This window comes from Homarus americanus, unplaced genomic scaffold (genome assembly GCF_018991925.1).
Source record: "Homarus americanus isolate GMGI-L3 unplaced genomic scaffold, GMGI_Hamer_2.0 scaffold55, whole genome shotgun sequence".
NCBI classification, from domain to species: Eukaryota; Metazoa; Arthropoda; class Malacostraca; order Decapoda; family Nephropidae; genus Homarus; species Homarus americanus.
The window spans coordinates 1-72,089 of record NW_024713894.1 but is presented as its reverse complement, the minus strand read 5'-3'; the positions used below and the strand labels follow the sequence as shown (position 1 = coordinate 72,089).

Sequence of the window (72,089 nt, the reverse complement as noted above, 5' to 3'; positions counted from 1 at the left end):
CTCTCTCTCTCTCTCTCTCTCTCTCTCTCTCTCTCTGTCTAAATACTAACAATTCGTCTTTATTTTGTGTCCAAATGTTACATCGTCATTATTAAAAACATGAATTTATTCTTTTCATAATTTTTCTATTGTCTATTTTCTGGTCAGTTTGTTATTGTAGTGTTATTTTAAAGTGAAAGTGTCAGGTCTTACTGTATACAATATATATAGATATTTTTAGTTAGCCAGAATAGATGATCTATTATTATTATTATTATTATTATTATTATTATTAAATGTTCATTAGGTCTTAGTGTTTACGCCAGATAACTTAAAATAATATAAAATTCGGTCTATTTCCCATTATTATCATAACTTGCAGACCTAATATATATTTTATTTGTTTATTTTTGTTTATGTCTTTGTAAATAATTTCTTTAAAACAAAAACAAAATCACAAATCTATTTTGAAATCAGGTTCAACTTTTTTGGTTCAATATTCTTGTTAACGTGATTGGTTTTTTTTTTAAGTGATTTCCTAAATACTAAAAAACTGCATCTTTTCCGGTCAACTTTTTTGGCCTGAGTCTTTTAAATGCTGACGTAACAGTGTGATGGTCACCTGGTTGGTAAGACACTAATGCTTGTACCCTAAAAAAGATCGCCAGTGCTGGAGAAAGTCCGTTCGTCTGGCGTAGGTACTTTCTATCAGCATATCATTGATATTTAATAAAACAACGCCAGGCACTATTGATTGCTTCTACTGGCGATGTTTTTTTTATGGTACAGGCATATCCCTTATACGTGGTAACTGTCACTCCCCCCTCCCCCCCCCCACTTTCGCCCAGCATACAGAGGCACATACCCACCACACACCCTGGGTATGCCCCCAGCACTGTTATAAATCACAGTTGGTATAGCACTGTTTTATATCATACGCACAAATTCTATGGCACTGTGCGTGTTTATCCCCGCCCCGCCCCGCCCCCCCCCGCCCCCGCCCCCTTTTTTCTAATCTGCATTGTCCATGTATACAGCCTCAGTTATGTCCCCCGGTTGTGTATACCCGTAGAGGCTCTTGTGGTAGGAACCTCTTGTGCTTCACCTGACGACAAGGAAGGATCCGCTCGTCTTAGATACTCACGGAGACGTTGTGGGGGGAGCGAGGGTGAAGGGGGAGAGGGTGGCAGGGGGGGAGGATAAGGTGAGAGAGATTGAGGGGCGGGAAGAAATGAAGGGATTGAGGGGGCGGGAAGAAATGAAGGGGATTGAGGGGGGCGGAAGAAATGAGGGGATTGAGGGGCTGGAAGAAATGAAGGGGATTGAGGGGGGGGAAGAAATGAGGGGGATTGAGGGGGGACGGGAAGAAATGAGGGGCACTTAGGGAAGAAGGAAAGGGATGAGGGAGGATGTAGAAAAGAAGTAAGAGAAAGCAGGGGGATTAAAGAAAGAAGGAGAGAGGGAAGATAACTAAGGAAAAGAAGAAAGGAAGGAAGGAAGGAAGGAAGGACGAAGAGAGAAAGATAACTAAGGAAAAGAAGAAAGGAAGGAAGGAAGGAAGGAAGAGGGAAAGAGATCCATTGTCTTCTTAATAACCTTTGACAAAATAATTACCATAAGATATAAGAAGCAATAAGAAGGGCCATTTATACAGCCATTTAAGTAGAGCATGGAAGACTATAGGGACATTTATGGGTCAATTGGATCATTACCTATTACTGGGTGTTCGTGCCTTTTAGGGTAAGGTATTTTGAGATACATTTATACAAGCCATTTAAAGTAGGAGTATTACAAAGGGCTTTTAGTTGAAGGGGGGGGGGGATATTTTTCGATCATGCCTTTTTAGACTAGAGTTGAAGGCAAGTATTCCTGGGGTAAGCCATTTTACAGGTGTCATTCTAAAGGGTTAATACAGGTGGGTTTGTATTGTCTCCTGTCAAAAGTCATGTGTGTGTGTGTCTGTCTGTGTGTGTATATACTTCTTCACACATTTTGATATATGTATGTACTGTATATGTAGCCATGTGTTTGGGTGTGTTATATGTGTGTGCGTATGTGAAAATTTGTTTGTACTGGGTGATGGCTAGGTGATGCCAAAGGGAAGTCAGGGTGGTAATGGCTGAATGACCTTGAGATGATGATGTTAGTGTCAGGGTGATGACAGATGATGTTGACAGAGTTATATCAGGGTGACTCAAGGTTGATGTCACGGTAAAGGCAGATGTGAGGATGTCAGTATGAGTGACTGATGGCAGGGTGATGTCATGGGTGAAATCAGGGTGATACCAGGGGTGATGACAAGGGTGATATCAGGGGTTATGTCAGGGATGAAATCAAGATGATGTAAGGCGTGAAATCAGAGGTGATATCAGGAATGTCAAAGGGTGACGTCGGGGGTGAAATCAGGATAAGGTCAAGGGTGATATCAGTGGTGATATCAGGTATGATGTCAACGGGTGATGTCAGGGGTGAAATCAGGATAAGGTCAGGGATGAAAATAGGGGTAAAATCATGGTAATGTCAGGGGTGAAATCAGTAGTGATGTCAGGGGTAGTGATGTCAGGGGTAGTGATGTCAGGGGTAGTGATGTCAGTGGTAGTGATGGCGAGAGTGGTGGCAGGCCCGAGGAGTACACATGGCTATAGAGTCTCTCACACTTCTGGTTGTCTCTTGTTCTTTACAGAGGAAGGCTAGACAAGCAAGCGAGAGGGAATTAAGATATCAGGTATGTTTATTTCCCTCCCAAAGCTCAGTCTTATTTTTTATTCTCTCTCTCTCTCTCTCTCTCTCTCTCTCTCTCTCTTCTTTTCTCTCTCTCTCTCTCTTGCATTTGTTATGGAGAAAAGCTTCATCATCGTCTGCTGTGTTGATTATCATCTCCTCACGTCCTCTCCTTCCTTCCTTCCTTCCTTCCTTCCTTCCTTCCTTCCTTCCTTCCTTCCTTCCTTCCTTCCTTCCTTCCTTCCTTCCTTCCTTCCTTCCCTCCTTCCTTCCTCTTCCTCCACATTCTCTCTCTCTCTCTCTCTCTCTCTCTCTCTCTTGTTCATTCAAGGTCCTCCTCCTTCCTCTTCCTCTTCCTCTTCCTCCCCTCTTCCTTTTCCTCTTCCTCCTCCTCTTCCTCTTCCTCCACCTCCTCCTCTGCCTTCTCCCTTCCCTTTCCTCCTCCACTCCCATAGTCTGAGTTCCTCCTCCTCCTCCACTCCCATAGTCCGAGTTCCTCCTCCTCCCTCCACTCCCATAGTCCGAGTTCCTCCTCCTCCTCCACTCCCATAGTCTGAGTTCCTCCTCCTCCTCCACTCCCATAGTCCGAGTTCCTCCTCCTCCTCCACTCCCATAGTCCGAGTTCCTCCTCCTCCTCCACTCCCATAGTCCGAGTTCCTCCTCTTCCTCCACTCCCATAGTCCGAGTTCCTCCTCCTCCTCCACTCCCATAGTCCGAGTTCCTCCTCCTCCTCCTCCACTCCCATAGTCCGAGGTCTTCCTCCTTCACCAGCCCTGAGGTTCGAGGTAGTAGAGGACTTAAGAGCCACCCAGCAGTCTGCTTGTTCCCCCACCTGGCTTTACCTGTCATTAGCTACTGCATTACTGTTACTCCTCCTGTCTGGGGTCACACTCAGTCGCACGAATCACATGTCTCTCTGTTATTCTTCACAGCTTCTATTTTATATATAAATATTTATATATTTTTGTTGTCCTTTGCTTTTGACTGTGCCTCTCGCTTTCTTTGTTCTGACGCCTCTGCCTGTCGATTCAGGCACCTCGATTGCCCAAATATTAAAACAAAATGAATTTGTCGTCCACTGGTGACCAATAGTTATCCCACCTTGGCCCAGGTCTGGCAAACAGATCAAGTAGGACGGTAATGACTGATCGAGGCAAGTAATCAACGTTTGTAAACTGCCCGTAGCTCACCTGTGACAGTACACGGCCCCTCCACAAGTCCTACAGGCTGTTCACCTCAAGCTTATTTTCAGTTTATACACACACATAAGTTAGTACAGAGAAATATTCTCTTCATTGTGTGAATTCCTCGTGGAAGTTTTTCATCACAAGAATCCCTCCTTCAGATGTTTACAGTCAGACCCACAGTGACGCTCCCTACACCCCTCAAAGAGACCTGGACAACAGGTCATGCCCCGACCCAGCACCTCCCTCATACCCTCCTCTGATACCAAGTTACAATCAGGTGGTATAAAGACACTCCTTACTCTGGCTGCGGCTGAGGTAGTTAAGTGCTTGGAAGGAATTATGGTAAATACCAATTCAATATCTCGTTCACTTCTTTTATTGTACTGAGACACAACTATGGTCATCACGCGTACAGTGTTGTGTGTGTGTGTGTGTGTGTGTGTGTGTGTGTGTGTGTGTGTGTGTGTGTGTGTGTAAAGAAGATATACACACTGAGAGGTAAGACAGGTGTGCACTCATAATTGAAATAGATATACACTCAAATTAATATCCAGCTCAGGTGTAGGACAGGTGTAAATGATGATAACTTAATGAGGTGTTTGAGAGGTCGTTCAGTCGTAAGTGTTAATGAGCTTCGGTGTACCTGGTAGGGAAGATCAGTTCACAGGTAAATTGACACACCATTCCAACATCTTTGAGTTGAAGGTTTTAGTTAACTGTCCCTGATAGACCTGAGTGAAGGCTTGACTGTCACGGGAACTACATTCACTTATACCCTTATGGTGCAACAGTCATGAACAGTCTTTTTTCACAATACAGTCAGTCATTCCAAGATGTCCTTACCTGGTTTGTACTCAAGTGACCTGGCCCAAGTGAGTCCCTCCGCTTCATATTACTGACTGGTTAAGGTGTCTTGTACCAGTCGCCTCACATCCAGTCTACGTTTGGACTTTAATTAACTTAACTCCATCATGAAAAACACACAATAGCACCATGAAGTATTGATGATAAAAAAAAAATAAAAAAATATATAAAAAATAAACAAAATATATCCCTACATTTGTTTTCTCCTAATAAAAGTGAAAATTTCGATTATATAACATTTGGATTTTTTTAATATTTCTCTTCTTTACGCGCTCAATATTTTCCCGCCTCTCTCTTCTCGGTGTTGTGTGGTGTGGTGTGGTGTGGTGTGGTGTGGTGTGGTGTGGTAGTGGAGAAGTAGTGGGCGCCCTTTATATCAGCTAGCCATCATCCCTTCGTGTTTATCCTGTGACGTCACTTCACCCCCTCCCTCCCTCCCTCCCTTCCTATCAACCTCGTGACAGTATTTTGATCCATTCACTGATGCTATATAGTTTGCCTTAGTATAATAGTTATTAATATTACCACGTCTATTAATATTGCTTTACAGGTGCAGCAATATCCTCCCCCCCCCCCAGGATATTTTACCTCTGGCAGTCTTTTCCTCTCCTCAGCCATATGTCTCATTACTCTGCTTCTCTAACACAATCATCTCGTCGTAGCGCCCTTGTCTTAAAACTTCCTCCTCCGCTCGACAGTATGGTAGTGGATGATGTGTAGTTTATGCTGAGATCTTTAAAAGCCTCTTCTTGTTTGGGCTAATTAGTTACCATACATTTGTAATTCATCTTTCCTCCTCCTCCTCCCCACCAACCCTAAGCTCCTCCATCACACACACACACACACAGGGCTATAGACATGACAACCAACCCAAACAAAACTATTGAGTGTGTTTTATCGCTTTTTATATATTTATCGGTATTCACACTGAGCCCTGGAGGTGTGTGTGTGTGTGTGTGTGTGTAAATATGACCTAATAGTATTCATAGTCATATTGAATTTAATCATTAAAATGGCTTCACACTCGAATACAAATCATAGTTTTTTTTTTTTTGGCTAGAGACCCTGATTTACCAGAGCCTGTGTGTTAAATTATAAGTGTCCTGTCCAACACGCGACTTAGGAATGCAAACCTAACCTAACCAAACGTAGACTAAATTCGTAAGTCTAAGCCAAGTTAGGTGTAGGTTTTTTATGTTCGCTATACCAAAAGGCTACATTATACATAGGCTCTGTGTACACCTGGTTCACTATAGAAAGATTATATTAAAAGCTGTATCACCACCTTTAGTAAACGCCTTCCCTTATTATGTAGAGTCTCCTTCACTTCCCTCTGCTTTTGTAGCTTGATAGACTCAGGCTTTTAAAAGTATCATCTGCCAAGTAGAGCTGAGCATCAAGCTTTGGTGATCTAAGGTCTTCTCTTTATTTTAATACAGCATCTTGTTTTTCTCGTAAATATAAATAACTTTCTGGCAGGTGAGGTGTGTACGACTCTCCTTTACCTACAAAACTAGTTACGGTATTTTTTTACTAGGAGACAAACACTCATAAGACAGATCAATCTTGTAGAGCCATAGTGAACAAGTCTAGTGTACAAATAAAATTCCCTACATATGATTTTTTTTTTACATGACGGAGATAAGTTGGATTGGCTACAGATTCAGTACACAGATGAGGGTAGCCTTTACTCGTGTTCCTACAGACTCGCCCAGAGGTAAGAGGTTGTTCCCCACGGAGCCTACTGATAGTATGATTCTCTCTCACAGAGCATTATGAGGAACCTGGTGCGTCGTTATGTCACGGTGGAGCAGCGGAAGGCCGAAAACCAGGGCGTGACTGAAGATGACGTCAACGAGATCAAGCAAGACATCTCGGCCTTCCGCTGCGAACTGGTGGAGATCCTCAAGATCTCAGGAATGAACACTTCCACGGCGACCACCTCAGGTCAAGGTATTCACCCCCGCGGCAGTAAGTTATCAACGTCCCTTCGTCCACGTCCAAGCCTGCCTCTCCCCCTGTCCAGTGATCACCCCACCAGGAGAGTGGTTGTGCTATGGACACCCTCACAGGAAGTCCTCATGGCAGGGCCTTACGGGGGGAGGGGAGTGAGTAAACTAAGAACTTTACCATTGACTGACTAACACAGTCGTATCTTACAGAAAAGTTTTTAACCGTCTCGAGACAGTGTTAAAGGGACGCTGGTGGTTTCAGCTGCTTGGAGGAAGATTATTGCTTGCGGTTGCTTGGTGCATGATGGATGAGGGCACCCCCAAGGTAGTGTCTAACATAGGCCCTAGAACAACCTGTTGTTTTTATTTAAATTTTGTTGTTGTGATCATAAACAGATTTTATTAAGAACTAAATTTTCAGGCACTGCTAAAGTAACAAAGGCAGATTTCTGAAGGAGGATTTCTTCTCCTATTTCTTCACAGATTTTAATCATTCACTTTACTGATGCGTGATAATAGGATGGCCACACCCTCCTTAAATAAAGGTTTCAGAAACGTTAACTAAAAACAATAGTGCAGAAGGATAAATAAGTTTGTTTTTACATAAGCAAAGGTTGAGGTATTGATGTGGTGTGATGAACCAGTACCGTAATGTTTGGTTAATTGCAACAATATTCTGCCATGAAGAATACAGAAGAAGAAATAAACTTCCCTTTAATAGTAATAACTTACAAGACGAACATAACAATGTCTCAGGAAAAATCGTCCCTCCCATAGCGTAGAATACTGTACGTTAAAGAGAGGAGACTAAACACATCGCTATGTACTGTATATATCCACTAGTGAGCATCATCCCGGGAATATTAGTCCGAGAATAAGATTATGGACCAAGGTAACAACACACATCTGTCTGATACATATTTACTGACCTAATAGTCATATTTATTTATCTTAATGATGGAAAATGTTGTCTGTAGCTACACTTAAGAATGTTTTTAGTGGTTCTACCGCGTTGTGCCTTGGTTCTTTTTCTGTTCTTCATATATATATAGGCAGCGCAACACGCACGTAAGAGTGTTGTGTGCAGTAGAAGGCACCTACCATGCACGGCCACACAGCCACCCTCCTGGCCAAGCCGCTACACCCTCCAGCAGCGGTGTGTGGGTGTGTAGTTCTCCTGGTACACAGCCACACACCGCTGGGTGGAGGGTGTGCAGGCTGGGTGAGACACTTCTTCAAGAGTATGTAAGTTTCCGCCCTTCCTTCCCCTGTCAGCTGTCACTAGATCTTAGGGTGTTGTTTGATGAACATTGGTAACCAATTAAAGGACCTCTACAGGAAACTCAGAGTCACAGGTTCTTGCACCATCCCAGTAAAGGTCCCAGAACGTCATCGTGGGGAACTGCTTGCCTCCTCTGCATGCACGGTATAGCGGTCTTGCTCTGCATCTTTTGCACCATTTTGCTTGGCTAGACACCTTTTTCTGTAACACTGGTCTGTATATCTCAGTTAATTCATCAACTACTTTTCCCAGTGCAGTAAGAGAGTGTCCCCAGCTGCATCTTAGCCTGTTATATATTGTTATATATGATCACCAGAAACGTGTTATGCACTCAAGTCCTTTAAACAGTTGTCAGTTTTGAATTTTTTTTTAAATTCCCGAATTTGTTTTCAGCTGAAGAGTAAAAAACAATTTTGGCTCTTCGGGTCCATCGGTGGATTTTTTCCCTCCCAGCCTCGAGCATCACACCACCACTTGCCTCAGCGATCACTGTATCGTTGCTAACCTTCCGCCTCTCATGACCAAGACAAGAGTTGACCAGAAAGCCAGACTCTCTTGGAGCACCAGGCATGCTTCCTCCTCCTCCTCCTCTCTTCCATCCCACAACCCTTCAAGAATCTTGCAAAAACTCACAAGTGCACATACATACATACATACATACATACATACATACATACATACATACATACATATATACATTACATACATACATACATACATACATACATACATACATACATACATATATATATATATATATATATATATATATATATATATATATATATATATATATATATATATATATATACATACATACATACGTAAGCACGCACGCACGCACGCACGCACGCATGCACGCACACACACGGGCGTACGTATTCACCTAGAAAGCACATATATCTCACACAAGCACAAGTATAATCTTGCAAACGGGTGCTGACAGTCAGTGCTTGTGGGTGTGACAGTGGTGGACTCGGTTGTTAAGAGAATCAATACACAACCAGGCTGTTTAAGGGCTTCAGAATGACTCTTTGGGACATAATACATTAAGTGTACACACTATACATAGAGCGTACACAACACACACACACACACACACACACACACACACACACACACACACGCACACACACACACACACACTAACTGAGCATACACATCACATAGGGTGTACACCATATGTCATCCACTGTTGATCATCAAGTACTGGCTGCAGTGCACCTACAGTAGATACTGCCAGGGCATCAACAAAGCAGTTCTGTACACTCGCTCTAGTACCTACTGAAGATGACACAAAATTGTTAATTAAGGGATAACTGATGATGACAACAAAATTACAAACTGTATTTAACCTGTACAGTATTTATAAGATTAAGGTGACCATTGGTCTTTATAAGTCTGGCTACTGTAGTGTTAGGCCTCACACTGGTGCCTCCTCTTTCTTGTGAGATGCAGTGCTGTAACTATTGGTCTTATGAATACACAAATAATAAAAAGATTCTCTGAAGTGACGTTAGTTGACGCATTTGGTCATAGTACTTTTTACCCCATGAGACTGTTAATGTAACACGTTCAGAATGAATTGTTTTCTTGCATGTGACATGTTTGTACAAGTCTTGAATGAATTCATTTAATATATTCTTATTTTAATCAGCACCATTCTCATGTCTTTCTTCCTATTATTTTTAACATTAATCTTTGACTACCAAATGAGTGATGTAATCCCTCAAGATCATTAAAACTCCTCCCCAAAAACTATCACGAAAAACTGTATTGTGTTTATTTTTGTTTGGGTAAATGGTTTTCTCTAATAATCTTGTGGACTACTACTCTAGGTTCTGGAGGAAAGAAGAATCGTCAAAAGGAGAGAAGACTCATGAAGGGGTTCAACCTGGGAGTGAACACTCTCAGTACCACCCAGAGTTTAGGGGCGACCACTGTTCTCCCGGCCACGGCGGAGGTAAGAGCTGGCAGCCAGAAGAAGGTTTGTGGCACATAATTGCGACGCAAGTGGTATAAAACGCATGCTAACATCTCAGGTGTCACTTGAATCACTATATGGCTAAATATCGATATATGATAGATCCCCCATTAACACTTACTAAATGATTCCAAACATAATTTTCTTTCAGAATAACCACCTCACATATTAAGATTGTAAGTAAAGCTATGATTCCCCATTCGATAACAACAAATTCTGGAATCCCTGAATCGTGTTTATTTGTCTCTACCTCTCACACCATCACCGTCAAGCTTCCCACCAATGTTTACTGTTGGTCCCCCCTAATGACAGTCAAGGTACTGGACCTGTTAGTGTGCCAATGTCTCCAGGCAGACAGGTGGGCCACGAGAGCACAAACTACTATTCTTATCCTCAACCAAATCGAGTAGGGTCGAGATCTACTGCCTGGCCACAACTTTCTACCCCTCCCTCAGTTCCCTCCCCTCAGCAGACACCTTCCCTCTCAGTGTATTGCTATTTTTATTATTATTATTATTTTAGTATTCTTATGTCGCAAGATACATACTGTATATCATTGTGTGCTCAACACATGTACAGTGTGTGTGTGTGTGTGTGTGTATGTGTGAAATATGCTCATTGGATTTGAAGAATATATTCATAGTGGATCTCTTTCACAGAAGAGTATAAAGAAATCATGAAAAAGCTTATTGAGTCATGAGGTGGGAGAGTCCGCCGTTTCCTTTGTCCCATACAGTCGGGCCCCTGTGACCCTAGATGACCCATGTGCCCTGGTCTCTGCAGGTGGTGGAGGTGGCGGTGAAGCGGTCGCCTCAAAACAAACTGGCGCGGCTGGCCAGGCTGGCGGAGGCGAGACTGGGCCGCCCGACCAACAAGAAGCGTTGGGGGACGCTCGTCGAGGCTGCTAAGAATGCCAAAGTAAAAAAGTTATTATCCAGGTCCCGCTCCGACGAGTCGCTCTCCTCCGAACCTGGCAACGAGATCACCGGGAACTCAGAGGACGCTCTTGGCGGGGGGGGCGAGACCCCGACCCCCCTCCAGAACCTGCCACCCGGGATATTGAGGGGCCCCGACGGTTCCTCGGAGGCCACACGACAGGAGCGGACGGGGTCAGGAGTCAGCGGGACGATGCATCTGGACGCAGCAGCGCTGGTGAGTCAACACGAGCCGGTCAAGAGGCCGCCCAAGAGCTCTGTGAGCTTTGATCAGTCGGCGTTAGCGGGCGCCAGCAGCAGCAGCCCTTCCCACTCCTCGACTGAAACAGAGCCTCCCCCGCCCTACCCACAGTGGCCTCGCCCAGTGTCCACTTCCTCCAATGTCACCGAACCCACGGTCACTGCCGCGTCACCTTCGTCAGGCAGTGGGTCTTTGCCGCCCTTGGCAGTGAGCGAGTCGTCGGAACCCCTGGTGGGCGCCGGACCCCCAGCCAATGGGTCGGTACAGCCACCACGACTGCCCGGCATCCAGCCAGTCAACAGACACATGGCTGCTGGCTGGCTCTGATCCTCGCCCCACCCGCGCATCCACCACTTATTTATTATGGTGAGTTAACAACACAAACATCCTCGCACTACGACACCACACACAGAACCCCAACAGTAACACCTCACACAAACGGCACAGATACAAAATACTGAATACTCGTATACGTAAGTTACCCCATAATAACACTACTCACATAATAACACTACTAAAATATCCCCATAATGGGCCTCGATTCAAAATAACGTGAATATCAAGTTTCGTGTGTAAAAAATATTGATAATTATGACTCATTAACCACCGTAATCTAATCTAACTTAAGCTAACCTAACGTAACCTAACCTAGCACCGGGATTATAGATAAGGTTAGGGTATCTAATTATCAGGTGAAATATACTAAATTCCTTAATCTTCGTCTTCCTTCCTCCAGGTAAAAGCGTGTCTGAACCAGCACCTCTACCCCCACACTCTCCCTCATCAACACCCATTTGTAAATAGGTCGAGTTTCACCTATACACCCACACTGGCGACCTGACACGCGACCCTGGCCACCAAATACCCCGTCACTGAGGTTCACTTTCCCCTGACGCTGTTCAACTGGGGGGGAGAGGCAGTTAGCCTCAACCCCTTGGTATCAAAGGTCACTGTTGTTTATCGGATCCCATTCGTAATGTCACCCGCACTGTATATACCAGGATAACTATATATATATATATATATATATATATATATATATATATATATATATATATATATATATATATATATATATATATATATATATATATATATATATATATATATATATATATAAGGGGATATAAAACCTCCTCTTTGTTTAAATATGACATTTGAGATTTATAAATTGATATTGTAATCATTTAGTTCAAGGTGTTTGTTTATATGGCATTGTAAAGAAGACAATGTGGTAGAGTCATTGGAACATTTATCCCTCCTTAACTGTATTGATAACTCCTATAGTATTTAAACTTTTAAAATCGTAAAAAAATAGTGAAGTTGTATATAAGGAAGTTGTTGTTGACATTCAAGATTTTAATATGAATTTTATTGACTCGAAAAAAAGTTTAATCTCAAGAACACTTTAACGGGGTTTGTGTCTTGAGCACCGAGTGAATTAAATGTAGGAAAATGGTGCAGTGCAATATAAACAGTACGTGGTGATAGAAAACGGTGCACAGTTCTAGAAATTTATATGTTATCATAGAAATGAATAGTTAGTGTTAAATATGGTGCACCGTAATAGAAAACGGTGTATTGTAAAAGAAAATGGTGTTGATAGCGAGCACTGTGACCCGTAACTTGCTCAAGAACAAAAATTAGTGAAAACCTTTTTTTTATATCAAGTGACTCAAGACACTATACCGCCAGACACTTGGAAAATAAGAAATAGTAAGTCTATATATTAATTACTAAGTGTAACACGGGTTGAGATGTATATACAAAGTACACTTGTAATGGTTTTTATATAGACAATGTTCTTCGTTTTATATATACTGTACCGACTTGATGGCAACAGTGCACAAGGATGTTCAACGTTAGTGTTTGTAGCTTCTGCTTGTAATATTGATATGATTATTAACTTTTTCAGTACAGCTGGTGCTAAATATTCTTGTTCTTGGTTTGTCTAGTTCGTCGCAAAGAGAAGTTGTGTAAAAAAAAATGCAAAAATATATATTAATTCCATCTTAACAAACTTTATGACACAAATTGCATTGTTTGGGTGTGTTAAGGTAGCTGAAGTATCTGCGTATCAGTATTGGATCCCGGTGGTAATTGGGCATCTTGCTAGTCCCCGGGTTTGAACTCAGTAGTATTTTCACCTGCTAATCCCGGTTTCGAGTCCTGACTTACGGGGATATTTACGCTGCAAAGCTCAATGATGGCTCTTTTTCAGTCAAACGCCTCTGAAATATCGTACAAGACTATTTTTTACATTGCTAAAGAGAAATTATGGGATTTTAAATATACATTAACAGTAAGGTAGGTGAGGGTAACGGTAGCGTCGTACTTCACTTGTTTTAATAAGAGCGCTTTCCAGACGTCATTGTTTACTGACCCTGGTGAGCTAGATGTTGTGATCAAACCAAAAATCTAATTCATATTGGATTCTATAAATGTCATTGCTCATCTTTGACTTCATCAACACTAATAGCTGTAATATTTCCTTCTCTCTCTTTCTCTTCTCACTCTCTCTCTCATAACGAAGAGAGTCTAGGATGGCTCTTAAGGGGAGACAGGGCTCACTCCTCACTCTCTTCCACGTCCCCTCACTCCATTATTGAATGGTCTGAGGTGATTCTCTTTCCTTCATCCTCCGCCTACTCTTCTTCCTCTTCCTATCCCTCATTGTTCCCTCCTATCGAGATGATGTTTGAAAGCCTGCGTGATGACTACCTGTCCCAGATGAACGGTTGTTGGGAGGTGTTCAACTACCAATGTGATACAAGCACAAAATACCCTCATGAACCAATTCTTCACTGGTTGTTTAGGTTTGCTGAGTCGAGCTGTGGGCGAAGATTGAAAATTTTACCCTTGTTACGGAAATCTGAAAAAGATATGATAATAATTTTATACAAGCCTTATGGAAGGGTGATGATAATGCTAATTTTCCTCAGGATAGTTAAGGGGAAGTGAGCCTTATTGTTGTGGTAAATGAGGTTGATCTTATACCTTGCTCCTGCTCTCGTCTACTAGTTTGTAAATATTAATAATGCATGGAAAAAAATATCTGTACATACGAGTATATTTAATTTCTGGATCTCTTTTTGCAACGAACACTTTTATGTAAACGTGTGTCTGTGTGCGTGTCTGCGGTGTGTCTGTGTGTGGTCGAGGAATTTGTTGTCAAACGTTGTGGAATTATTATTTTGAAAATTTGATTTCGTTTTGTAGTTTGTATCTATATATTGTGCATATATACATATATATATATAAATATATATCATAAAATATTTGCCTTTTTATGCGATAGAAAAAAGTATATTTGGTCTGACACAAACTGAAGTTGAGGCAATTATGTACATTTGTTTGTTTGTTCTTTTTTGGCTATGAAATATTTGCCTGGATTTTTGGGAAAAGTTGTATTGGTGTTGTCAGGAGCTGAACCCTTTGAGGACAATGGCTTAACCCCCTTGAGGATTATAGCTGAGATTATACATTCTGAGGAAGAGTTATAACTTAAACCATCGTCCTCAGAGGGTTAAACCATTATCCTCAAAGGGTTAAAACCATAAAAAAAACATCTAGTTAAAATTTCTCAAGTGACATGAGGGAGGTTTCTAAGTACGTACGCCTTCCCGCCTCACCATATTTTTATATACATAACACAACATTTGATACGACGCTCTGATGGTGATGGTAATGATGAGAATGATTGTGATGATAATGATGGTGATTGTAGTAATGATGATGATGTTGATGATGATAGTGATTGTAGTAATGAAGGTGCTGTTGGTGATAATGATGATGATAATCCCTACACCTTCTTCATCTGGCGTCCGCTGGGTCCAAAAAAAATTAATCGTGAAGTTAAAACAGTTAACTATATTGTCTTTAACTGCTTCAATCTTCTCTGTTCCTTGGATTACAATTAATATTATTAACCCTGATTCTTTTACAAGGCTTATGAATTATTTATTTACATTCTCGACATAGGTTTATTATTGATACTCTAATATGTGTATAGTAATGAGACCTTGTGTACAGTTTTTATTGTAATTATTTCTAAGTCTTATGAGTTTGATGTAACATTCGGTAAAATCTGTAATTGTTTGTTATGTACAGTAGTGTGAAAACCAGCTCAACGCGGCTGTATAATTTGCTTAAGGTATGAAGTAAAAATAATTAAAATATGTGTAAGGGCGATTAAATCATTATAACAGTGATTAAAAAAATGTGAAGGTGGTTAAAACATATGTAAAGGTAATTAATATACGTGCAAAGGTAATTAAAATAGGAAACTGAAAGATCCCGTAGGTATGAACTGCACATACTGTATACCTTAGTAGCCAAATTATTAAGGAGAGAATTTGTGTTTACATCATGGAGGAAAGTTGTTGGGGGTGAAGAAGGAGAACCCCGTGGGAATACGTAACTTTAGAAACCATTTTATCAAGCGTTCTCCTTTTTTCAGAAAGTAGACTCATACTCTGACCCATCCATGTATGTTAACCCTTAATTCACTTTTTATCACCAATTCTAGTTTGTATTTCATCTACAGCATCATCATATTTTGCTGCTATACAAAGCACATTGAACGTGTGATTATATTTCATAATGTCTCTTGTTCGAAGCGGATGACAGATTGTCTTTCTCCTCCTTGGTTTTCTCTTAGTCGCTAAGAGATTCGCCCAGGAGACACATTCGAGTCTTTCAGGACATTTGGTGGAGGCACTGAGGCTCTGTGTTGTGAGGTTACGACACGGCAAAGGCTTCTTGTAGTAAGCACACAACATGTTAAGAATATTTTTTAACCTAAAACATATATTTGTGGCCAATCAAAGTCTTGGGATGTCGGTGAACAAAGACTTGACCGCCTCTAACATCAGTCCAGAATATTTGCATGTTATCTATACACCCAGAAGTTTACTTGTGTACTAAAGTGGGCCAATTGTTTCAGTTCCTTAATAGTTTGTGATACGAGACGATTACATCATCACAGTCACACCAAATCACTGCTAAGGTCACATCAATCCTTGGATATAGTGAGTTTTGGGTTTCGTTTTTTTTTTACCTACTGTCTATTACCGAATATGCTTTGCTCATCTTTAAACAACTCCTGTATTCAACGTTTGAGTGAGTGGGATTTAATAGTCCTTTTTTATTTACTATTTTATCGTCTTTCTTGTTAATTCTGATCTACAAGTTCTTGTCATTTTCATCTGTGAGAATAAATAGGTAACACAAGGAGTAGCCATGACCATCCTACAAATGTCTGCTGACTCGCTTGTGTCTAATGGCGTCTAGTGCTTCTACTGTTTACAGATCGCACTGCAAGCAGAAGGTGGGAGAATGTTCGTCTGGCGTAACTTCCATAAGCGTACCACTGCTTGGGAGGAAAAGAACGCCAGGCGCTGCTAGTTACTCTTGCTGGCGGACGGGTTTGTGAGGCAGGTTATAGAGAAATTTATGTTTTTGTTGAAGTTTTATGGATTATCGTTGCTAATAAATTAATGGTAGATTGTATACGACCACGAAGAGACAAATAAATAAATGGAACTAGTCTGAGTTTTATTATTGCTGTTATTATTATTATTATTATTATTATTATTATCATTATTATTATTATTATTATTATTATTATTATTATTATTATTATTATTATTATTATTATTATTATTATTATACTTGTGAAGTCAAGCTGATATATTCCAACATTCTTTATTATTTAGGTTCTCAAAAAACATGTATAGTAATGTAAACTTACTAATTTAGTGTTTGATAACCAATGTAAGCTTACTATCACTGATTTAGTGTTTCATAACCAAACTATCCACCTGGTAGTTTGGAGCCACGCCCACCAGCGAGGAATGCCCACCAGGCTGTTCACTGTTCAGTCACCAGTGTGACAGTGTCCTGTGTCAAACACTGTTCTGTCCAGGCGTGTTAGTGTTGATTGTAACTCAGATGATCAGTATACAGTGTCTTCCAGTGTAACATAAGCTGATCATTATATAATGTCTTCCATTACATCACAAGAGGTGGTAACTGTGAGTTCCATTGCACAGCACCAGTGAAATTTTACTACAAAAAGACCTCATTCGATAATTACCCCCCTGTAATTTTAGACAAGGTAAGTCTGTGACCATTGTCGTTACTTTTCTTTATACCAGCTACCTCAAACTATATTTTTTCTAGAAACGAGACGAAGTTTTTGCAATGTTTTGTTGTCTTCTAGGTTACGACCTTCATTTTTCTGTGTTAGTACTGTGCTCTGTGCAGGTCAAGGGTTATAGAAGTAGGATGTTGAACTCGCCCCAAAACATAATACAGGTACAGTATCTTCGTGATCTCCGATTGACGCGCCATCTATGGAGCGTGTGACATAATAAAGATCGTTTGGTATTACAAGGGTAACTATTAAAGAAAACGTATTAATCTGTGCTTCATCATAGAAAACGGCTGTAAGTAATGAATGACTAATTTTTTTTATAAATTGTACGTTGATCGAACGAATGAAGCAGCGATATCAGAAAATATAGTGATCAACATAAAACAATAGACAATATTAATATATTTGTTCATAAACGTTCGTAAAAAGTACTTTTGTTTTTATTTATATTTGTAGATTTAATTATTGTTCATCTTATATTTAAATATTCCAATTACATTTTTAAATATTTAATTTTCTTTGAAACAAATTGGGATCAAATCTAATTATGTTGTGGGGTACGTGTTATTTGGTTCACACTCAGGATGGGATGGAGAAAGGAAACTCACAATGTGCTCTCTGTATGCATGTTGTATTGGATGTACCATGCAGCTTGGTGCTGGGAAGTGGCAGCGTGGTTACAAGCGTGATGTAGAGATATCTGATTTGTGAGGATGCTCAGAGGAGGACCAGCGTGTGGGTCGCCATGGTCACCATGCTCGCCGGCGGGAGCGAGGACCGCCAGGCAGGAGGAGGAGGAGGTGTTGCTTACTGGTTGGTGTAGGTAGAAAGAGAGAGGTCACCACGAGGTCAGGTCTTTTATAGAGGTAGGCGTGGGTAGATACTTGACCCCCGCTCCGTGGGCGGCGCTGGTTGACCTAGACGACGAGGCATACACTGGGGAATTCGCGGGGTCGGCTACCCAGCGTTTGTAGGGGAGAAATCCACTACAATACTCCTCCCTTCCCTCCAGGCGGTGTAGGAGACTTGTTGTCTGCTGGGTTGCTTAGCACATGTGAGGCAGAACGGGCGGTGCATGCCACATGTGAGCCATAACGGCGATGGTGTGGATGAGCCGGCCGCTAGAGGAGACAACTGTCTAGATACACAATATCTGTGGGAGTAGAGAGGGAGAAAAAGGGTGTGTGGAGGCGATGAATGTTGTGCTTCCCTCACGGCAGGTACAGAGTCGTCAGATGCGCCTGCTGGGGTGTCGGAGGGTCCGGAAAGTGAGGAACGCGTAAAGTGAACAACATAACATATGGGATTAATTGAAATGGAGTCCAGGCCGATCCCCAAACTCCACTTTTTGACGACACACAACTATGTTGTAGTAAAAATATTATCTTAACTTTATGATGGCATGCACACACAATTAATAATTAAGAGAAATATCAATAATATTAGGTTTTTTAACACTTACATTAGTAGAAAAGATGGCTGGGCACACGGGGATGGGGGGTTGGTTCCGAGGCAGAGGGCAGATTATTGGCCCTCACCTGTATCACTGGTATCAATTGTATCACTATCCACCACAGAGGCTTGCAGGGCCTCTTTGTTAAACCCCTCAAAGTCCATATAAGTCCATATCCTCACTATAATTATCACTATCACTGACTTGGGCCGGTTGTGGTGGGTGGCGGGTAAAGAACTCGGTAATGTTTTGATGACTGGGCGACCTTGTGCGCACCATTTTCGCGCCTCTTACACAACATGGCGGATGGCGGGAGGTTTGGATCCAAAAATGGCGCGGCTTGCCAGCCGCTCTCCGCGTAATGGGGTTCACGACCGCGGAATGTAAGAATGTTAGGTTCTGGCAAGGCACCGCGTTAACGGTGAAACGCGGAATGCGGGACCGCTTAATGTGAGGACCAACTGTATATATATATATATATATATATATATATATATATATATATATATATATATATATATATATATATATATATATATATATATATATATATATATATATATATATATATATATATATATATATATATATATATATATATATATATATATATATATATATATATATATATATATATATATATATATATATATATATTTCTTACAAGAACACCATAGCAATAAGCCAATCAGTGGCGAAGAGGATAAAAGTAAAAAGTAATACACGATTTAATAAATAATTCAAGCATGTCATTGGAACTATTTTTCCTAATTTTCATTCCTATTTTACTTTACTTTTAATTTTGTCCTCTTCATCATTGAACAGTTTGTTAGCCGCTTAGGCAGTCGATCATGTGTCCGTTACGCATTGTTGGCAAGTACTGGGATGTTCTTAGCATTTACAAATCTCACTCCAAAAAAGTTTACCTTCACAGTTTTCTGGACCTGTGGCTTTTTCAACCTTGAGTTGTGATCCCTTGTTGGGCAGGCACCCACCAGCTCCAAGTATGGATATTCGACTGAGTGGTGCCCTGTTAGATGCTTATAAACTTCAATTAGGTCACCCCTTGCCCACTCTGGCATGCACCATATCAGGGTTGGGACTCTCATGGACCTTTAGCTTTGACAATTTATTTCTTATGCCCTCTTCTGAGAACACAATGTGGGTCAGTGTTGTGTCAAACCGTCTTTCCTCAAATTCAGGAAGATTGTTCGCAACCTCTCTTGTGAACACTGAGGAAAAGAATTTAACCCGTCAAGACGCTGCTCTGAATCTGTGCAACTACCATCTTTTTAATTTTAATTTTGCATAACAGTAAAATGCCTTTGGGTTTGACCTGACCTTTTATATCCCTTCTGCACTCAGACTTTACTTGGTTCCTGGACCTGGCATACATCCTCCTGTCCTGCTCACCTTTTGCCATAACCCACATCTTGAGTTTCTGAGATTTTTTCTTAACTTTGTCAACTGCCGCATGGTTTATGTGTAGTGGTCGGTGCAGTCTCCTTTTATTCCTGGAGCCACTGGGTTTGGTCTTGAGTATATATTTATCAATCAAATAGTTCACTTTACTGGCTATATTAAGCATAATGTCTGCATTCTTATATCTTAGTTGGGCCAGTGAATACCCCTCATCTCCTCCCTTATCCCATCTTAACTGCCCTTGTAATTTGAACCTTGGCCTGCTATAGTCATGAACCAAGCAGCAGTTAAATCTGAAGGACAGCATTACACGGTGACTGGTGTCAATGGGGGCTAGATGTACCAACTTGACCACCATGCCCTCCTTGTTAGTTATGATGAGGTCCAACAGTTTGTTTGTTTCTCTCTGTAGTGAGTCAGGTCTGTAACATATTGGTAATAGAAAATCGTCTCTCAAGAGTTTCTATAAAAAAAGAGTAGCGGGGTTATTAGGGTCATTTAGCGAGTTGCATTTCTCCAGTCGCTGTCACCATAGTTATAGTCCCCTATAACAAGAAGGTGGCTAGGGTTGAGTACTGTTGCTTTGTGATGTCAATTATGGCTCTTAAGTTCCTTTGGTTCAATAAGATGCAATTTGGGGATCTGTAGATACATCCTACAGTGAGTAAGTCTCTCCCCTTTAGTTTAATTTTATACCACTTCTATTCTTCAAAAACATCCCTCCCCTGTACCCTCACCTAGCATAGATTACCACACCCCATATTTCATGATTATCTTGCCTAAGGTTGTAATAAGTCAACACTGTTCTAGGAACCAACGCTTCAGTAGGCCAACTGTTCCACCAGTCTATCCTTCTCCGAATGAAGAAGTTTTTTGTACAGTAATCTGAAAAAGTACTTGCCAAAATATATACCTGTACCTGTATTGCTCTTTATCCTGAAACTTGCTATTCCATGCAAGGTTTGTACAGTATTTAAGAATAGTAAGAGATACAGTTTTACAAATAAAATACTGTATATTTAATAAGTACAATACTGTACTTTACCTTCAGACCATTCAAGTTGCCATGCATACTATACACAGACTGGTTAGTTGTTAGTTGACAGTTGTTCAATGTATTTTAACTTTTCAGCAAGGTCACCTTATACAATTATACAGTACTACTATACTTCTCACAGATTGATATCCTGTACATTATTTAATTGGTAGACTATCATGGGAAAAATTAATACAATTTTAATGGAAGTAAACAAAGTAACCATATTGCAAAAACTTAAAAGAACTAGAGAATTGAATCACAAATTTTATCAATCCTAGTTCAGGTACTATAATTACCATTTACACACCAGTATTGTACCGTATTCGATAAAAATAAAATCTACAATTTCTGAAATCAAGATAATTGAAATTCAAATACAGTAATGTACAGTATATCACAGGTTAGAAACAAGCAAACTCTCTTCTCCCAAAACATTTCACACAGCTACTGGTACAATATATAAATTTACAAATGAATAAAATTAAAGTAAGTTTTCCAGTTTATGCAAAAATAGAGAAAAATAATTCACGGGCTCTCGGTTTCCAGAAATAGAATCCTTGGTCACACAATAAGAAAACATTAGGTTTTTAAATTATATACAAGTGTTTTACTGTACCATATCCATGTCTTGATTGTTTTATTTTGTATAAGAGTAAACAATACAGTCAAATAAATTAAATTTCTATTAATGATTTACACAGAAATTTAGACTACAGTACTGTATACATAATTACAATCTAGCCTGTACAACACAACACTAAGAACATAAGAATCAAGGAAGTATGGAATTAAAACACTAGATGCAGGTTACTTAGTACGATTTTTTGCTGAATTAATGAGAATTTTATTTATTTTTTTATTCAATAGTCATAAATTATTATTGTTCTATTTTTCTATAACTAACGTACACTTTAATATCTTAGTCAAGAGACACCCTGTATCTTAATTCCTTCTAACATTTTTCTTCCCTTCACACTTTCTTCCATATTCTGTTATATAACTGAATAAATAAGGCAATAAGGAGTAATAAATGACTAAATAAAGTACAGTACAGTATTATACCAGGGCCTTAAAACAGACAACTGTATTATATACTTTCATGAATAACCTTATGCAACATATTTTCTATATGAAATTGGGTGTCCTTGCATTTGTTTAGAAAACATATTCGGTGATGTTAAAACTGTGTTCATAGTGTGAGCTGGGAAGGGCGGAGTTGAAGGGGGAACAGCTTGATGTGCTACGTGATGCTGGTTATTTGGTAACAAAGCAAGTCGGTTCATTGAGCCCAAGACACTTCTGTGGATCAAGAAGTTAAACAAACATCAGTTCCCACTAAAGTGTGAAATAAGAAAAATCAAAGATGTAAAAATATCTGCTGATAAAAAATAACTGGTTTCTTTAAAGTTTAAAGCCCTTAACTTTTTTAGTTACAAAATTTGTTAGTAGGTGGAAAAATAGTAAGTGCAAAATCAATTAATATAGTGATATAATAAGCTATATAATTAACAAATAATTATTTATCTTCACCATTTTAAGGCCATTTTCCACACTTGTGTGGATTATTCATGATTACCAGTACCTGATGGCAACTTTCCATACTGCACCATCTCTTGCAGCCTCTCATCAGGATCGTATATCTTTACTTTACTTTGCCCTCATCGCCACTAATCAACCTGTTAGCCACTTGAACAGTTGGTCACATCTGTTATACTTCTGGCAAGTACTCTGTACTTGGCATGTACTGGCTCCAGAATATATCTGTACCATCTCCAGTGTTGATAAAGTATGATCTTGAATGAGCTCACACTTGATACTGTCATAACTCTGTGTAGCAGATTGTTCCAAGAGCTCACAAATCTTACTCCCCAAAAAGTTTCCCCTGACATTTTTCTGTACTTGTGGCTTTTTCAACCTTTAAGCTGTGCCCCCTAGTGGGACAGGCATCTGCCAGCTCCAGGTATGAACACTCAACTGAGTAGTGCCTTCTGAAATGTTGAACTTCAATTAGATCATCCCTTGCCCACCTATAGTATTCGGAGTGAAAGTTGTGAACTCTTGGAACAATCTACCAGAAAGTGTTGTGACGGCACCGAGTGTGAGCTCTTTCAAGACAAGACTTGACCAACACTGGAGCAGGTTCAGGTACATTCAGGAGCTGGTGCATGCCCAATACTTGCCAACACTGCATAACAGAGACGTGACCTATCGCCAAAGCAGCTAACAAACCAATCAGTGGTGAAGAGGATAAAAGTAAAAAGTAAGTAAAAAGTAAATATGCTAGACAACTGCAGGTCGATAATGTACCCGGGTGGGGCAAGAAACAGCGTGCACTACTCACGAAGATATAAAAGTGAGTGAGTCACCTGTGGTTCTGATGTTTCACAAGGAACCCATTCACCCCACCTCATCTCGGTGTGGCAGACACTTGCATTACACATGCAGCTGCGCGGGTTTGACATAAAGATCTAAAGATCAATAAATGTGCGTGTACCCCAGGCCTCCTGTTCTAAGGATTGCCCAGGGCACCCCTAGTCCACCTAGCTGTAATTGCACACTGTACAGGTAATTTTTGATTTATGAAAGTGACCCATTCCTGAATAACCTTTTGAAAATAAATTGTTTATAAATCAGAACATATTCTCCCACATACTCCCACTATATAAACTCAGATAAGTTCCTACAAAAAATTTTCATAAAAGCCATAAAACATAGTTTTAATTGAAATTTTTGCTGTACACAATGATTATATAAGAAAATAATAAACATAATAAGTGAAATACTGTATAGTACAGTAACACAGTAATTTTATGCCTGTACTTTTGAGAAACCAGGTGAGATCTGAAAGAAAGTGAACAGTATGAATTCCTAATCTTTACCTATAATAAATCTATTATAGTAGTACTACACCAATTTCCATTCTATAATTGGCAAAGCATCCTCCGCAAAGAATGAAAAATCCAATGCTCGACCCCTGATGGCTGACACTACACTCATGCTCTCTCGTGCATTCTGGTATGAACTACACCTCCAGACTTTTCTTCACTTCCAGACTTCACATTTTCTCTTACAACTCTACATCTTTAATTTACATAATTAACACATGAAATTTAAGAATACAGTGACCCCTCGTTTAACGAACACCTCGGTTAACGTAATTTCGATTAACGAACTGCCTTCCATAAGGATCTTCAATTCGGTTAACGAAAAAAACTTCGGTTAACGAAGTTCTTACGAACCGACCTCAACATGTTTTCGCTTGCACTGACCGGGCAACCAGCTTTAGTATCAGTCCACCAATACATTAATCGGTTTTAGGGCTTAAATTCCTTACTATTTTAGTCAATATCAAGAAGTTTATACTATTCAATAATTAAGTTTAATATTCAATTTTTTAGTCATTTTAACAATTATTGAACATAATTGAAGGTAAAGTGACTAGTTTAATGCGCGGCATCCAGCCTCTTAACACAGCAAATAGGAGTTAGTCTCTCTCTGTTTTCACTGGAGGTAACATCTTGCTTGAGACTCTCTTCAACTAAACGCTTTTTTTCTGTGTTTCCAAGCAAATTATTGGTCATTTTGAAATATATTTTACATATTGACAATATATAATGCAGTGCAGTGTTGATTTAAAGAAAATAATCTTGAATTACACCAAGAGAGCTAAAATTTTATGGGTGAAATGGTGCCATGGGGTGACTTCTCTTCCACCCCAATGCCTTCTCTTCTTCCTTCTCCTCCACCCCCATTCTAAATCCCATCATCATCATCATCATCCAGGAGCCTTCTACATACACACCTCAAAGTAAGTGAACTTTTATACCATTTTTGTTGAATTTAGGAAATTTTCGGTGAGCTGGAACCAATTACCCAAAAACCCATTGAAACAATGGTTTCGGTTAACGAACGACCTTCTGGAACGGATTGAGTTCGTTAACGGAGGGGTCACTGTACTTAAGATATTTATTTTTAATTTACTGCATTATTTTAGCATATTTTCTTCATTACTGTACTTTGGAAAAAATTATGAAAATGGCAAAAAACTAAATACTTTATTGTAACTTTGGGTTTTCATTTCTAAAAATAATCATGGGACAAAAACGTTTGGCATAACTTTTAAGTTTTGTAAACCAAACTTTTGTAAATTAATGACTGCCAGTACAGGACACTACTTAATTTTACCGCTGAGAAAATGAAAGCAGTCATAGTCAAGTACAGTGTCAGCCACACTACTTCCTTGTTACCAAAAAGGCTTTGTCTTTCAGTGAGCTGTATACTGTACATTGTATATATTGCCCCTAATGGGACCTCAGACCTAAGGGACCCACTTTCAGATGTGACAAATAATATAGTGATAATGTAATTTATTTTAAGTAAATCATTAGGGATCAATAATGTTTCACCTTTAGAATATGATTGTATAAAGGTTCTATAATCCTTGGTCCTCTTATAAGTTGGTTACATTATTGAAAGTGAATACCATGAGCCTGATGGTCCTTTGGTGGCAGTGTGGATATGGCATACAGAGGAATAAGCCTTCAATACACAAGCTGGGTCAACTGGGGGTGCCCCACTCAGTGGCTGACCACATGACTTGAACCTGTGACCAATTGAGTCAAGAGAGGAGTGCTAAGTTCATTTGGCCACTAGGATAAAGTACCATATAACTTTAGATGGTTAGGATTCTACTCACCCAGTTGGTGAGAGACCTGGATTCCTGAAGTAGCCAACACCTTAAAATATAATAGTTGATATTATTAATATGAATTTAGATACACAGAATCACTTTCACTAAACTCATATCTGTTTAACAATATTTTGTTACTTATTTTTGACTGACAGAGTTTTATTGTCATTCTATTATATCTACGTGTTCTTTTATCTAGAGACAATGAAACTAGTGCAGGGTGTATTAAAATGAAAAATGGGAGTGAATTGAAAATTTGTTTGAATACACATTAAGAAAATGTCTCCAAGTAATTAACTGTTACTAAAGATAAAGTGCATTATGGGACATGGGTGAAAAGTTGACAAGAAATAATGTGGAAGATAGTAAAATGTATGAAATACAATAAATTAGAAATTCTTGACTGTCATTCCGAGTTTTTATGGATAGAGTAAAAAGTTTGTTTTAAGTTTCCAATTGTCATAAAGAGGGGCCATGACAGAGGGGAGTGCAACCTCATGATACTGGCCTAAACTATCATATTGTAGAGGAAATATAAGAGAACTCTAGTACAGTACTACTACTAATGAAAAAAAAAATCTTTTAAAAGTACATATGATTAATCTATACAGAATAAAAAATAAATTTAGGCTGATGACCATTATTGAAAAGATTAAAGTGGGATGGACTTAATGGGAAAATGGACAACAACAAGTAAAGAATATAAACTTAGGACATGGATGGTAGGAAGGAAAAGGTAAAACCCTGAATAAGATGTAAGAATTTTTCCTTATGAATGGAACTGCCAGTAAATAGAAACACATACCAGGTCTATTAGGAGTACCAGTATTTAAACCATTATCTACATGCAGGACATGATTCTGTTGATGCTGGTGCTGATGGGGGCCAATATAGTGGTAAGGTTCGGGTGGTGAGCGATACTGGCCAACTGGAGATTTTCTGGCAACCTGAACTGAGGTAAATGGTATAGCGTGGGCTGATGTACAGACTGGCATATTAGAAGGGCTCTGACCATGGCTACTTATAACAGATCCTTGGTTTGTTTTGAGCAGAGTCAGACGTCCAGGGCTAATTCTGGTTTCTCCTGGAGACACTTGGGACCCATTTATCTGTAATATGGGGAAATGGAATACTATAATCTGTTTTTAGCAGCAACAAATAGGTTTTTAAAGCTGTTCTAGTATATCAATGTAAAAAATAATAACTAAAATAAAAAATTTAAATATATAAACTACCTAGTGTGGAAACTGATTAGAATGCCTCACTGTGTTATTTTTAAAAACTGGTTTTAGATCCTACAATTTATCTTTTTGTTGTTACCTTTGGAGGGGTTTTCTTTGGAGTGAGTGTTCCCCTATAAAGGTCAGCAGGTGAAGAACAAGGAACCACAGGATAGGCCCCTGTACCACCACCCTGACTAGAGATCATAATGCGAAGCTTCTTGTTTTCACTAAAAAAAAATTATATAAAATACATGAACATAAATTGATGGATAATACTTGCAAGAGAAAAAAATATTGACTATAAAAAGGATGTAATGAGATTGTTAGAAAGCACAACAAACTATACTGCCATTAAAATAAAGTTATGAGTGTGTAATACAAAGATATCTAATGGCACAGTAAAGTATATGAATATTGAGAAGCAAAACACAAGATTAGTAAGATAGAACAAGGATGTATGCAAGACAAAGATGTAGTCAATGAAAGGGTCTAGACGGACAATTATCACTAAGAATTAAAATCTGTATTCCAGTATGGATAACATCTTACGCGCTGGATCCCCGTGGGAGTGGTCTGGCCAGTGTGAGTGCTCATGGTCAAAGGAGACAAATAGTGTCATCGGCCGGTGAAAGGGTCAATGGTTTTAAATGTCACCAACAAAATGGTACATGGTGATACTTACTTCTCTAGTTCTTGGATACGGTTCTTTGCTGCAGCATACTTTTTCTCTAGCTCCTTTATGTGGGTGACAGTGGATGATTGCAGCTTCTCAAGTGCTTTGTATTTCTGCAGCTGTAATCGTGACAGTCTTTCAACAAGAGAGAGGCATTGAAGTAAAACTAAATGATTAAACAGAAATGGTTATATGGCAGGGTAAACCAGTGTAGTATTTATTGTAGTTAATAAAGATGGAAATTTGAGTTAGCATCAGTTTATTTGTCATTTTTAACAACTACAGTAATCCCGTGTTTTTCGCGGGAATTACGTTCCTGAAACCCACGCAAAAAACCAAAACCGCGAATACTCTTTTTAGGAATCACTGTACCTGTGACCACCAAACAGCTCAGGTAGGTCATGCACTTAACCACGCCATGCTCTCCACTAACGGCCCAGTGGTCACACTGATAACTGATGCACTGTACCGGCATTTACTAACATCATTATTTGAAACTAATCATATTGTAGTATAATAATGGAAGAACGTAAACACAGTTATATACAAAAAAATTTATTTACAAGTAAATAAAAAATTTTATACTGAATTTCGCTGAGGTTGGCAACACCCGCATTGCTAGCCTCTCTCTGCTGTCCCGGCATCTGCCCGCCCTCACGCAGTCACGCCAGCCAGCCAGTCCTCTTCCACCCACATTCCTCCACTTAAAGACTTGTATTCTGACAAAATACACAAATGAATTGTCAGTCTTCACCACATCTCGAGCCATAGCTCATACCACCTCTGAGCTTGTCCAATAACTGTTTTTTCCAATAAGGTCATTACTATTCTTGATCTCTTGGTCACTTTAGAGTCTTTGCTAGTAATATTTGCCTTTGATGAGGCTGGCTTACGTCCCGGAGCCATGTGGAATGCACGTGGGAGGACAAACAGAAGAGGTAATCACAGTAGCGTTCACAGTACGGTCGGCACGTGTGGACTGAGGCTTCTTGGAGCAGCTGGTGTCTGAGGCGGAAAAGGGTGGTGTCTGTTTGCCGCACCGCACAGGGGAATGTCGAAAATGGCGCAAAATTTAAATTTTCGTCTTTAAAGGATATTTTATATACTGTATATGTATATAATTTTGGAGAAAAAACGCGAATGGTCAAAACCGCGATAAAAAAAACTGCGAAAAACACGGGATTACTGTATTTGAAACAGTATTTTATATCCCCAGCAGTTTAAACACATACATAAGAAAAGAAATACCAAATACTGTACTATAACCTCATTATGAAAACAAATTAAAATACGTAGTCTTTATCTATTCAAAGTACTGCCCAAGCTAAAGGTACCACGATTCAATGTTATTTAAGCAAACTCTAAACTCTCATCACTTCAACTTTAAAAACTTTTAATTCTCTTTTCTTTACAACCTATGCCTCATATATACACTGTATACTGTATAGTCTTTCTCTGGTCCACAAAAGCCTAAGCAACTTCTCTGAGCACCTCTCCATGGCACATTTTCATTACAATTTTCACTGATCTAGGATATCATCACTGTCCCCCACAGTCAAATTGGTCAACATACAACTTTCCTGTGAAATGAAACAAGTCGCACTCGGTGGTCTTTCTGGAACTCCAACAAGCGGTTAACCTGGTTGTAATGTTTTTTGAGTAAGGCAGCTGGCTCCAAAAAGAACATTTCAGCATCTGGCTTCATCTGTAAAAGTTTTCAAAATCTATATTTTGATATGCCATCAAAATCACTTGAAAATATCAAATAAAAATAATCAAATTACAGAAAATGAGTAGTATACAGTACATGCAAAAATATGAATATTAAAAATGTATTTTTCTAAGTCTGTCATCATCAAAGTTTGTATTGGCTACACCAAGGAATATTTAGAGAGGAACTATGTATTTGTTTTATCGTCTCCCAGTTAATCCCTAGTAATGAACAAGCTCCCCTGCAGATGTGTGTCCCATCAGTGGCTCATCGTCTGTTTAATTATGTTCGTCACGTGTAGGATGGGGCCCTGGCTGTCACGGGTGTGTGGTGTGCGGAAAATGCAAAACAAAGGTTAGGCGATGCATGAATTGAATGCATGGAAAAGGAGTGATGAGGGGTACCGAGGGTGAAGGGAAGATGGGGGTAAGGCGTCGAGGTCACAAGATGAAACTCATTAGATACTTATTCATTTTCTTACATCCCCCCCCCCCCACCAAAACAAAAAAATCCAGTAATTTCTTCTCCCACAATGGAATTTATGTGATCTTGATGTGTAGTATAATAAAATTTGTCAATGAAATTTTTGGCTAAAAATGCAAATAACAGTGAAGAGCTAAAGTAAAGAATTTCTGTACCCATATCAGTTAGAGATGCAGCATGACCTGGGAGAGAATTCCACTTTCATTTGCACTGAACACTAAAATATCTTCTACCCTCAAATTGTTTTTAGATGTGTAACCTTAAACTCATGTCCCCTTCAACTGATCACAATCATACATGTTAGTTAATTCAATGTCACATGATTCATATTACGCTCAATAGTCCATAAAACATGTAGTAGTTATACTGCGTTGCTTGAAGTTCCCAACTGAGACATACGTTTTCTGTCATGAGTTTCAGCCACCTCACACAAAATACCATGTTGATGTTTGTATATTTAAAATTACGAGTGAATGCTCATGTGTAACCATAAGATATACGTATACAGCTCCTCCCCGACTTACGACTTACTCGACTTACGACCACCCGCACTTACGACCTGCCTCAGTCGTACCAAAATTTTGTCAAATTACGTATTTTCGAGTCCCAACGTCAGTACACAGACAAAATTTTCCTTTGTAATTCACTTTAAAATGGCTGGCAAGCTTAAAAGTGAGAGTTTTGTGGTGCTGAGAAGAAAAAGACACCCATTTTAGATTTTCTATGTACTGTATTATTTAAGCATTTTCGACTTACGGCCATTTTGACTTACGACCTGGATTTGGGTCCCTAATCCCGTCGTAAGTCGGGAAGGAGCTGTATACCACTTATAGCTGAAACATTCAAGATCCATTGAGTGTGATTTTGAAAGCTTCAACTATATGTATTTGTAGGGAAAACTGTACTGACAATGTGTTCTGTGCTTGCAAAGCCTGATAGACTTCACTGATCCCTGATAGAATTCACTGATCCTGATCTTGTGAAGTTATGAGATAACCATTCATAACTGAAGCTATATTTCTTAGATTTACGGCCATCAGAGAATATGATGAACGTATTGAAATAATTGTCACTTTTGTATTTTAAAATCTCATTAATCACGAGGGCAGAACCTGTCGCCCACAAATTCTCTGACGTTTAACCCCCCCCCCCCATGAATGTCCCTTGTTCAGTCAAAAGCTGAGTCAACAAGAAATGACTATCAGTCTTGAGTAGTCAACATCAATATAATTATTGCATTGCAAGATCCAACACTGATTAGATTATAACCAGTAGTGTTAAGAAATATTTGTAAGTTCTTAGAGATGTTACTTGGCTTAAAATGAAGTGCACACCTGTAATTACTAATTGATACATTCCAAGTGAGTGCCAGAGTAAGGGCGGGAGAAGAGAGCAATTCTGAACACGGAACTCTTGTGCCTCACAGGTATGTAACTGTTGTCCCGGTAGTCCCTTGTATTTTTGTCAAATAAGTCTGATGAGTTAGTTAAGAATTATATCATAGTATGAGCATTCATACGCTCGTGAATTGTGTAATAACCAACCAACCAGTTTGTTTATATTCTGAAGGTTGAAATTATCTACCTCACAGGTACTGTATGCATAATTGGAGAACTTCAAGCTGCCCCAGAGGTAGCCAGACGAGACACGATGTCGGACAACCACATATATCTGCAGGTGGAGGGTCTAAGACGAGCCGGAGTGTGTTATCCCGGGTGACCTACTGACTCCCACCCAACTCTTCTGTGGTGAAGTGATGTTGTATTTGTGCCAGCCAACCTGTATGTGCTAAGTAATATTGTTTATGCCATTGTGGATGGGTTATCAGGAGTATAACTGGCCCAGGTATAGTATTGAGACCGTACAGATCACTACCGACAGAATGAGTGTTTACTATGGGTGTTAAGTGAGTTAGCATACTCACAGCTGATGTATGATGATGAGTATTTTTCCATGTGTATTAAGTAATTAATAGTGTAATTTAGAGCCCATTTACTTGATGGTGGTATAAGTAATATCATTATGTGCTACTGAAAAGTGTTTGGAGTGACCATCATTCTGGTGCCATTGCTGTGTAATATAACCCTTAAGTTGGTATCATTATTGAGTGTTGTAACTGTAAATTTAAATAATTACTTTTCTCATTATAAAGTAAGACCCACTGGTCATTTTATATTTTGTCTTAAGTGTTAAAGTAAAGTTACCCAGTATTAAATGAATGCAAGTGAAATTCTTTTAATTGTGATTGATGGTTCAAATTGTCAATATTAATTTTAACTTTTAATAAATAATAATTAAGTATAGTATGTGTATCACTGCTTATTCCTTCTAATTATTCCCATACCTGAAAATACACTTTTAATACAGTTTATCCAAAAGACATGATTTTTTCTATTATGCTCAATAGACAGTAAAACATAAGTCATTTCTTTCTCGAGTCACCAATATAAAATAACAGCCGTGCTCTCGCTCTGTCAAACAATAACTTGTGCTTACTTTTCATATGTAGCCGAACCCATGTGTACAAAATTGAGATTAATAGACCTAATGTTAACCGAGGCTTTCAAGATCAACACAGTAATACAGGTTATACCTCTCTAGTCCTGCAACCTCGGGACCATGGAAATTCACCCTCGAAACACCCTACATAAAGTATAAAAACCTAAGATAGGACATAAATAAATAAGAAAAAGTAATACTGTTAAAATACTATTTCATTTACCTTTAATGCTACCATAATTCTGCTTCCAAAGTGAAGTGATGGTACTGAAACTAAAATTACATTTGAGTTACATCAGGGATGTAGGCTATTGGGCAAACTTAAATCATTCCGGACCACAGGAGTTTCTGGACCACAGTATGCCGGACTAGAGAGGTACAACCTGTATGTTGAAATCTCAACTGTATGTAATTGAAGTGAAGAGTGTTAAATAAACTAATCATTGTGAGCTCCAATGAGAAGTACCATCAATGTTTATGTGCCTTAATGAAATTGTCACCTGTCAGATTGTAATTCCTGGAAGTTACATTTACTTGATCTAGAGAAGACAGAAAATCTCCTATATGCATTGAAATTAGTATCATAGCAGCATAATTACCAGTTAATGTAAATAATGAGAGATAATAATTAGTAGGTATAAAATCTCAGGCACGCCCAAATGAAAGAAATATAATTAATTAAAAGATAGCTGGAAAGTAAAGAAATAAAAAAAAATTCTGGTGATTTTTGCCACAATATTGTGTCCTGGGTTCAATTCCTGGCCTAAGACAAATGTGAGAAGGATGTTACCGTAACCAGTGTGACACTACCAAATATTGCAGGTTTTCTCCGGGTATTACGGTTTCCTCCTTTATTAACAATGGACATAACAAGGGTCATAGCAAAGTAACAAAGAACAGACCAGATACCTGTATATATCTTGTACTCTGATAAGTGGCAAAATGAAAAATATCTCTGTACAATAATATAAAAAGCCTATACAGTATATACCACATGATTATGACAGAACTGGAACGAATTTTACTTGGATCAGTACAGTACTGTATAGTTATGTATGATATTACTTGCATACATATCTAATAGGAATTAACTTTTTAGCTAAACATACCTTGGAAGACAAGTGTATCAGCTGACAGTGTGAGGAGCAGGCACCACACTTGTCTCGTGATTCAGCTGGAACAAAAAATACAAAGTTATTAAGGCTCTTGAGTTCATTACAGTAAACAAAACATTTTCTTCCAACATACAGTACAATATAATGGTGTGAAAGACTGGAAGCACAGATACTGCATAGTGATCACAATTTATTACATGAAAGGGGAAAGATGTTTGTGAAATAGTGGAGGTGTGGGGAGAAACTATACTGAGATCTTTCCAATACAGTACTTCTGGAAATCTAATTTTAAATAACAATGTTAATGTAAAAGTGGAGACTCGTTATCACAAAGACTATAATAGTTATATCTCCATTAGCCAGAGTACAGTACAGCACTGTAATTAGTAGAACAGAGCAGTTCCGGGTTTGAGAGATTTCCGGGTATTGAGATGAATTTTCTTATCCCCAGAATATTTCCGGGCACTGGTGAATGTTTCCGCGTCTAAACTATGCATCTCGCATGGAGCACCGCTGCTACAGAGGCTTAACTGCACTCAGAAATTCGTTCGAATGCTTGGAACGGAGAAGTTTTTCTCAGAATTTCTTGGAATGCTCAATTTTTTTTCCCGGTAATGAAAAGTTCCCTGGATTGGAGATTCTGGCTAATGGGAATACTAATCTCCCTATCACCTTCTACAGGAAACAAATTAATTTAATAAATTTTGGTGTGCAATAACCTGTAGCTACTGTAACACATATACCAAGTGTGTGTTGAGATGCAGACATTTATGAAGATACTGTAGACATAGAAGGTAGATGTTGGTTTAATCATCCTATTGTTCATCAAGTCAAGCAAATACATAACTGTACATAAGTAATTATGGTTTTGGTACAGCATCTGATAAAGAAAACAAAGGATGGACCTGATTCAGTATGGGCAAACCAATCTTAACCAAAATTGACCAAACCTTAATAGATGGGTCATAGCATAGGTAATACAGTACATACTGCATTTCAATACAGTACTGTACACAGATATGGGAGCAACTCCTAGATGATTTCTTTACAGCTTATTGAACAATACCTAATGAAACTTGAGTATGTAGGCAAAATTCAATTAATTCTTGAACATATTCCACAGTCCACCAGGTTTGACTACACTTTTTAAACACAGCTCAGTAAGTCTCAGAATTAATCTAATATGTTAACAAAAGGAGGCCAGTAACTACTGATATACCATCTGGTTTGGTTACTCATAAAGATATTTACTTGCCTTGTGCAAGACATAAATCACAGAAGATATGTCCACAGCTGGTAAGAGCAAAGGTTCGTTCCCTTTCATCTCCTGGTTGTCGACAGCAAGAGTTGCAGTTGATCCAGTCCATGGTGTGATCATTAACGTCTTGGTAGAAATATAAAATCTCTGAAAGTAGATTTAGTTTCTTCATTTTTTAATTCATCTGTAATGATTTTGGCAAAGCAAACGGCAAAAACATTATTTACATAATTCCAGTACAATACCAGTATCTCTTACTTCCAATTACAACATAAATTACATATTGACCTTTGCAGTGGAGTGGCTTTACAGCACTCCTGACATTAAGGTTGATAGTTCACACCCAGGCAACCCCAGTTCACCTAGCTGCTAATGGGTGCCTTATTTACAGTTGGGGACTGAAAACAGTTGAATGTATTGCTGGTCACATTAGTACATATTATCCAATTCAGTAAAATGTTGAAAGACTCGATAGTAAATAATTGTACAATAGTAAAAATAACTAAAGTAATCCAATCAGTGACCTTCAGTGGGAAATACATTAAATGTTTTTGTCTAATGTGAATTTATCGACTGTCAATTTGAAATTAGTTACATTTATGTAACAGAGAATTCAGAGACTCTCAGATGCAATGAAGATTGTGACAAGTTGATGTTAACCAGTTCTAGTTAATCTTCTAAAGTGAGAAGCGTCGATGAATGCCCAGTGTTGATAGTCTAACAAGCGACTGTTATGACTGATCCATTGAAAGCTCAAACGCTGATTAGATTATAAGGATTATTCTCAAGAATTTTTTTTTAAATCATTAGAGATGTTACTTGCAATAGAACAATGTGTAAGATGAGTCGGAATAATGTCTCTGTAAATACCTAGTTAGCCCTCTCTGCCAACTACCTTAATGATTTAAGAGGTTTTAATGCTGAAGCCATGTTATGTGAAACATGTCAGAGAATGGTGGCAGAATAGTTACCAGTTAAGAGTAAGTTATGAGATAGAATACGGTAATCACTAAGTAAAATTCTCAGGCGTGCCTAAATGAAGGATATACTGTTTAATTAAATTTATATGAAAAATTTAAACTTTGAAAAAGAAAAAAAATTGCTTGAATTATGCCACAACAGTTACGCTACCTCCTGTGTAATGAAGGTGTTTTATTCTGCGTGCTGTATCCAGTCACACTGCCCCAAGCAGTCTGTCCTGCCTATGAGTCCACTTTCTTTTGTCAATCAAGTACCTTACAAGAAATAATATACATTTTATCTTTGTGAAAGTAATAAAGAATAAAAGTACCAAATTCACAAACCCTCCCATAAAGACTTCAGCAGTGGCTATTTCTGCAACTATTACACCGTGCCTAGAACTGCGATTACATACTGTTTATTATAACTATAACATCATGCGTAGTGTTGCTATTAACTACTAATACACCTACCGGTACATATTACCCTCTACAGTAGTTAGTTCAGCTGCTAGTCTGCTACAATTTCCTTAGATGGTACGGTACGGAGTCTTCAGTTATGAGGTGAAAGAAGATTATTAGGGGTTGAAGGAAAAAAGGTGAAACTGAAATACGTAGTAGAAAGAATCTGGGCTCAACCAGATCGCTTCATCTTTACAAATATTCAAGAACCTGACATAATTGGTAAATATTCTTCCCTCCAATTACGAATTTGGTAATCTAAAATAAAATACCATTAAATTAATGATGTACAGAGTATGTAGCCAATAATTTATAGACAAACGAAAATACGAATACAAGATGCCCACTGGAGGTGAAGTCTTATCTTACCAAGCTTTCTTAGGAATAAATTGCAGCGTAAAGAAGTCTGCTGTTGCATTGACGTCGACAGTAATGTTTTACAGATGTTTCTTGTAGTCAATGCTGAATCAAGGTGCAGGATTGGTGACATTCAACTGTGTTTTCATCTCCGACTAACTTACGTCACTTCTCTCCATCTTTAAATTTCAACTGAGGCTTAACAATGGTGCCAAAGTAACGGTGGACAGAGAAAAGATTTAGCTCTTTTTCACATAAATACGTTTAATTCTGCTTTGAAGTACAGTTTTTCATATATCTGTATGATGTTTATTTTAAATGCAGTTTAATCAGGTTGGGTTCTGTTCATTTAGCACGTGATTTTTTGTATCTCGTTAGATCCTGTTGAGTCGTAAGTTGGCAATAGCTTTTCATCTCTTTTTCTTAGACATCTCATTATTTCTTCTATAGTAGAAAATATATTGAAATTACGTTTAGATAATTAATTTTGTTCATAAGTTCGAGAAATAGTTACTAATATATAATTAATAATCGAAATCACTGACTTTATGAATCCGAAAAATTACAGAACAATTCAAGATTGCCTTTAAAACATTATCGTTGTACTGTGATTATAAAAATATAAAAAATCCATGTATTTTTTAAGTTATACTGATTTGAAAAAAAAACTGTTGGCGGGTAAGTTTAGTTCTCTCTTTGCGGGAGTCTTAGAAATATAAATAGCCTTAAGAAGTGTTCTGTTAACCAAGGAAGTAAGGAAGTTCTTGGTGAGAGTTCAGTTGCTGTATACATTATATGGTCAGACCTAATATAATATTAATCTTCACTCTAGTTTTGTTTAATTATCCCCACGAAAAGTTGAGATATATTAGGTAGCGGCACGTGATATATTTAGCAGTTTAGTTTTCATCTTGCGTAATTTTGAGATAGTATAGTGAGATCTTCTTTATTCTCATTTTCATAACTTACTTTTAATGAATACCTCAGTTTAATCTTAAGGGTGTTTAATATTATTATTTTTGTTAGTATAGCGGAAAGTTAGCGGTATAGGAGGTCTGTTTGGGCAACACTGCTGACCACAACAACAACAGACAGGTGGATCCTCACACTGATTACCTTGATAACACCTGTGAAGCTATTAACAAAAATGTGAAAACCGGAAAAATGTATTCTCTACAAACATTATTTCTGATAATAGTGGTCCTCTACTATATTATCACAAGGTAAGGTGATATAACTCTTAATATTTATGTATTAGGAGGTTCTTCATGCATAACTAACTCTTAAGCCACTGGCCTGCATGACACGCCCATCGACCCACAAAATCCAGGTAGTTACAACAACTTAATATTGAGATTAATTTAAAAAAGTTGTGAAATTCAAGTGTAAATGATACAGTAGGTCAGTACCGAAATTAACATTTTGGGAATTATTCAAATCGTGATTGATACATTAAAAGTTTAATTATGAGTTTGCATATTTATCTGGTAATATGAATACAATATTCATCATTGCATTGTTGTAAATTTCACCCAAATGGTCTTCAGATGATGATAAAAATTAATGTAAATTATATTCATACAGAGGTAATTGGGTGCTACTATAGTGTGAGTCTACAAGATATTTAGGTTAAGTTAGCTTAGGTTAGGGTAGGTTAGGTAAGGTAAACAGAGGTCCATGAACTGTGGATGAAACCCTCTCGGCACCCTTATCGAACATGGTTGAAAATTTTTTGGGAACACAGCTGTATATTGCTGGCTCTGACAGATTCTTTAGTTGCTGTAATCTGCAATTTTACCATTATTTCAAGGGCCCTGGTGTTCAAAAGAAAGAACCCTCTATAAATTATCATACCTGTGTCTGAGGTGAACGTGACCTGAGTTCAGAATATTGCAAACCAACTGAACATTATCACTAGACCACAGAGTCACCCAGTATTTCTGAAATGAATGATTACAGGGGTTGCCTCACATGGTATTGACTTGGCCGTCTCATTATCTTATTTTAACTGACGTAGATGTCTTAACTGATTTACAGAGTGAGTGACTTGTAGTAACCGATCAACCAACAGGCCAAGTATAATAATAATTACGTTACGTTGTTTCCATTTAAAAGTATTTGAATTATGATCTCTTTTTGTCACTCTTTTTTCAGGGGCTTTCCAAGACTTCTCTCATGGCTGATTGTGGCCAAGTACCAGACAGAGATCAAGATAGGAAGAATATCTCTGCTGCGACTCAGTTTTGAGGAGGTCCTTATTAAGAAATCTGGCCTTAGTATTGTAAGTTATCATGAATAAGAGTCAATAGTTTTGAAAAGTGTTTTTTTTTTAGTTTTGTGTACACTAACAGCTGTAAATAGTTTATATTTTATTGAAAATAATATCATAAATGCTAATTAGATTTTTTGTTTGGTTACTGAGTGCTCTACAGTGTACAGTACTGTACAATGTTACAGTAAACTCACAATTATTTGCCTGATTAGTATTTGCAGATTGATTATCCATGGCAAAAAGGTACTGGTAACCCTTTTATTTTCCCTACGTATTACAATTATCAATTACCTGTGGCTTGGATTACCTTTGGCTTACTCAGGAAGTAATTGGGAATCATCATTTTTATTTTTATTGGTTTTGAAATGAGGTAATGTAGAGTTTATTTATTTTAATTTTGTCTTTTTGTATTACAGTATTTAGTGTCGGAAGAGTAAAACATTTATGCTTTTCAGAAAGTTGATAGGGTTGGTGCTACTAGCAGCCTTTTTAACCAAGAGGAAAGAAAAATATTTGCTATTAAGGTGCATGATGTTCGTATTGAAAAGGAGGTAAGTTATATAGATACAGTATATTCGTGTGTAACTTTATTGACTTCTGCCTACCGTTATGTGGGAGAGTTTTGCCTATGACAGTTGGTTATATTGAGGTCATTGTGGAAGATCCCATACTGTACAATAATGCCAGTGTGTGTGTGTGTGTGTGTGTATAACTGTCTCGTTTCATTTGCTCTGTATGATCAATGTGTCTTAAAGTTTCTGTTCAGTTTAAAACCGAATACCCGTAAATTTAGAGCTACTACTGTGCTTATGCTGTACCCACGTGTCTATGGAGGAGATTTCAGTTATTTTTAAAGATTTTATATGTTAAAGGTTGCTATTTATGTTATGGCCATAAGCGGTAGTCAAGTGGGTAAAGTTCTAGTCCTTTGTCCAAAAGTTTACTGGTTCATACCCTGGGCACCCCCAGTGGAAGCATTTGAGTGCAATTATGGCTACTCTGCTTTTTCTGCATACTGAAGTCTTGGTATACAGTGTGTTTCCACATTACCGCTAATGGGCTGTGAGGCCTATGAGACCCATTTTCCCGTGATATCGCCTATCTAAATGAGTTTGCCGTATCCAAAATCTTTGTCTATTTAGTGTATGAGATCATTAGGAAGTCTTTGCTTGGATTACCTACTGTATCCTGTATTAATTTTTATTGTATTGTTTTGAGGTGTGTGATAAACGGGGCAAAGGAGCTCAAGCTGAAGCTGGAAGTATGGAGGCCATGTTTGCTGCTGCATCCACATCAAATTCAGCTTCACAGCTTGAACCAGAAGTTATTAAACTCAGAATCTCACCATCCGTCGTGACTCTTGCACAGGTAAATTGTAATGAAGATTGCCTTAAGGATTATATAATATAGAGAAAATCAATTAAGGCAGCAGAAATATATTAATGTTGAAAGTTTTAAAAATCACATATTACCGTAATATCTTCTTCAGTTCTTTGGGATGCACATTATGAGTGTGAGTGTGATGTATCTACGGGAGAAGTGGCCCGAGTGTCTCCTTCATGCTTCAGCAGAGAAGATCACCGTGGAGGGAGCTACATTAAACCAGTCTAATATTGCTGTAAGTGCTGTATATTGATTTGAGTACAGTACCTGTATTTCCTCGTATTCCGAACTCTCAATACCTCTTAGAATTAATGGATACAGTGGGTACAGTGGCCGGATATTAACCCACTCGTGTGATTCTAATGACATTAAATTGAACAGGTCAGACACACTGCTATATGTAAGCTGGGCTCTATAATAGTAATTGATATATTTTTGATCTGCCCAATTTTGCAAGACCCATCCTGCAGTGTCCCAGGAGGAGGTCTACAGGGTGATGGTTTACTTGTGTGATATATGAACCAGAATGCTAAAAGCCATTAGAATGATTAAATGCATCTTGAATATCAGCCATGTTTGTTCAGCTGCAAAACTTGTCAAATTATCTTGTTGGATTTTCTCAGAGGATGGCTTTCTGTTGTAGCCCAATTGGATCTTATTTTTGTTTTTTTGTTTTTTTTATATATATATATTTGTTTACTACTTCTCTTCATAAAGTCTCTCTTAAGCATGGAAAACAGAAGCAAAAAAGAGGCCAAAGAAACAGTGTGTTAAGTTTGCTTTTTTTGTGTACTGTGCCACAATATCTTGCTTTTTAGTTCATTGAAACTTCTATGTATGGGATATATCACGTTTTTGAAAATTGTCTGTGACCAATGCATAGAGAAAATATCTTCAAGAGTTTTATTTTATTTTATGCATGACCTTCATCTAGATCTAGTTCAGTAAGGGCTACACGAGTCTGGTGAGGATTATTACAATATTGTGTTAATGCTTTTATTTGTAATTAAGAGTTAGAATATTCATTTCTCTTGATATTGTTCAGTAAAAAACTTCCCTATTATTATTATGTCTTATTTGACAGGTTCAGATTTACTTATGTGGAGGAGATATAGCCCATACCCTGAATAGGTGTTGTGAATATATTTACTGTATAGCAGATTTCCCATCTACTTTATGTGTAGTCCCAGTGTTCATACTATACTATCAATATCTGTGTTGCCCACCTATTTGTTTACTTGTTGTATTCTTCTGAGTCATCCAGATGTCACTAGTAATACAAGCTTCAGATGTCTCTTTATAACAATAATTTTGAAAATGCACCTTTTTTTGGGGGGGGGGTGCTAAAATATATGTACTTTGTGAGGAAACTTTACAACCTGGTGACTTATATTTGGTGTTTTAAATACTAACTCTCCTCTCTGAACTCTGTATATGGGATGGATCCTAATAAGTAAAGACTTGTATGTGGCAGCTTTAAGTACACTGTCCCTGTGTAAGTCAAAAGTTACATACAGTAAGAATATTTTTTTTCTGGAGACTGTTTTCATGCTTCCAAACCTAACCCACTAGAAACTTACGATACTCTGGGATACAAAGGATGTGTTCTTCATGACAGTATTCCCATCCAGATGTGTTTTGTTCAGTAAAGTAAAGCAGAAAATGTGTGAAAATTTATTTTGCTAATTGTGCTAATTTGGTCACCATGTTTATGCATGTCTAATAACAGCTCTTGAATTTTTCCCACATGGGGTGATAGAGTTTGCATGTTGCTGATCTTGCTCTTCTCTTTCATGCTTCTTCCTGCCACAGGACTTCAGTCCCTCCTACATATATGTAAGAGACAACATTGTGGGATGGAAGTAGTCTCTGTATATCTATATACTGTATATGGTATTTGATAATTTTCTGTGTGATAGTTCCTCCTTTTCTTCACAGGTTTTTGTTTCCTTTGACCCACCTGACACACAGAGGAGCCAAGGATAGATAATAGATAGATATTTTATTGCCTTATGCCTGGCTTGGGCAACACATATATGTACAATAGTCGTCACTTTTAAGGGTTGAAAGCCCCTAAACATAACCGGTCATAATAATGGAACTAATCCAACACATAATTCATGCTTTCATGTCATATCTGGGTATCTGAAAAGAAACATGATAGATGTAGCAATTACCACTATAGGCTGACAGCTGTGAATCTCATTGTCACACTAATATGGTGTGCTTCACGACCCTCATTATTCTGCTCCAAATTGCTGTTTCTGGGTCAGCCCCCATATTTCCAGTCATTCAAGTGAGTTACATGAACATCTCCAGGGTAACTGTCCTCCTGCGAGAGATTTAGATTCTTTGTATTATAATTTCATATTTTTTATCAAGTGATGGAATCCACAAAACAGAACATTCCAGGTTGAGACGGGTTTTTAAAGATGTTTAATTGGATGACTAGGTGAGAGATGGTGCTCAGTCTTTTGTATTTCCATGAATTTGCATAATATGTTAACAGATAGTCTCTAGTGCTTGAAACACTACAAAGTCAAGACCCAAAAATAAAAAGAAGTACTGCACTTCAATAAAAGACAACAAAAAGTGACAGTTCAACTTCTATCATTCAATTATCCTTAAGTTTTGATACATATAGGCAGGCCTCAGTGTTGAGTGAGGTTCTGAATCTGAAAACCATGACTTCAATCAAAACAATGCTACTTAAAAATGACAATCTCATTGGCCTAGTGTTATAAGGAGGGGTTACACGTATGAGTTGTTTTCACTGCTGTTCTTTATTTTCTTCCACGACTAAATTTTACTGTTTCTTTGGAAATTATACAAAACTTTTATTTCATCAAGTACTGCTGTAAACACAATGCTGTGGTTATCAATAGTGCATACATTTATAACTGTATATCTTAATATTGTATTTGAAGTGTTATTTTATGTTGGTTTTATTTTATTAAGTCATTATTGTTTGAAAGTCATGAATTAATGGTATACATTGGTAAGGGGCAGTAGAGTATACAGTGTAGACTATAGAACACATTATTTTATTGTATTTAAATTGTACTTGTTGTTTAACGTACAGAAGTTTTGATTTATGCGTCTATTATGTCAGTAGGTATAATGGAAGCCACATGAGAAATATTAGAGCTTGTCCATTGCAGATAAGCTGAAATTACTGAAACAACCCTCTATCTCAACATAATGTCCACATTTGTCTATTAAATTTGGATGCTTTGGGTAATTCAACAAGGTTAGAGCCCCAACATTGTCAAATTAGAGGGTTCAAGTGTCTACAGTATACCTGTGAACTAAATACAACATACTATATGGTATGTTTGTATATTTTACAGTGTATATAATTATATTTGTGTTTTATCCTGATGTTGGTAATTTTTTTATGGTTTTATATATCTTAGTAGTTTTACTGATGAATTGGGTAGGTTATACAGTAATTTTTAAATCATGAAATTTGGAATATCCAAATAGCTCATGCAGTATTTGATGCTTGAACTGTGAGGCCTTTACTCAGCATTTATTATTCTGAAGTTTAGGATAAAAAATTTTAATATCATTGTCTCCACCTCACCTGTAGCTGAAAGTAAGTGTAAGTGGAGCCCACCTCAAGGTACTTCAGCATGTAGGAGGAGATGAGAAGAAAGCAGCAGCATCTGGTGGAATTTCTGGCCCTGGTCAAGATCCATCACTTGTGGAGTGTGCGGTGTCACTCAAGCTGTCTGTTGAGGCTAATGCTGAAACTGTAGCTGCCATGGAAGTAAGAACATTTGTTATTAGGTTTTAGGGGTTTATTCTGGAAAAAATAAGTTAGGCCTCCAGTATGGACTCCCCAGGAATAGTTTTACAGCTGATCAAGTTTTGAGTTTATCCTATTATCACAGCAACTTACTTCATGATATTGTAGATATGTTTTGTCTATAATTTGAGACTTGAATGTGCTGCATCGATTTATCAGGAATAGTTTTGAAGTTGAATAATATTTAGTGTCTTCTAACTGTGTGTTTACCTAATATCAAGCTGGGATACTAATATGGCTGCTTTCAGTCACACTACACATCTTATTGGGACATATTTTTTTCATTACAGAACATCTCTATGCAGTTGAATCAACCGCAGGTTACTATACGGGAGCGATTGTTTACATTCCTAGAACACAAGGCACTTGCTGCTACACCTGTCGTCAGCCCTACACATACTTCTTCCACCAATAAGCCATCAATGCAGGTGTTGCTTCATAGATATTGGCTGTTTCTTCCCTTGGTAAGTAAAGCTTGTGTTTATGGAAACCTTTGTTGATCAGCTTTTTATACAAGAGTTATTCCATTGTTTCAGAGTTGTAGTGCTCATTAGATTGTGATTATTTGGAACAATTAAATATAGAGTCTACCTCTACCATGTATTCTTTATGTTATTATTTTTTTCCCCAACAGAAATTTCAGGTGAAAGTAGAAGACATTGGTGTGAAATTTGTGAATAGTCTTGGTCAGATGGCCCTACAAGGATCCCTAGCTGGTATTGACCTCCAGACTCACCTTAACCGTGAGGGAGCATTAGGTAAATGATAGTAAAGTTCATTTATTTACGAGTACACACACACACACACACACACACATATTGTCCAGAATTGTGGCATTTGTTATATATTTTTAAATTATGTAGTGTTGACTCTTTCTTAGCTGGTGACTTGACTAATGTTTGTTTTAGACACTTGTAAACTATCTATCATTTGCACTCCTCTCATAAAACAACAACTCATTACCTCTCGACAATTTGTGGCTAGTTGAGATATACAGTACTGTACTATTAATTTGTATTATTTACTAGAGAACTTGCCAGCCCTTCTACCAGACTTCAGCACAGAGTTACAGGTGGATAACACAAGAGTCCAGTATACTCATGACTCTTCAGTTTCTCTCAATAGATTTAACTTACAGACTCAGGTAAGTGCAGATTTTCACTTGATGTTTATCTCTGAATTATGCGGTTATGTTTGTGTAAATATTGTGTACACTGATGATGAAACTCATGATTGGAATGGTGTATTACTACCCTGTATATGTTGTATGGTATTTAAGACTCATATAAAAATTTATTATACTCATGTTCTCTCGGCCTTCTCTTGAAACTTGTTATATCCCGGTAGTTTTCTTGTGATCAAATAATCCCATTGATTTGTTTCCAGTTTGTTGGCGATCGAGTCAATATGAAGAGTGAATTCAGATCCCTCCACATATCTTACGACCACCGTGATCTAGGTGTCTGGACCACCTACATGTCCCGACGGAAATCTCTACCTCATGTACAGAGTTATGTGAGTATACTGTACTGTACTGGGCAGAGTATATGACCTGGGTGGAACTGAATATCTTAAGTAAAATGTTTTTCACTCATCCATTGTATTTCTCTTTAATATATGGAAACAAAATTGAATGGTTAAGATGAATCATTTATGTTTTTACAGGTTTATTTGGAAGATTTTGATAATATGATGTGTGTGAGTTATTGTTGAGCTTAATTTATTTATATATTTTTTATACATTTTTTTTAGGGTGCAGAACCAGGAAGCAGAGGGAAGACTGCAGCTTGGAAGACTCTGCTGCACCGGTATTGTGTTGGTATGATTGTGGAAATGTGGGATGTTAGTTGTGGAGGATCAATGCCTGGATCCTCATCTGGTCAGACTACCCTCCAACACGCACGTTACTGTGTTGCAGTGTCTCAGTGGACTACACAAGTTGCTGGTGAATTAATTCTAGAATCTTTAGTGGCCACTCTTGGACAAGTTCGGCATAGTGTTGCACCGACAGTATCATCAGTAGCAGCTGCTGCAGCCCCCAAAAGAGTTCATATGTGGGGAACACCAGCCTGTATTGGCCTTTGTCTTGTCCAGCTCTCCTCGATGCCTCCTCCTAGTGGCAGGAGTAGTAATTTCTTGCCTCCCCTCCAAGCTGAAGCACTAGTTGATAATATGCAACTAGAATGGAGTCCTGAATTAGGTTCATTCATCACATCTCTTGTTAGGTATGATGTTTTATAGCAAGTCTCACATAACTTAGATTAGAAGAACAAATTTTAAGTATATGTTTTTGGTGATAAGATTTCAAATATGAAAAGATTATTATAAGGCAAAAATTGGACCATGCAAGTTCATTTATGTTAAGATATTCATTAATTTCACAGATATTCACAGGAGCTTAAACACTCCTCTAGAACCATTAAACCTCATAAGGTGCCGGATGAAGCAAATCCAGCCTCAGGAGAGACCTTCAACAGTATTAGTGTTAACTGCACCAACATCAACATATTTGCTGTAACAGAACAAAAGGGTGAGTTACATTACACAGTAGCCATCAGCTTTGACTAGATACGTACAGTACATATGTTCTTCTCTAAAAGTTTGGCACAGTTCAGAGAAATAGCGACAGTGTACTTTTATATATTATAAACATACTTGCCTATATAATGTTCAGTGGAGAATATATAAAACAGCAAATAAAAGGAAAACCAAAACAGAAGGTAGAAGGATTAGGTGAAGGATGTGATAGAAGTGAGTGGGACTGTCCTCATGGAAGCAATATTTTGTGTGAAAGATTGAAGAGCTGTTGCTTGGTAGGTGCTGTTAGATTGTGGCAGTGGTTAAGGTTATGTTTTCTGTTAATGTATTCCAGTTTCCTTGATGGCACGAGTTGATAGTCTAGAGAGCCAGAAGACAGCCAAGAATTCTAAAACAACAATAGTAGGAACCAAGCTACTTCGGTTTGTTCCATCAGGCAGTCAGTACACATGTATTAAGTCCTCAGAGATTAAGGTAAATTCATGTATTCATTGATTACTCTGAAATTTTCTATATTTTATATATCAGTAATGTACAGTATATAGTAATACTGCATGTATACATATTGTAATTAGGACAACATTCAAATTAGTGCAAGGTATTAAACAGTAAAACTCAGATATACATTCATGAAAATTTTTTGGATATAGTTTTATATTTTCAGACATCATTACATTAACATTTTGTCTCTGTAAACTAATTTATTTATAGATAATAACTTGTCCAGCACATTATACCTTCACCAAACTCTGCTGTAAAGTTAGTAATTGGGTTACAAAGAGACATATCATTTTATCAATTTTGGGATCTGTTAATTGGTGGTTTGAGAAATCTTGTCTGGCATATCTCTTTAAAGCTTTATAAATAACAGTTGTTACCTTCCTACTACTTGTCAGTATCAACAGACTTGTTTTACAGGGTGAGTGTGGACAAGTAAGTGAGGTTGTCTTGGAAGTTGTGAATGGAGAAGTGTTGATTAATGTAAGTAATCAGCTGCACCTGACCTGGTCCACCACAACACACATGACTCTCCTAACATTAGCCCAAGAATTGGCTGCTTTTCACAGGGATGTCAAGCCAGTGTCAGGTAGGCAGCAGAAAGAATAATTTTTGTTTAAGGTTTAAGTTCAAAGCATAAGTGATATTCATAGTTTGAAAATAAAATGCTCTCAATGTACTGATATTAAGAGATAGATGCAACCACCAAAATACTCAATACTTATGGATCTTATACAAAAGATATTGTTTGATGTGGTGTACATTAAAGATTCGTACATCAATATAGTCGGCATAATTTTCATTAACAGTGTCGGAAAAGGAGCAAGGACCTGGAGAAGCAGCTGTTAAGGATGAAGCTGAAGAACAAACGGGACTACAGCTTCAGTTGATTGCCAGAGGAGACATTAGAGTTGGGGCTGAGCTGTCAAAACGTCACCAGATGTACTTTATTCTGGGTAAGGATTAGAACTTTACAAAAGATGGTGTTTTTTTATAAAGGGGGAATCATCTTGGACAGAATTTGCTCCAAACTTCTTGGTCAAAGTAAACTTATATACTTTGTAATTAGTAAAATAAACACTTACATAAGATAATTTTTCAGTTATGTGTGCATTTATGTTCCCAGATCTGTACAGCATTATACTTAACTTGTGGGAAATGGATTTTTATAGCCTTTGTTTTGACAATTTTCTTTTAGTTATTGGTTGTCATTTTTTCTTGTTCTCTCAGGTGAGATAACTTACCTGATGGCCAGTGGAAGAATATCTTGTCATTCAGAGGAACTCCAGGTATGTAAATAATTCATGAATTATCCTGAAATTTTGAAAAATATTACATATGATATTTGTTTAGATTGCCCACATCAAGATATATTTGTTTATGAAAAGAGTAAAGAAAATAATTATATGCTAGATTATTAGACTATGTTTTTGAGCCAGAGTTACTGGTGATAACTTTGGCCTCATGTTCTTTGATGCCACAACTTTTATTTAACCTCAGTCCTTACAGTAGATTTTTTATAGTGTTCATTTAATTTATTTTTTAATAGTGAACTGGATATTTTTATTTTTTTTAGATCCATTTTGATGAACACAAGGTGATGACTCTAACAGGCGGCAAACTCTCCCGAGCCCTCCAGTCCAGAGAAGTGCGGGAAGAGAGAGAGTCAATGTCTGAATTGAGTCAGAAACAGAATAAGGCATGGTAGGTTCATCAAGAGTAGGATAACATAGTAGTGAAATTAATTAAGACAAAATAAGGCTTATTTGTTGACCTTAACCCCTTTGCTCAGAGGGACCAATATGGTCACCAAACACCATATCAGGGGGGGTGGGTGCTGGACAAGATTTTGAATTTATCTCTTCAATAAGAATATATATTTTTACCTATTTCCTTATGTTTGCATGAATGTGCCTATACTGTATATATGCTATGTACATAATGTTAAAGTAATGTCTGATTTCTTGACAGGAAATTAACGGTGGACACGTGGAAGCTAACTTTTCCGTATGAGTACAATTTTGCTGAAGCTTTCAGTGATGATCTCCTGTCTGTGGTCAAGTGGATTAAGTTGGTACACAACCATCGTCCTAAAGCCTTCACTGCCACCAGCCCACTGCCGCCTGATGTTGTCATAAGGGTAAAGCAATGTTGAACATGATAAACATGTTGGTTTTGGAGTTGACCAGATAATGCTCAATTACACCATAGCATAACATATCAGTTTACAGTAGTTTGAGAATAATTGGCAGCAAATAAGGGAGTGTGTTTATATGCCATGGGTTCAAGTCACTCTTCACTATAGTAGTAATGGGCTCACAAGAAAAAAACCCTATGCTGTACTGTACTCAGTAATTACTTTACAGTATCATGTATAGATTTCCCTTAGCACATGCAGAAACTTTCCCAGCATTGAAGTTATTGACTGTTTCCCCTCACTTGGTTGTCAGTTTTAATACTGTACATTTTTAAATTAAGTCTCTGGTTAATCTTGCTTAAAATTGTGAGGTCCATATTTTTGTGTAAATGAGTTAATTTTTACATATTTGGTCCATTCTGGCTTTTTAAATCCTTACTTTAATGCATCATGTGACAGGTACGGCATTGGTTGATGGAGATTGGCGATGATCCATTTGAGGTGAAGCTGCGGTACAACTATGAACTACTGGAGGATGAGTACAAGGAGAGTTGTAAACGGCTCAAAACCTTGGACAGCAGGGTTAGTTCTCTAAGTTGTCTCCCTCTGTTAGTATCCAGATGTATTCAGATTTGCTTGTTTCGTTGTAATGCCAGTTGGTGTCTTGTGGCATTAAGCAACTCGTAGATTTCAATATTAAATGTATGGTTTGTAAGTATTGGTCTGCCATATATCTCCACGTGTCAGACATCAATATACAGTACTTTGTTTTTGTGGTGTAGCTGTGCCATCTTTTGGTCTTCCATTAACCCTTCTTATCAATGTAATTTTATTCCCTTTGTTCATCCTACCCAATTAATTCATCATCCAGTTGTACAATACAAAATTAATTGCATTTTTTCTCATACATTTTTATCTGCATCACCTAAGAATTAAAGAAACTTCCCTATTCATGTTTTACCTGAACCAGCAGCTCTAGGCACCACAGTCGGTGGAAAACTGATTACAGTAACTGTCTGACTCTCTCTTTTAATGGTGGAGAAAAGATGGTGTCTCTTTGGTAGGCTGCTACATCCTGCCAATTACACTTAAGACCTTCTTAGATTAACCACTTGGGTACGGGCTCTCCTCTGTGCTGAATAATATCATCTCTCGATAACCAAATAAAATAATAAGTGTCAGTCCCATAGTGAAGGGGTTAAAGTGAACTGATTTCAACCAACCTTAGTTGCCACTTTCTCACTTATGAAGGAAAATTTATTTCTAATTTGACCTCATACAACATTGTGTAAGTTGCCTCATACATGTTCTCTCAGTGTAACATTTGTGGTCCTGTAGTTATTAATACTATGTTCCTGTTTTGATTCTTCTATGATCATTACTGCTATAATCATTGCTGCTTCCATCCTATTCTTCAGGATATCTATAATCACTTACACATGCTAACTTCAATTATTATGATTAAAAAACATTCACACCAAAATTCCTTCTTCCCCCTTTCTTATGCAGATAGAAGAGCTACGCAAGACCATGTTCCTCTTTCCAACTGGGAAAATTGATGAACTCTACAAAAACTTACAAGAAAAGAACAGTGAGATGTACATTAAACGCTCCAAGTTGGTAAGTGCTGAAAATACCTCATATCCAATCTTGATAAAATAACTTGAAAGAGAGCCAAACAATATCTCAAATTTTTATTTATAAGGAATACATTGAAAGTATTTAAATATCCCTTTCATGCAATATTCTTTCCATGTTAAATTGCACTTTGTCGTACTCTTTGTTTTCTGGAACATTTAATTCCCCTTGGTGTGTGTATCTGTCCCTGTGAATATCATTTATCTTTGCATTTTGGTAAAGTTAGTCTCAGAAGTTCTGTATATACCTTCTAGGTTTGCCATGAATATTTGTTGAAACTGTAAATCATGTTAACCAAAACTATATACGACTTCTCCCAAAATATGATGTTTTTATACACACACACAAAAAAGATGCATCTTATGGTTGGGAAACATTTGACATCTCATATAAAACAACTTAATCTGTCGTGTAGCAATAGTATTAATGATGCTCTGAAGACAAGGCACAGGATCATTAAATTAACCTTTCAGCAGAATTTGAACCATTGAAGAATGAATTGGTTCTCTTCTTATTAGATGTATGAATCGGCCCCAATGCGAACTCAGCTGTTTACTTGGACTATGGAAGATGTCGTTATCTTTGCTATGGCTGACCCAACTTTCCATGGTACAAGCAGAGTGCTGCAGCACATGATCGATATAGACCCTGAATCGTGAGTATATTTTAGATGTGTATAATGATGTTTATTTAAGGTATGCAAAATTAAATTAAAAACCATTATGGTAACATGAGAAGAATCACAGTTTCCTCATCTCCATCATTGTTAAAAGGATATACAAAATAGTGCAGGTTGAATGTTAGTTTTGTAAAGGTAACATATCTAAGGAGACTTATTTTAAGCTACAGGCAGAAAGATAAAACTAGTAAGCATATACTGTATAAGTGTATATACCCTATTCACTTACGGTTATAAAATTCATCTTGAGGAGAAAAAGAAAATACATTATATGAAAAGAAAATTAGTAGTTATAAGAGAATAAACACAATATATTATGTAGTTGCTGGAGTGACATTTTGAAAACATTTTATGGAGCTTTGTAATCATTCTATATTTTAATTTTTTAGACCATGGCCGGAAGAAGAACAACAAGAGTTTTCCACTTTATGGTGCCGGATGGTGTCTGCATCATGTGCCGAATGGAAGTTCAGGTTACGTGATTATCCTCAGTCTCTTTTATACATGAAGGACTTGGAGCTCTGGGGCCGATTTATTGGTGCTGAGCAGAAGGCCAGTAAAAGAGGTAATGAAAGAAAGAGGGAGAAGTAAGAGATATGTGATAGAAGTACTTCAGATTGGAGTACTAACAGTCTAGAGATCCCAGTCTTCCTATACAGTATGTGAAAAAGTGATGGCTCTTTAGGGACTCTTTATACTAAACTTTTAAAACACACTAACCAACATGTCCACTTTCTAAACCATAAAATTGGATACCCATTGAGAGTGATACATATAATTGGTTGTTACAGCTTTTTAACCATTACCTGTACATCTTTTGACAATATTGAATGTGGAATTATATCTTTGTCAGAGAAATGAGCCTATTAAATAGATATCGTATACAAGTATGATTATTAATGTATAGTAAGGTAATGTATAATGATTTTTTCAGCAATAAGAAATGTGAAAGTTGAAGTAGGAGCCCCGTGGTCAGACGTTACAGTGGAAAGGACTATGTCGGCTCTCAAGTTTTACCACGACTTTTCCTGTGAAGTCAAAACATTTACAGCAGCTTATGGACCGTGCTGGGAACCTGCTGTTGCTCAGTTTAACATTGGTAAGACTGATTATTATGGAAGCTGAAGGAATAAAATGGAAAATTGGCAATGAACTGTGAAATGTAAACGATGCTCAAAAGTATTTGAAGAATTGGACCCAACTTATTTGTTAATAATAATGTATAACTTGGTATTATTGCAGCATTATCCCTGATCAACCAACCATCCCATGACCCTTCTACGCCTCTTCCATGGTGGGATAAGATGCGACTCCTCTTCCATGGACGACTGACGCTCATGGTAGAGCGCATGACTTTGCTGCTTCATGCTTCCTTAGACCCTTATAACACTACAGAAGAGATGGAACTCACTTGGATGAATTTAACTATGGACTGGAGTAATGGTGTGTTGCCCATGTATCAGTAAATATACTTTGATGGCACCTTAGTGGGAGCCATACAGACAAGTCATCCAGACCAAACCCTGGTGCTGGCTGTTCAAACTGTGACCAGACACCTGTTTTAGTGGATAGATCTAAAGTTAATAATGTTCTTAGTTATTTTGACTTTTTAATCATTTAAATTTTCTGAATAAGGTTTTAATAATGGACAGTCTTCACCATATAGTCCTTAAGTATTTTACACACACATGCACAATCTGTGATGTACCCTGTGTGAACTATCTGTAGACTAGTTACATCAAATTCGGTGCATTTCATGTGACAAGCCCAATAGTGACTGTTTCACCTGATCATATACACTGATGTGCCATCATAGAGCTGCTGTAAAGTCAACATGGAACATGATGACACTTATAACAGAAAAGAAAAGCACAAAAACTGATTCTGTTCAAATACTCACATAACTTCTACTTCCTTTGATTAATTTATTTCTTGAGAAATCATTAGAATTCTCTCTCCTGGTCATGAACAAAGACCAAGGTTTTAACATGCCTGCATCATTTTTTGTCCCACATCTTTCTCATCATCTTTATTACCAGGGAATCCAAGTACTCTAGGCTTATTACTCTTACTGTTGATTACAATAATGAAGTTCGCAAAATATTTTAAATATTGAATAATTTTACTTTCATCATCAGTTTTTACACTATGCTTATAAGTCTAGTTATGCAGTACTTTAGATTCATAGCTGATATGGATATATTATTTGATCAAAAGTATTATTTAAAAAATCAAATACTATACTACAGATGTTGTATATACTAAGAATGATTTTGTTTGTGTTACAGCAAAGTTGATTTTTAAGGGGGAATTAAATGTGTATGTACGAACGGCATCTAAATATGATGACGCCAGGCTCATTCATCTGCCCAACCTGAAGGTAACTCATAATTGATTTTATACATTTAATACATTGTTTTATGATTGAACTACATTCTTTAAGTAATTGCGTAAAGGTATTATAATTGTAATGAATTTGGTTTTGATTTCATCTAAAAGAGTTTATCTTTTAGCCAAGCTTTGTTTCAACCTGCTCTCATTTACTCAATCTTTGTTGGTACTTTCCCTGCTCACATTGAGATGTTAATATTACTGTTATAGTATTATTTTTACTCTCTAGTTAACTGTCAAGATGAATTGGCAATGTCATGGTAACCCAAACGACCACCACTCAGTCATGCTCTGCGCGCCAGATAAACTTCCAGAATATTCAAGCAATCAGGTACTGTTTTCCTACTACCAGTTGTTAGTTTATGTAAGTCTTAAGAAACTGTGAAGGGGTTTACAAGAATAAAAAGTATATTTCAGTACAGGTATTAAGATACTATATAACCTTGAGAATTTTTACAGGAACATGATTCATACAGAGCATTTCGTTCTCAACATTTGAATATGAACATTGGACTTGAAACGAGAACCCTGAAGAAGAATAATACCGTTATTACTTCGGTCATTGAAGCTCTGTTTTATGGGAGCACTTTAAGGTAAGCCAGTAATTGTAACTGTTTCTTGGTACTATATCATTTACATCTCATTATTCATTGCTTCCTCCTGTCAATATCTTCTTTTTTCATTATTTATTCTTATTCTTACATACAGTATACTTGATTATGGTACTGAACAGAAAATCTCCATAATAATGCACTGATGCAGGACTCACAATTTAGTCCTTATCCTCATCATTGTGTCAGTACATCATGCTGTGAACTAGTGTTACTGTACTGAATTAGTCATGAAATATTAGATACATGAGATATTGATAGATTAACATTGAATTAGAGGTAAGCTTATGGTCATTAGTAATTACACTGCTTTTGTAACTGATTTGATAACAGTTTATATGTAATGTTTCCTCCAGGTGGTTCGAAAATCTCAAGTTTATTCTGTCTGGCGTGGCTCGTCCCACACGTCGTGGCCCTCTCTTCAACACCAACAAAGCACGCAAGCCTCAACTCTCCCGACACTACAATACAATGCATCTGTCAATTTCTTTCCAGGTGAGAATGATATGTAAGAGCCAAGTATAAGAAAATAAGATAAAATATTTTTATTTATCATTGAAGATGTTAATATCACCTAAGTACACGAAAACTAACCATTTTCTAACCGTGCAGAGGTTCGATGTGAGGTACTGGATGTCCGTTGGTGTTAAAAAGGGATTTCATCTCAGTGGGGAGCGACTTATTCTCAGCTCAGGTTAGTATTTTTCATTAGATTTACATAGTACAGTATACCTTTGGTTAAGTTTTATTTCAATAATTCTTTTACTTCAATTTTTATTCCTATCCATGATTAGTGATTGTTTCTTGATCTGCTGTACCCTGTTTACCCTGTTACTCTTCACCTTCTGTAGTCTCAGCCTCACTGTGCTCTTCTTCAGTATATTCTAGTCAGTACTGCCTTGTACATAATCTCCATTCACTCAGATCATCACAGAATTAGATGTTATTTAAGCCAAGCTGGCCAGTCTGGGCTAATTCCCTGGGATTTAACAAAAAACATAATATTTATTCAGACTTATTATGCTCAATTAAAATGAGGTAGATCCTGCCATATGTTTTAAATACCAGTAGATTTATTAAGAAATTTGTTATATGTTCCATTGTTATTCCTTTCCTTATATACCTTGCACTATGGGTAGGTTGTGTTAGCTAGCTCTTGGAAATCTATTCTTTACTGATTGACTGACTGAGAGCATTATTGAATAACTTAAACTAATGCAGGTTATGAGGTGTTATAAGTTCTTCTTCCGTGTATTTCCAGAGCACAATCTGTCGTTAATACCTGTGAATGATGGGCTTCGACATCGTCCTCGCAGTTGTTGGAATATAGTGTTCTTGAACTCTGAGCTTGGTCATGCTCAGATTTGGCTACAGAGTGTCTTGAAGGACTACACGTGCTTCCCAAATGATGATGAGGAAGAAGAAGAAGAACAACTGGTAATATAACTTCTGCTACAAGAAATAATAGACTGTAATTCTATTATTTTTATTAATATTTTTTTAATGACTGATGTATGGAAGAGCACAAATGTTTTACCACTGTGTAATTGTTTTTAGCCTTGTGTATTTGTGGATCTATCTTTTGTTTAGATTCACTGCCCGGTAATTTGCCATAAAAAATGTGTGCACTTTCATATCTCTCAACCATACCAAAGTTTATGTTGAAGAGAATTCATATGTATATATAAATGCTTCTCAGGAACCACTCGCTCAGTCAGTTGAAAAGTTCTACTTCTTGAATGTGAGTAATGTGGCTTACATGCGTGAGACCCTCAACCCAACTCCGTCCGGCACAAGCCATGACCCAAGCCAACGTGATACCCCGGATCACCGTCTCGTGGTGTACGGCCTTAAGGTATTGTTTATTTATTATCTTTGTTTTTTGTCTATATTTTAGGCTTAAATTAATATTCAAAATTATGGTCTAAACAGGAAATTAGTCATGTGCTTAAAAGTTGATTGAATCTACTTTACTATGAGGAGTCCCTTTACATTTGTTGTGATGTGTTTTCTTTTATACAACATACTTTATTCGTCTAGGTTCAGTCTTTTCAATACAGTATACTGTATGCAAATTTTAATTTAGAATTTTCCTATAGAGTAGTTTCATCTGGAAATAGCGACTTACCTTCCCCTTGCATCTCCAATCCCTGTTTCTTTACACAGTACAATAGTGTACATTCACTGTTTCAGGGTGTGTGGACGACTAATAACCGTGACATTGTATTAGCTCTCTATGACTCCTGGACCAAATCACAACAGTTGCGTCGTAACCTCACCCCTGATATAATCAAGAGCTACAACCGTGAGGCTTCCACTCCACAGAAGCCTAGAAGTCGGTCCCTCACTGACACCAATGCTTCCCAGAGCCTTACATCACCCACTGCCTCATTACAGGTATTCCACTGATTTCTCACAAACATCAGTATTATTTTTCAGTCCTTCAAGTTGGTTTCATTTGATATACACCTAATGAGCCAGGCAAATGCTTGAGTTTGACTTGTTTCATTAGACAGTATGAAATCTCTCAACACATTGCTGAATTTTACCAGCATGGGTATTGCTTTCCGTCATTGTAATCGTTTATTTTACCTGTATTATAAACCATCATTTTTATGTTTTATTCACCATTGCAGGTACCCCCAGTACAAGCAACACCATCACCAATGTCTCGATTGCAGTCTGGTCATGCTCAAGCAATGTTGCAACAGCTGATTGCAGAAGCAGACAACAATCAGGTGGGTATCATATTTTAGCTGAACCAAGCATATCAGTTCCCAGTTTATAATACTTGGAAGGATGCTGTAGAAAAGAAGAGGATGAAGCCCAGGAAGCATCAGTGTATACATGAATGATATCTATTAATATCTTCTTGAAGGTTATAGTTAATTTGAAGAAGTTATCTAATTCCTGACAACTCTACTCTAAACCTTAATGTCAACTTTGATACAATATATCCAATTTTGTAAGTCTAATGCATCATACTTTCCAGGTGGCTTTCAGTGAGGATTGCTCAAACACGGAACCAAGAGACCAGACATTACATGGGGTCAAGGCTTGTACAACCGATGATGTCATTCACAAGAGGTGGCTTAGTAAGTGCTCAATCCCTGCCACCATCTGTACCCTCATTTTTTGTTTATGTTTATTATTTTATTAGTCATGCACCTGTTTTTAATCCTGGCAAATGGAACCAGATTTAGGCTCTCTGGTTTTTAGTGTTTTGTGTATAAATGATGTGAAATAAAAGCTTTTATTGAAGGTTTGGAATGACTTTGGAGCATCAACCAGAGCTTGAAGTTAAGGTGATGAAAGGTTAGGCATTTTGCTTCCATACCTGTTGTAATTTTAGGGACAATAATGCTCAAGATATAATGTCTTTGTTTACTTTATTCATATATAATTTTTTAATGAGATTATTGTTTTCTTTCCTTCTTTTCAGTTGAGCTGGTCAATAGTCAGGTGCTGCTTAAAGGTTGTGAGACGCAAGGCTACGTCATTCTTAGTGCGGCCAAGGCACAGATAACACAACGCATTCATCGGCCTGTCTGGCAGGATCACTTTCTTGTTACTAAGACCACTTGGTATGGGTCACTGGAGTGCATGCAGTACTATGCTACTGTCAGTGCTGGGGACAAGGAGACACAAATGGGTGGGTTATTTGAGTGTTTTATAATGTTATGTCTTTCTTGTTGTACACACTTTAGCCATTCAAATTGAGTGAATGGATGGAGGAGAGTGAAAGAAAATTCTATTTTTGCTCTTTGATTCCAGTCATCTCTAGTGTAGCTTTCCTCTTAGTTTTCCAATATGATGTTTCTCACTACTGTAAATGATTCCACAAACAAATTAATTTTCCATACATTCTCTTCCTTCCATGAGTCCATACTAATCCTCTCTTAATAATCACTGCTTTTTGCTGCAGCTCTCAGTGCCGGCTCTTCTTGGGATACTCAAGACCGTTTTTTTCCTCACTAACTTTTGCATTCATTATCACTTTTACTGGGAACTTTAAATGCTCTCTGCTATTCTTGTCACTCCTCCTGTTATGAATACCTGTACACTCTTGGCAACCAATCCATCATTTTCTCACCTCCTGCCTCAACATTTCCATTGTGATTCCATCCTCCATCTTTCACCCTGATACTCGGCCACATTCTCTTTTCAATTTTTTCGAACTTTTCTCTTTTCTTTGAATCTCTTTCTAATAGAAGTTAATATTTCTTTTAACTTGTTTATTCTTCAGGAGGAGAAACATACTAATTATTACCTTACATACTTCCACAGACAACATCATGTGGCTAACAGTTGATAATATAGAGGAGAAGGATGGCCAAGTAATCAATGAGGTGGCAGATATTGTTGGCAGTGGTCAGTCAGTTGGTGGTGTTGTCTCACAAACAGTTGGATCAATGGATGAGGGAGATGATGAACATCAGGTATGGTGGTGAGACAATAAGTGTTTTCCTTTACTCACAGTTTTTAGCTTTAATACCTCAAGTAACTCCTATTACTGTACAGGTACATCCTTACAAAGTAAACCTCAGTCATAAAATGTGCTAAATTTACATTATTCTTAATTATTTATTTTTAATTAACTTGTAGTAAAACTGCTTAATACATGGCAATGTATACCAGTGTCTCTAGGACTGATATTACATTAAGGACATCATATTTTAATGGGAAATGCTCAAAATGTAAATGTATACAATACGTATACAGTAATATCTCCGTTAGCCGGAATCCCTCAAACCCGGAACTCTCCGATAGCAAGAATTGAAATTGTCTCGTAAATCATTCCCAAAGCCGGAATTTTCCAGAAAATTCTGGCTTTGGGAACTATTTTTCCAGGGGCACATTTTCCGGAAAATTCTGGGGGTGGGGGATTTTTTTCCGGGTTTGAGAGATGAAAATCAGGTGCATTTTCTGGAAATTCCAAGAAAAATTTAACGTTACCTGGAAAATTCCAGAAAATTCCGGGGTTGAGGGATTTTTTCCGGCCTTGAGAGAGTCGTCTCGTTACCCGAAAATCTCTCATTCCCGGAAGTGCTCTGCAACAATTGTTCCGGGTAATGGAGATATCACTGTACAGTATATACAGTATGTATAGAGGACTCTATGTGGAGTCTAAATGAAAATGCTGTACTGTATTATACTGAGTAGCCATATATACAGTATAAATTTTTTGCAATTGTTCTCACAAATCAATGTTCCTCACCACAGCTGCAACGTATAGTATCCCGCTGCCACTGTGAATTTTATTATGTATCGTATGGTGAGACTGGTCTGGACTTGTCACTCATGGAAGAAGTCCAGCCTCCACTTCCAGAAGATGACTTATGGAACCGGAATGTTGAAGCTGTTGATACGTTCACTCTGATGCACCATGACCTGTGTGCCAGTACTAATTCTTTACAGGTGAGGTCAACCTCATACTCGAGGCATATCCTCAAAGCTACCAAGTCACAATGTATGAAGAATTCAGAATATTTTTTCACTCGTGTTTGAAGTTTTGATATTATTATTTTTTTATGTTAACTCTTATTAACTCCATGTGTACAGGATCCTCTCAGAGTTGCATAAAATTGTCTGATGTTAAGCAAATAAAATATTAAAAGTATCGTCCTCATAGTGAAGGGGTGAACATCAGCCCAGGATCAGTTGATGTGGAGACAATGTGTAAAACAGCAAAACCTAAGTTGAGAATTCTTACTAATTTCTAAAACTGACTTTTTTTTTTCAGTACAATATGGTAGTTGACATTTTGAACAACTTACTTCTCTATGTGGATCCAAAGAAGAAAGAAGCCACTGAGGGCATAGCACGAATGAGGTTCCAACTTCAGCTGTATTCGAGAGATGACCAGAGAAAGCCTATCATTAGGCTCCAAAACCAAGTCAGGCAAGTAACCTTTGTCTTCTTAAGTAATTTTTTCCTCTCAGTCTACCTTGTGTAGATGAGGGATTATAAACACACTTTTGAAATATCTTGAGTCGGTGTCTTACCACACTGTTTCATGTTGTGATCCTGTGAGTCATGATAACTAAAACTACATATACAGTGTTTTAGTTTGAGCTTAGTTAACCATTTTTAATATCCTGTACTGTGATCTACAATACTATAAGTTGCTTTTAGTTTGTCTTAATATACTGTTGGCTTAATAATGTCACTCAGAGGATGATTTTGAGAAAGGAAGGAACTGTTTATGAAATGTAGAACTACTTTTCGTATAGTATCTATGTGTTACTGTATCTCTTATGTATTATGTATGATGTTTAGTGTTTATTAAAGCCATTTTGGAACAGTTTATGCATATTTTTTGGCCTCTAGAACTTAACTAATTATTTCCATTTAAATTAATTCAATTATAATTCGCGATACAATAATTCACGATGTCTTCAGTTACCTAACCCACAAATTATCACGACTTCATTGTATATGGAGTATAGATGGATGCCTTGGTTGTAGGGACATAGAAAGACAGTTAGACTATTACGGTCGTATAAGTGACATTGGTATATCTTCCCCAGGTATCACTTGTCCCAACTAAGAAGCTTGGAGAAAGAGGTGTACTTGGTTCAGAGGCAGCTGGATAAGGAACCAAATAATGAACAAAAAAGGAAAGAGAAGCTCAAATTGGAGGAGCAAGTAAGTTCCTAGCTTTTTCTCTATTCAATTTTGTGAATTTTAAGTGCAAGTGGTATTAGGAGTGTTTGCCTTAAATAACTTCTCTGCATTACCATCATCAGGTGTCAGACTGCAAGGAGCAAGTGAACAGTCTGAGTGAAGAGTTAGCCATGAGGATTCACTGCTACAATGAGAACCAGCTTTCTGCAAACCATAAATGGATGGCTCTCGGCGGGGACAAACAGGTATTTATAATTCATGATTATATGTTCGTATTACTAGTTGTTTTATCTTGTTTCCTGTTTCTTCCATTCCTCACTGTGTCCATAAACAACATCAGTGTGTTAATCATGGTATGATTTTCATTTATTTTTAAAGTATTTTGCATCATGACCTTCATTATACTGTAATCAGATAATTTTCACCCAAATTTTCTATGTCTTGTAGGTGAAAGTGATTCGGATGAATGAAGTATGCTTCAGAAAAGCCCAGTGGCGATTGACGGAGGCAGATGGTCAGCTGGGTATTGCTGACTTGGTTTTGTCCAATTTTCTGTAAGTTGGGAATTGTATCCTTTGTGTTTGTTTCCTGGACCTCAATACAGGAATGTCTGTTCATCGTGTACTGTGGATATGTTTATGCACTAACTCTATTTTATGAAAACTAAAAAATCTCATTATTTCAAGCATAAGAATAGTAATAATTATAATGAAGTTAATACCAATTACCTTGTGATTTAGTGTTTGGTATGCCACTAAGAATTTGGGACACTGAATAGGGTTGATTCATTGGTCTCCTGAACCTCAACTTCATCCAGTCCAAGCATGGCAGCCTTTTCTAAGCTACACCTGAACCTCCCTAAATGATATATGGGATACAACTTTATAACTTGACATCTATGCAACCCCCTCCCACACACACACACAGTTATATCCCATGTATGACATATTGAATTTTGTAGTGGCACATCTCTTATTCAGTGATTGTTTGTTTCATCGCTATAACAGGTACACTAAGAAGAACAATGCAGATGACAGTGGGGAACACCTCTTGGAGCTTGGCTATGTGACCATGAGGAACCTCTTGCCTAACCAGCCTTATCAGGAGGTTCTCATGCCATCCGAGCTACAGTTGAATATGCCAGTTGATCGACAGGTACAGTATGTTTGTCAGCTGAACACCTTTCATCACCCGAAGAAAAATATTTAAATGATAAATAATATATAAAGTGAATTGTGTCGTCAGTACAGTGATAAAATGATCAACTTAGAAGTAATATTTCAACTGTACTGAATCTATAATGTTTTCATTATTCCATCTGTTTAATTGAAATTGATGTTTCATACTGTATATCATTGTGCAGGCGGCATTGATTTAATGTTTTTAGTTTGTCTTCTGTAGGTTTATATTCTGCTATGTATTTACCAGCAGTTGTTTGTTATTATGAATATTTGTACTGTATTTGTGTATTTTTTTTTACAGAGAACGCTGAGAATATTTTGCCGTGAAAAGCCACCTTGTGGAGGGATATCTATTATTGAACATTTTGAAATCAATGTAGTTCCCTTGAATATTGGTGAGTATTTGTCATACTGTATTAAAGACCATTTTATATCCAATAAAACAGGTTCACACTATGCTGTGCCATGTTGACACTTACCCTACTTCTCCACAACTTTCAGTCACTAGCAACAGTTGCCAGTTCCCATCAACGCTCTGAGCACCAAAAATATACAAGACTTTCTCTATCATTAAAAAAATTAATTACTGAGCAAAATTGGGCAAGGAGCAAATTCTTAAGTTGTGACACACTGCTGTAGAATGAATGAGAGCACAGTTTAGATGAAATGGTTGTCGTGATGGAATTTTGAGACAAATTAAAAAAAAGAGAAAAAAAAAGTCGTAATTCACAATTTCATGGAATTTTTTATCCCACTCTCAAAATATATTAAGGGTCTACTATATTGACATACAGTATATGAATATAAATGGTTAATACAGGACTTTGATAAGAGGTAAAGGAAGACTTGTATTTTAACAGAGTTGGATTAGTTCATAAATGCCAGTGTTGTTATATCGATGATGCATCAGTGAATATTGTACAAGTTCTTGATGTTGGTACTACTTTCCAGCTCTGACATACCAGTTCTTCAAGACTATGATGAAGTTCTGCTTCCCTGATAATGCAACAGAAGAAGAGCTGTCTGGTGTGGAAGTTGCAACAAGTAGGTTCTAACATTAGACCAGTGTGGTGCAGTACTGTATTATCAGTTAAAATATTTACAGTACCTTTATTTCACTAATACTCTACCTGTAATTATTTTTTTTTACTCTTTATATTTTAGTTTAATTTGAATTATACTTGGTGGACAGTCTGCTTTTGTGTTTTCTCTCAAAGATACAGAAGTTTTAATATTTTGTAGTTTAAAGAACATTTAACCATCTTACTTACAATTTTTCTCCACACGTCTGCTTTAGCTCAAAACTCTCGGGGCAGCAAGAAACAAGCATCTCTGAGGAAATCCCACAAGGAGTCAAACTTCTATGTGTGTCTACAAGATAAGGACGATGTAGAAATCATGAAGGTAATATTCCCACTCTGTTCTTAGTTAAGTCTTAAGTTATACCTACAACATGGTTACAGTGTTCTACACTAATTCTATCACATATCCTTAAATTACCTATCAAGGAATTGAAGTTTATTATGTGCCTGAATAAAATTGTCTTTTGTTAGCCAAATAAAATCTTAAATGTGGCATCCCTGTAGTGAAGGGATATCTGATACCGGTATACTTTTTTCTTTTCGCACACAGCAACGGGCAGAACAGAACAAATTATTCGTTTACATCAAGATCCCAGAGCTACCTGTGCGTGTCAGCTACAAGGGCAAGAAAGAGAAGAATATAGAAGATGTGTCCAACTTTAGACTGGTCGTTCCTACCCTTGAGTACCACAATGTTACCTGGACTTGGCTGGACTTCCTTATGGCCATGAAACAGGATTCCAAGTCAGCTCTTTTATCACAGGTCTGAACACTAGTATTTTTGTTTCATATTCATTCAGTGTTTTAAGATGTGTTTAAGATGTGTTTAATAATGAACTTACAAACAAACATGAAATTGGTTGGAACTTTATTCACCCAAAATATGAAGTTTAGTTATTCTCTGTTTTTTTCTTTTGTTTTTTAATGGAAGATAATAATGTTGTAGAAACGTTTTTAAGGATATAATAAAAAAATATATTACTATACACTTTATTAGCTCATTATATTAGTAGACAAAAAACATTAGGTGAGTAGATATCTTAGTTCCTCCTTTAACAGGCTATTAAGCACAAATTGAACCTGGCACACTTCCGGGCTGATGATACGTCCATGCCCAATGAAGAGGAAAAGGCCCGTCTCCTCCTCGGCAGCAAATTAATGGCAAGTTGTACTGCATAGAGTTTGTGCAGTGTTGTTTTTTCTTTTCATAGTTTCATTATAAACAACGAAATCATGGCGTAGTTTTTAATAGGCCATCATATGAGAATCTTGTGTAGTATTTTTTCCTGGTGCTCAGTGTTCATAATTTATATTTTAAAATTACGGTAAAAGAGTATTTGGAATTTGTTCAGTGTAAAGTCCATAAGAAAAGCCAAAAAATTTACCTGTATACAGTATTTCTTTATTTAAATTGCTTAATAGTTTTCTTGTTATCCACAATTAAGTACTGGACTGGACTGGACAGTATTTTGAATAAGTGTTTATATATGTGCATCCAGGTGTATGTATCTTGTATACACATGAAGGCATGAATACCTGCACATACATATTATACAGTAGTATCATGTATTTGTAGGTGTTTGTTTTTGTTTTAAAGACACTAGTGTGATCAGTCTCATAAGTGTTGAAAATATATACTGTACATACTGGTGTATCATTCCTTCTCATTTTCTCCTTCACAGCCTCCAGAGTCCAGAGGCACAAAGAAGAGCCTTTTTAAGTTTAACAGATAGCCAAGAAGATGGTAAGCTGGTGCTGATGGTGCTTCACGTGGAAGTTGTTAAAATGTCTTATAAAGGAAAATTTTATTAAAGATTATACATATATCATGCGGTACTATTCATCTCATTGTGATATATGTGTTATGTGAATATTTTAAGTTAATTATAAATTCTAATTATTGTGGATGAAATGTAGAATTTTAGGCTTTGAGCTGAATTGATAATGTTCAAGTTTCTAGAAAGATTTGTTTGATTTATCATTCCTGTAGTATGGATGTTGAGGTACTCAATACAGGTACCTGTACTGGTACCTTGAAATTGTTGAATGTGTATGTGTGTGTTTAGAACAAGACAACTTCTTTATTATGCAGGAGTTCTACCAACAAGTGAAGTTCCTTGGCAAATATTTCTAGCCTTAATCTTTTATCTTAATATTTGGTGTGAGATAGAACTTCTTACTGATATGTTGCTTGAGAAACTTGTCGTAAATTTGAGAAATAATGTGCATATTGAAACTTGTCATCAACTAATAATCTTATATCTCATCCTGATTATTGACCATCATGGACCAGTATTTATAAGTATCCTTATATACTTTTTTCTCCATAAGACAATCTCATGACCACCTACAGATCAAAACAATGTGAAGTTTGAACTCTATCTCTTGATTTAACCATTACAGTATTCTTATAATTAATAGAACTTTGCCATCTATGTCTACCCACAAATATGGTTGTATTATGGTTATGACAGAATCCGTTGTCTTTTGTTTGATAACTTTAGGTTCCATATTATTTTAAACATGTTGAGTACTGTATTTCATATTTGTAGTGAAGGTTAATCAGGAAAATAGAGTTTAGACTTCATTTATTGTGGTTCTAGTTTAGCGGTCAATTGGTTGCTGGAATATCTTACACCCATAGGAGGAGCATTTATTGTTGCATGTAGAGGATAAAGAGGAAAATACATACAGGACTACGGTATACAGTACAGTATCTTGTATGATCTAGATATGTATGCTCAATATCTTTCCCAAGAAATGTAGCGAATGTACCAATAATTCCAGATATACATGACATCTTTTTTTAGCAATGTGATAATTTGTATGCAATACTTTTGCTGTATGTGTCTATTTTAGATTTGTTTATAAATTAAATTGTTTTACTTGGCAATTTAAAAAAAAATGTTTATGAAGGTTGTTTAATTATTTTTTTATTATAAAACTGAGTTATTTTAAATAATACATTATAGGAATCATTGTGAAGACAGAGATACCTGTTTAATGTACAGTATTGTTGTCTGTTGTGTAGCACTTTCAGTGATGACATATTACTGATCCACATAGTGTCTGCATGTGCCTTTTCATGGTAACTTGTTGTCTTGGAGTTCATGTTAGTTTTCAGATACTGTTCAGTATTTGTGACATATAGCATCTGTATACCACCCCTAAAATTTTTTGACTGATCTTTTTAGATATACAAAAGAAGAGAAATCGGTATAATTCTGTATGTGAAATGAAATACCGTACTGTACATGATTTACCGTATTACAATACAGTAAGACCCCCTGAGTCGGAAACCCCCATTAGTTGGACTAAGGCCTGGGTCTGCCATCACTCACCCTACACCTCAGAGTCAGAATTGGTGTTAACCCTCGATATGCCACATTGCATTCTCAATTCCGACAGTGATTAAACCAAGACATAAATGCTTGTTTTAGATGTTACTGTACAGATAAATATAAGTGAAACTAAATAGCATAAGTGAAACTACAGTAAAGTAAGTTTAAGCGGCCCTCCCCTTTGTCCTCCAGCTTGAGATCCATCAAGATTTGTCTGTTACAGTAATCTCAAAATTCATCTGCTACAATGTAAGTAGACTGTAAATAAGTACTTTTGTTAACTTTAGTTTTGTTTTTGGATGTGATTTTTCAGCAAAATGGTGGTCGAAATTACGGGGGGGGGGGTTTGGGTGTCCATGTAAGTCAGACTAGCTTGAGCCCCATATAGTCCAACGTAGGGGGTCTTACGGTAATGTAGTTTGGGCTGATATTTCAAAGGAACTTTTGAAAAATGTCCATTACGGTACAGCTTTTCTCATTACAGTACAATACCATATTTCCAAATTTGCAGAACTGTCGTGTTTGTTCACACTGTTAATAATTTTTGATGTGTGGACAATTGGAAGACTTATAATTTATAGGAAATGAATTTTAAGTGTTGCATGAATGAGATTGTAGTGAGAGATATTCTGTATGGGAGACATTTGATAATGATGAACAATTATTTGCCTCAAGAATAGCACAGAAAATGGGTGAAATATTTATAGGGCAGACTTAAACAGGACAATAGTGTATGTGTGAGAGTAGATGATAGATTGATTGATTGATTGATTCTGCAGAGTGCAGGAGAGAGAAGGAATATGACACTAAATTATACATCCTAAATTCTGGGAAAAATTTGAATTGTGTATAAAAGTCGGTCTTGGTACAGTATATATGATTTCTTGGTGAGGACTTTATGTTCTACTTGTATTTATGTACTGTATTGTTATAATTAAAAATTTAGAATAGAACTTAACCCCTTGTGTACGGGATCCCCTCTATACTGAATAAAATTGTCTGATGTTAGCCGACTTAATATTAAAAGTAGCATCCCTGTAGTGAAGGGGTTAGTAGAGATAGTCTACCAACCCCTTGTGTACAGGGTCTCTTCTGTTCTCAACAAGGTCATCAAACATTAACAAAATAAAATATTAAAAGTGGTGTCCCTGTAGCGCAGGGGTTAAGAATAAAATTATGTAAAGTAATCTGTGTTAATGAAGTAAAATTATTTTCTTTGTTTTCCTTGTACATAATGAAGTCATGTATCCCGGTGATTTGGAGTTGCACATTATCTTGGTTACTTAGGCCTATTTGACATCTCCTATTGTAGTTTATGTTAGTTTTCCTGTCAAGGCAGCAAGTTTATGTATCGTCAGTATGATAGATCCAATTATCAGTTACCATTGTTTATAATATATATGTAATACAGTATATACTGTACTGTATATGTTTGATTTGTATCTTTGAGTGCTTGCATCTGTAATTGTATAGATATATATTTTTTCTAAGATTTATGAACTAAGCTTTAAATCCATGACCTAATGTGTTTATTCAAGTAAAGACCAAGGGATTTTTTTTTTATCTTGTATGTTTACAGTTATGGTACTTACATATTTTCTTATTTCAATATAGTATTGCCTTAATTAAAATACTGTAGTGTAATAATCATTTGTAAATCACCACTTTGGGATAGTGATATCAAGCATTGCATCCACCTGGTATTGGTGAGGGGTAACTTCACTGTTGTAGATTTGTATTCATATTTAGTGAAGCAAGTTTGGTACCCCCTCCCTCATATAAAAATCCCCAGTCACTCAAGTGCAGAACTTAGAAATATATAAGAATTCAATTCATAGTTTCTTTAAACATTATAATTTCTGTGAAAACAATGGTGCTAATCTTGGTTTGATGCAATTTTTTTCCATTTATCTTTCATTCGTGACATGTTGTATGTTAAAAGCCATGATGCCGAAATAAATGGATGTAAAAGACCTCATGTGTGTGTGTGTGTATTGGTAATGATAGTGAATATGAGTTTACCGGTAATAGCTGTAAAACTTTTATATGAGATAATAAAATGTTTGGGGTAAATATACGTATACAGTGTGTTTTATATATTTGGTGATTACAAATAATCTTGCCAATATCAAACATATATTATGAAAAGAAATTAAATCTACAATGAAAAACAAAGTACGTACTGTACTTACAGTATTATATTAATAAAAAAGAACTCATAAAGTTGTATTTACAAGTTATAGTAGTTCAGTGTGAGCTGATTTTGTGGCTCTGTATACATGAAAGCAGTACTGTACAGTGTTATGTTTCCCTGTATACATTTTGCAACATATACAAAAATGTAACAATCTCACCATATTGTTGTCTTCAAATTTTTTGAAGTTGCTGACATTGGTTAAACAAAAACTTCATTTGTGACATAGCCCCAGAGGAAAAAGTTAAGGGGGTTTAAATCAGGCAACTGAGCCAGCCAAGGAATGGTCCCCTTGACTGTAGTTTTGTTAGAATTTAAATAATGAACGTTTAAAATGGGAGAGAGATTTGTAATCACCTGGTGTACTATACAGATATATTTAATACAGGCATATGTACTCTGTTGGATTATATAGTAGTATTGCTTTTTTTTCTCTTTTTGCATTAAAAAGTGATAGAAGACAGAATTCTATACAGGTATTTCTGTTACTACTGAATATACAGTATACGGTGTTTTGAAAGTAAGAAGCGTTAGTATTTGCTATGTGGTCAACAACCGAATGATTTCTTTCAAGTTGTTGGTGATTATTTAGCACTTGAAAATTATTTATTTACACCAAATTAGGTAAGTTTTTACATTATTTTCTTTAAAGACAAGATAACATTATTTTAATTGTTATTAGATTACTTATATAGACTAAAGGTCTTCACAGGCAAAGTTTTATTTAATTACTTTACGGTGGGATTGCTGCTAGTTCAACACCCTCTGTAAACTTGTGTATAACACAGAATCGGGAATTCACTTGTCAGTTACAGTATCAGTATTCGCACAAAAGAATAGGGAGGGCTCGAGATAAGCACGTGTTTGAAATAAAAGTTGCTGGCTTGCTAATTTCAGACTTTTTTTTTCCCAAAATGCTCACGTTATTTTATTATTTTAGTAACCAACATTTTGATGTAACTCTGATATTTTCTAGTACTTTACTCATTTTGGGCCTCAGTCATTAATTTAATAATTTATACTCCCCCAAGCTAGGTTCTGATCTTGTACCAAACCTTCCTAGCCAAGCAGTGGAACCCGATGTTGAGGGCCTCTGTCTTATGCGAGTCATAGTCTCGTTGTAAGGCAGAACCTGGCCGCTGGTAACACTCACATTTTGAAAGCTGTTGAGCTGTTGTAGCCTCGTCTTGCTGTATGCAATGGTTGTACTAGTGTCTTGTATAGGTGAAATTTGATTTGTTCTGGGAGGAGCTTGAAGTGTTTCAGCTTGGTAGCGACGACCTTGGCCACTTTCAGTCTGTCCCTGGTATGAGTTAGGGGTGCCCCTCTTTGTGATGGTGAGGCCGAGAACCTACCTTGTTTGGTGTAGCTAATACTGTATGCTCCTCATTAACCACTGGGGGAAGATGGCTTGAACTTGGCTTTCTTGGTCTTGATCTTCCATTTACGTTCTTACTCTGAGAATGTTTATTGTTCAGCTCTGTCTTGTCGCTGGATTGGCCAGGGTAAGTCATTAACTGTGTCACATCTTCAGGTGATGGAGGTGGGGCATGTTGGTTGTGTAGAGGGTCGTGAGAGGGGGAATTTCTGCATGGTTTATTTTTAATGTTTTATCAGTGGCCCCTCGGGGTGCCAATGAACCTGAAAGGGCCCCTGGAGGAGCCACCGGCCCTGGCAGGGTCCTTGGGAGCGTCACTGCCCCAGGACGGGCCCCTGGGGTCACCACCGCCCCTTGGAGGGCACCTGGGGCGCCACCACCCCTTGGAGAGCCCCTGGGGCGCCATCGCTCCTTGGAGGGCCCCTAGGGGCGCCACCGCCCCTTGAAGGGCCCCTGGGGACTCCGCCACCCCATGAAAGGCCACCTGGGTGCGCCGTTGCCCCTGGGAGTGCCGCTGCCCCCTGGGAGGGCCCCTGGGGGCACCACCGCCCCTGGGAGGGCCTCCGATGCCATTCGATGGGCCCCAGAGGGTGCCGCTGCCCCTGGCAGGGGCCCAGGGGGCAACACTGCTACTGGGAGGGCTCCTGGGGTTTCTGCTGCCCCTGGAAGGGCCCTTGGGGGCATAGTAGCTCCTCGGAAGGACCCTGGGGTCGTCACTGCCCCGAGCAGTGCCCCTGGGGTCATGGTTGCTACTTGGAGTGCACTTGGGGACGCCCCCGCCTCTGGGAGGGCCTGTGGGTACGCCACCGAGCCTGGGAGAGGTCTTCGAGTACCGCTGCCCTTACGGAGAGCTCCTGGTAGCGACGTCGCCCCAGGGGGGTGGGGGGGGTGGGAACGCTGCCCCTAAAGAGAGCCATCGGTATCGGCGTCGCCCCTTGGCGGTCCCCTGCCAGCACCATCGCACCTGGGAGGTCCCCTGGGGCCGCCTCTGCCCCTAGAAAAGCCATTGGGGGAGCCACTGTGCCTGGGAGGGTCCCTGCGGGCGCCACTGACCACACGGGAGCCTCCAAGTGGCAACGGCGCCCAAAGGGCCCTCCCAAGGGCGGTTGCATGCCCAGGGGTCCTCCTAGGGGCGGTGGCGCCCACAGAGGCTTTCCCAGGGACAGCGGTGCCCCCAGGGGACCTCTCAGGTGTGGTGAATCCCCCAGAAGCCCGTCAAAATGCAAAGATACCCCCAGGGGTGTTACCGCCCCCAGTGGCAATGGTGCCCCCAGGGGACCTGCCAAGGGTAACAGCGCCCCTATGGGCCCGCCAAAAGCAACGACGCCCCATGGGCCCTCTCAAGGGTGGTGGAACACCCAGGGGCGGTGGTGCACACAGGGGCTCTCCCAGGGGCCGCAGAGCACCCACCGGACATCTCAGGGGTGGTGGCATCCCCAGAGGTCCGCCAAGGGGCAGCGGCGCCCCAGGGGCTCTCCTTAGGGCAGCGGTGTCCCATAGAGCCCCTTCTAGGGGCGGTGACGCCCCAAGGGGCGGCGGTGCCCTCAGGGTCCTCCCAGGCATCCTGCCAGACGCGCCCCCAACCAGGATACCTCTAGCTTTTCGTTGTGGCGTCATGTATATTGTATACGTCCAGAAATACTTTACTTAACTGTGATTGGTTGACTGAAATCTAAATCCAC

The 72,089-nt window shown here is 37.8% G+C and overlaps 3 protein-coding genes across 4 annotated transcripts in view; 2 read left to right on the top strand and 1 right to left on the bottom strand.

Annotated features, from left to right (window-relative positions):
- Positions 1-16,692, top strand: part of LOC121874988 (transient receptor potential-gamma protein-like) — a 135,516-nt gene extending 118,824 nt beyond the window's left edge. Inside the window, 5 exon segments of the mRNA XM_042379342.1 lie at positions 2,663-2,704; positions 6,521-6,704; positions 9,824-9,948; positions 10,753-11,511; positions 11,882-16,692. Of these exon segments, the coding sequence (XP_042235276.1) occupies positions 2,663-2,704; positions 6,521-6,704; positions 9,824-9,948; positions 10,753-11,472 (1,071 nt within the window). The 3' untranslated portion in view covers positions 11,473-11,511; positions 11,882-16,692.
- Positions 16,693-37,714: 21,022 nt separating this feature from the next.
- On the top strand, positions 37,715-69,920 carry LOC121874971 (protein KIAA0100-like). 2 transcript variants are annotated; one of them, XM_042379322.1, is made up of 49 exons: positions 37,715-37,869; positions 38,801-38,927; positions 39,374-39,469; positions 40,137-40,286; positions 40,408-40,536; positions 42,114-42,137; positions 43,894-44,073; positions 44,403-44,576; positions 44,747-44,870; positions 45,141-45,256; positions 45,499-45,627; positions 45,865-46,337; positions 46,497-46,642; positions 46,985-47,124; positions 47,569-47,737; positions 47,958-48,104; positions 48,379-48,437; positions 48,725-48,852; positions 49,120-49,288; positions 49,745-49,867; positions 50,795-50,905; positions 51,442-51,578; positions 51,992-52,167; positions 52,537-52,701; positions 52,845-53,045; positions 53,891-53,982; positions 54,223-54,324; positions 54,453-54,586; positions 54,961-55,099; positions 55,217-55,298; positions 55,866-56,041; positions 56,304-56,459; positions 56,798-57,001; positions 57,241-57,342; positions 57,597-57,699; positions 58,047-58,256; positions 58,892-59,043; positions 59,828-60,022; positions 60,348-60,505; positions 61,135-61,252; positions 61,354-61,476; positions 61,679-61,785; positions 62,239-62,386; positions 62,714-62,807; positions 63,364-63,456; positions 63,710-63,816; positions 64,045-64,257; positions 64,554-64,655; positions 65,177-69,920. In XM_042379322.1, exons 1-49 carry the CDS (start codon positions 37,811-37,813, stop codon positions 65,225-65,227), a joined length of 6,813 nt encoding a protein of 2,270 aa, XP_042235256.1. In that variant the 5' UTR covers positions 37,715-37,810; the 3' UTR covers positions 65,228-69,920. The 2 variants fall into 2 exon arrangements, with proteins under 2 accessions (XP_042235256.1, XP_042235264.1); XM_042379330.1 differs by lacking the exon at positions 42,114-42,137.
- A 722-nt stretch (positions 69,921-70,642) lies between these two features.
- On the bottom strand, positions 70,643-71,519 carry LOC121875074 (basic salivary proline-rich protein 2-like). Its single transcript, XM_042379424.1, has 2 exons — positions 71,372-71,519; positions 70,643-71,199 (listed from the first exon to the last, which is right to left on the bottom strand). The coding sequence occupies exons 1-2, from the start codon at positions 71,517-71,519 to the stop codon at positions 70,643-70,645; spliced, it is 705 nt and encodes a 234-aa protein (XP_042235358.1).
- Positions 71,520-72,089: the final 570 nt, after the last annotated feature.

Excerpts from the sequence above, each read along its gene's own strand:
- LOC121874971 (XM_042379322.1), top strand. The coding sequence starts at position 37,811 with ATGTATTCTCTACAAACATTATTTCTGATAATAGTGGTCCTCTACTAT. Across the intron at positions 45,628-45,864 it reads TACCTCATGTACAGAGTTAT|GGTGCAGAACCAGGAAGCAG; the intron begins GTGAGTATACTG and ends CATTTTTTTTAG. Across the intron at positions 50,906-51,441 it reads ACATTAAACGCTCCAAGTTG|ATGTATGAATCGGCCCCAAT; the intron begins GTAAGTGCTGAA and ends TCTTCTTATTAG.
- LOC121875074 (XM_042379424.1), bottom strand. The coding sequence starts at position 71,519 with ATGCAACCGCCCTTGGGAGGGCCCTTTGGGCGCCGTTGCCACTTGGAG. Across the intron at positions 71,200-71,371 it reads GGCCCCAGGGGACCTCCCAG|GCCCTCCCAGAGGCGGGGGC; the intron begins GTGCGATGGTGC and ends GCGTACCCACAG.